Source organism: Emydura macquarii, unplaced genomic scaffold (assembly GCF_026122565.2).
Source record: "Emydura macquarii macquarii isolate MOO-44397 ecotype Brisbane River unplaced genomic scaffold, CSIRO-AGI_Emac_v2 contig_719, whole genome shotgun sequence".
In the NCBI taxonomy this organism is placed as follows: domain Eukaryota; kingdom Metazoa; phylum Chordata; order Testudines; family Chelidae; genus Emydura; species Emydura macquarii.
Window position 1 is genome coordinate 3205268 of NW_027130856.1, and position 72089 is coordinate 3277356.

The 72089-nt window shown below is 43.8% G+C and overlaps 1 protein-coding gene across 1 annotated transcript; it reads left to right on the forward strand.

The window, feature by feature from the left end:
• The first annotated feature begins 27487 nt into the window (after nt 1-27487).
• Nucleotides 27488-57137, forward strand: CCDC7 (coiled-coil domain containing 7). Its single transcript, XM_067542549.1, has 12 exons — nt 27488-27513; nt 28092-28334; nt 28455-28597; nt 29343-29560; nt 30168-30298; nt 37736-37889; nt 38044-38130; nt 41452-41538; nt 51033-51053; nt 51162-51194; nt 51947-52107; nt 56561-57137. The coding sequence occupies exons 1-12, from the start codon at nt 27488-27490 to the stop codon at nt 57135-57137; spliced, it is 1881 nt and encodes a 626-aa protein (XP_067398650.1).
• Nucleotides 57138-72089: the final 14952 nt, after the last annotated feature.

Genomic DNA, 72089 nt, shown 5'->3' on the forward strand with positions numbered 1-72089 from the left:
AAATGGTGAACGCACACAGCTGCAATAGAAGTCAATGGAGCTCTACTCTGATCATATAAAATGCTTGTAGTTGAGTGTCAGTTGTCCCTCCCCCTCAGGGTGAGAGGGAGGCCACAATGCCTCATTATGTCACTGTCTATTGACTGGGGGGCAGAATTAGCCAATCGTGGTTTAGGGGAATTCTGGCAGGACAGAGCAATTGAGCAATCTATAGCCTTGGCCTTCAGGAGGGGCAGGGCAGGTACACAGACTACAATCCCTGGCCCTCAAGCAAGGCAGGACAAGTACAGTCTATAGCACCTTAGAATGTGATCCACAAAACCAGCATGCTAGGTGGGGAGCCATCTAAATTAGCCAATGGGAGAGATGTGTCTCAAGTCTGTTAGGACTAAACTAGCCTAAGCCAACCAAATCAATTTATCAGGTACAGGTCCTCTTACCCCCGTAGCGACGGAGTCCTTTCGGATTGGAAGAATATTCAAATTCAATGTTCTTCGAAAACAACAATCAATTTATTAAGGGATTAAACAGGGTCACAACAGAATAGGGGTAAACCCAAGGTCCCAATAAAATATTCCCGGGCCGAGTGTCTCTGGTGTTTTTAACAATTCTCACAGTCTTTCTTCTCCTCCTGGTGTTGTCGTCTTCCCGTCTGCTTCTCTTCCTCGTATGCGTCTGCTTCTCGTCCTTGTCTGCGATGATCCTACCCTTCCTACAACCAATGCTATACCAACCCGTGCCACACTGCTCTGACCAAACAGTAAGCAGCTGCAGACAAACAGTAAGCAGCAATCAAAACAGTAGCGACCAAACAGTAGCAGCCAACTGTCGCTTGTTCCAACCTTATATAGATTCACAGGAGCCCCTGTGATCCAATCAGGTCGACGGGTTTTCCCGAGTTTAGAGAGACTCTGCACACGGCCCTCTAATTCCTATAGCCATTCTCATTGGCTCCTACCTTATACATATTTAAATCCCTTCCGGGTCTAACTGGCAACTGCCTTGAACGTTTCACCTTACATCAGAAGATCGACAGGTGTCCTTAGGTTCTCTATGGTCTACTATATACAAGGTCACTTAACTATTTACAAGGGGAGAGGGGCAGTATAGGGGGTTAGACCCATAGGTTACAAGTCTTGCCCCTATCCTTAGGAGTTCACCCCCTAAGTTTGCACTGCAGGAAGGTGCCTTTCTGTGCTTGTGATTCAGGAACTGGGGGAAGATAAGTGTCTGAATGTGTAAGTCACATGTGGGCCTTAATCTGATAGGCATGCTTAGATGCTGTATACTAGATCAGGCACCACATTTGAGTTAGGCATCCAAACGCCTATCTTTCCAGGTTTGTGAACCACTCTGTGGTTTAGATGAGAGATAGGCTCCCAGACATCTAGAGTGAGGTAGCAGTGCACAGTTCTAACAGGCAGAAGCATAGGTATCTAGGGAACTTTTACTGCAGAAACTTAGGCCTGGTCTACACTATAAAGGTAGGTCAACATAAGCTGCCTCGTATCGACTTAGTTTGCATGTGCCTATGCTTAAATCGGTCTTACACCGATGTAAGCGCCCCATTACAATGACACAGTAACACGACCTACCCAAGTGGCGTTGAGCCATCATCCACATACTAAGATCGACCCACAGCTTACGTGTAGACACTGTGTTACTTATGCTGACCCTAACAGTCAGGGGTGTGTTCAGGAATTCAAATTTGAATACTTTTGGAGGGCAAATTAAACACACACAAATGAAAGGTTTGCGTGACACCCCCACACCCCAGATTTCTCAGGTTGCCTCTGGTGTGGATGCCTAGCAGCAAGGATGCAGCAGCTCCCCCTGCCAGTGGCACTGTCCATGTTCCTGCAGCCCCTGTTCCTACAGCTGAGGGAGGGAGGAAGTAGCAGGGCAGCTGGCTGTTGGCTGAGCTCCTCCTTCCCCCACTCCTACAGCTGCAGACTGCTGCATCTCCTTGCTGGATGCCTGCTTTGCAGATGACTTGCTGAGGTGTCAGGGAGTGGAGGCAGAGGCAACTTGTGGGACTCTAGCAGCAGGGAAGGAGACGCAGCAAGCTGCCGTTGTAGGGGTGGGGGGAGAAGGAGCTCAGCCAGCCAGCCTGCTGCTTCTTCCCTTTCCAGGCTGCAGGGACACATAGAGATTTCTGCGGGGGGAGGGGAGGAGGAAGGGAGGGTGCTGTGCTCCTGCTTGCCCCCCCTTGTGCAAGCCCCTGCTAACAGTCCTTCAGCAGTGCCTTACATTGACAGCTCTGGTCACAACTGTGAACTCCATTGTGCAGGAATCACAGAGATTGGAAGGCCCTCCTCCCCTTTAAAGCCCTGCAAATGTTTGAAATGCCTTTTCCTGATTGTTCAGCTTGGGGAGCACATCTAGCAGCTCTCCATTACTGTGTACAACTAGCCAGCTGACTATGACAGCTACATGCTCCAGATATGCTCCAGCTTGGAATAGACAGGAGACAATGGATCACCTGGCCTGTGGAGAGAAGAGGCTGTGCAAACACAGCTACAAACCAGCTATAGAAATGTGGACTTCCAAGTCCAAATTGCATAGGGGATGCAGGAGAAGGAGTATGACAGGGGCCAGCAGCAGTGCTACATGAAAGGGAAGGAACTACACGAGGCATACCAGAAGGCCAGGCAGCCAACAGTCAATCTGCTGCTGAGTTGCAGACCTGTCGCTTTTACAAAGAGCTGCATGTCATACTTAGCAGAGACTCTACCACTACCACACACACCATCATGGATACCTCTGAGGAGCCTGAGCCAGCAGCCTGAAGCTTGAACAGTGAGGATGAGGAGTTGAAGGAGGATGGGTGACATGCAATGGGGGCATACAGCTATACTGGGAGTCAGGACCTGTTTGATACTCCATTGCAGTCCAGAGCCCAGGCTCTTGCTTGACTGGAACATCTACACAGCAATTTTATAGCCCCACAGCCTGAGTCCCCTTACGCAGGCCAGGCACGGGTGTTTTATTGCAGTGTAGACATACCTGAGGCTAATAACTGTCATTGATTTTGGGAGTTAGTTGTCAAAATACTTTTGAGGATCTGGGCCTAGGGCCCAAACTCTGCAACATCAGTCCATGTTGAGGGCTCAAAGCAGGATTGGGGTCCAGGGCTTGCAGGGTCTGGGTGAGCTGAGCATTAAATCCCCACAGACTACCCCTTCCCCATAGGATCTGTGTAGTGGTCAGCAAGTGGACCTATCCCCACAGGATCTCTGTCTCTTGCCTGAGGAGGTTCCCCTCCGGCTGGTTGATTTGCCTCCCCCAAAATTATTATTACATTATTATATTTTATTTATTTATTTTTATATTTATATTATATTATATTTATTATATAAACTTATTTTTGGGGATATCTGTATGAAACATTTTCCCTATTTGTTTTACACCATAAACAAATTATAAAGTAAAATAAAACACAAGCAAAGAAACTGAGGCCAGAGGAGCAGCCTGAGCCAATACAAAAGCTCCGATTAAGCCGGGGACAGCGGTACGGGTACCTCAGTTTAACACCCAAAAGAAATTTCCCGCGTGCCCCGTCCTTTTGCTCGCGCTCCCCCTGGAGCGGCTCGCGCGCCTGTTTGAAGTGCTGCGGAAGCGCGCGGAGTGGGGGCGGTTGGTGTGGAGCGTCCGCCCACCCGCCCGCCAGCGCGCGCGCATCATCCCTCTCATTCTCCGGTAGAGCAGAGACCAGCGGGAGCGGGAATGATGCGCCCCGTTAATTGAACACCAAACAACGTCCTCCTGAGAACCACTGGGCGGGGGCAGCCAGTGCTTCACCTACCGGGGCTAGTCACAGAGGTAGGGCTCGTCTGGGGGAGAGAGGGACCCCACAGATCCATATCTATGGTTCCCTGCTCTCGGGGATCTGGGTGAGCTGAGTAGGGATGTCTTAACTCTTCACATAACCCCTCCCCTTCGCAAGGGTCTGGGCGAGCTGAGTGGGGTGCCTTAACCCACAAGCCTCCCCCAAAGGGCCTGGGTGAGCTGAGTGGGGATGCCCTAGCCCCCCCTGCCCGGGTAAGGTCTGAGTGAGCTGAGTGGGGATGTCATAAACCCCTGCTCACCAGTCTCTATAGCAGTGATCCCCAAACTGCGGGGCATGGCCCCTAGGGGGCTGCAAAGGAACATGGTGGCAGAGAGGGAGCACCACCCAGTCCTGCTCTGGGCCCAGCTCTGCTCCTGGCTCCTGACTGTGACTCCACTCTGGGGCCTGGGGGATGGGGCGCAGACACATTCCACTACTGGTGAGGAGAGGAGTGAGAGGAAAAGTTTGGGCACCACCGCGCTACAGTGTCAGGGTAAACTGAGTGGGTATCCCACAGAACCTCTGTAAGATTTTAATTAGCTGAGTTGGGGTACTTTAAGTCTCACTGACTCACCTTTATAGGGTCTCAGCCTTGTGGGAATGCCATAAATCCCACAGATCATATTCTGTAAGGTTTTAATGTACTGATCAAGAACCCTTCATACCTTCAATAGAGTAGTAGTGTGTTGAGTGAGATTCTTATGAATCCTATAGATCCTCTAGAGAAATGCTTTTCAACCTTTTTCATACTGTGATTCCATGTTACAAGAGAATAAACTTTGGGACTATGCATCCTATCTAGCTATAAAGAAAGGGAGAGTAGTCATGGCCCTCTGAAACCTGTTTATAATCCTCCTAAAGGGTCATGATCCCCAGATTCAGAACCTGTATTCTATAAAATTTCAGCATGTTTAATGAAAATGCTACACTGATCCAAATTTTTTTGCATTTCCCTTTCAGTTCTGGATCAAATATAAACTGAGAAGCCACTGAAAAACTTAAGAAACTCTCCTGATGCAGGTACTGCCATGAGGCAGGGCAGGGACAACCTGCCCTTGTCCTGATGTATTCTTTCAGTGTGTACTTCAGATGAATAGAGGGTTGTATAGCTATGTAAACAGCACTTTGAAGTGGTGGATTGGGGTCTGAAGCCTAGGGAGCAGGGTGGGCTATCGACCCAGGGTGGATGGTTTTCTGCCATGGGCTGTGTGTAGACATACCTGAAAAGACCTGAAACCAGGTGGTGTGCAAATGCCTGAAACCATGTAGCCCTCATCTTGTGAAAGTTCAGAAAACCTGTGTTCCCACCCACACCTGAAACATCAAAACAAACCATCTTCCTGACCACTATACCTGAGGTCATACTGCCCACACTGCATGAAAGTATGGAAGACAAGGAAAATGGAAAATCATGAAATTTTCTTTTTGGCTGACTCATTGTCTCTTAGCATATCCCCCTCTATGGTGGTTTGGTTTAAAAATAAAAATGGTTGTTGAATAATTTGAGAAAGAAAAATGTTATATCCCTTACTTAAGAAGATTTAGGATAGTAATGGAAAACTTAAATACTGTCTACTTTGCAGCCTTCTGAATTCTGTGGTACCAATCTTCAGATGTGTCCAGTCTGTGCTCAGTATAAGAACCAAGCAGACAGAGGGCCACAAGGTGGTTTTACGGCACCTGTATAGTTCTGTCAATTTTATGGTCTGCCTGAAATCAGGTTGGCCCCCAACCAATTTAGAGCAGCTTCAGAGCTGTTTTACCTATGACCACTGTACTTTTTTACTTCAGAATAATGTACTTTTTAATTTAGAAAATGTGCTCTTTTATAATATATTATATCTGTTTATTCCAGAACCATATTTTGACTTCTATTTCATGTGATGTGACTATGAAAAAAGATCTGTAAGTATCTTGTAAAGAAAGATATTGAATCCTCCTTACTATTGTCATGCTGAAGATACTTCCCTACCTAGGCCTGCAGTATACATAGATTTTACTTTTTGAAAGTACTGGCTGTTACTTTGGAATTGAGTAAGAGTACATGGTATTCCTGTATTCTGGGATTTGTATATATACACATGACACAATTATTTTCTTTTGAATTATGTTTGACTTTGCTTTGTGTTATTGAAAAATCAATAATCTGTACCTTTAAAGAAAAGAATATTTTTTCACTAACTTGTTTTCTTTACAACTCTTGGTATAAACATAGTACCCTCAAGTCACCTCGCTATTGGTGACTTGATTTTTTTTTTATTCATTGTTATTTATAATTTTGTATTAATTTTTCCAAATACAACATATTTATCAAAATACCAGATTCTCATAATACGCAAAGTAAATAAAGAGGGTTAGGATAAAGGGAGCAGAGGGGAAACAATATATCTATTGTCAGGGTCTGCGTTAATCACAGACCTCAAAAAAGTCAGCCCAGATTGTTTTGAATTTTTCAGGCATTCCCTTTCTGCAGAATGCCATTTGTTCATTAGCTGTGAGGTCGGCTATATGACTGAGTCAGGCAACACTATTTGGTGGGGACTGACTTTTCTATTTTTCCAAGATTAATTGTTTAGTAATCAATGCTAAACATGGCACATTGGAGCCATGCTCTCTTATTACCAGGTAATCTCCAGGTATCAAGAATATATTCAAGAATGAAATTTAAGGGGGATGGTTCTAACCTAGCATCCAATATCAAACTGATCCTTTGACTCACCTCATACAAAAAATTCTTGCTATAGGGGCACACCCAAAACATATGAGCCAATGTAGCACCATGGGAGTTACATTTCCAACAGCAGGCAGCATTTATGAGGTCTATTACCATTAGTTTATATGGAGACCAGTATATTCGAAAAAGTGACTTTTGATGAATAAGCTGCAGTCTCAGGTCTGAAGTTGCTTTTTAAACATTGGATACAATTGTCAGTTCTGTATCTCTGTTCTAAGCAACTCTCAAATTATCAATCTTTGGCAGAGTTTTTGGGCCACAAAATTGTAAAAGGATACCATTGGTCAAGTAAATTCAGGAAGTTTCCTCCAAAATAATAAAAGTTCTTGAGCTCCCAATGCATCCAGTCCAAATACATTCATAAATAAATGTTTTAATTGGAGATATTTCCATGCTGTGGAACAGGGGAAGCCAAATTGTTGCTGAAGATCTACAAATGGTTTACATTTATCCTAGTCAATTAGCTGCGACACAGTCATAATTCCTCGGTCTATCCAACCCTCCACATCAAGATTTTGTCACCATTTTTAAGGATAGGATTGTTCCGTAGGACCCCCTCTACATGGAAGAGTGGATGGAAGCAGAATTTGCTAGCCAAGTTTGACCAAGTTCACCTCTCAGTTGTTGTGGGAGCTCTGGAGCCGTCAAATCAAAATAATTTGATTCTATACTGCCTGAAGGGGGAAATGGTATAATAATTCTCATTCAATCTGAACCCAGGTTGGAGTCTGTGTGGTCATATCGGACAGCAACAAAGATGCCGGGCTTTACAAAAAGGAGTTAAGATAATTTTCTGAGTTGGGAAAATGAAATCCTCCCAGAAATAGGTGGAGCTGTAATTTGTTGAGAGTTAGTCTGTTTCTTACCTGTCCCCAAAGGAACATTCTTAAAATATTATTGAATTTCTTAAAATAACATTGAAGAATAGAAATAAGGAGACCATCCAGTACATACAAAATTATAGGAAGGACCCAGCCCATGCGAGGCTGCATCCCCACTCTGCCTCTTCCCCCGAGGCCCTACCCTTGCTCCGTTGTCCAGCCTGGCCTTATGCTCTGCCTCAGGGCTCCTCAGTGCCTCCCCACACCTCCCAGGATTCCTTAATGTCCCGTCCTACTCTCTCGGACTCCTTCCTGCCGTGAAGCCTCCCTCCCCCAGGCTCCTTCCTGCCCCCCATTTCTAGATAGCTTTTGGTGCTCCTGGACGGTGCAAAGATGGCGGGCCAGTGCACCTCCAAAGGGAGGTGACCCATGCTGCATCCAGCATTTGCCCTCTGCATGTCCAGCCTTTTTTTAATTTTGGGGAGGCTTAGTCTCCCCAAGCCTCTTATATGTGCCGCACCTGGGCAGAAGCATGGTCTACATCCAAGGCCTTAATTTCCTTCACAAGGGTATCAATTCTATGTTCTCTCCATTTCTTTCTAAAGGTGGCACAAAAGATGATCTGGCCTCTGATAGAGAGCTTTAAAGGTTTCCTAAAGTGTGGCACCTAATGAAGTGGTGGGGGCATTTGTTTTTTTTTAAAGTTCTAACTCCTGCTGAATAGAGTTAAATGATGTAACAAACATCAGAGAGGTATTTAATCTCCACATTTTAGTTTGGGTTGCATACCCTGAAGGTTTAAAAACATATGTATAGGAGCATGGTCAGATATAAAAATAATATCAATGCCACAATCAGTGACAGAATTGATCAAGTCTTGTGACACTAAGAAAAAGTCCAATCATGAATATGTTGAATGAGCTGCAGAAAAAAACAACTGTAGTCTCTGACTCTTGGATTACCTAATCTCCAAACATCCTGTGAAATTAAATCAGACATGCACATTTGAAGCATCCCATGAGTTTTAGTAGTTTTACATAGAAATGGGTAAGATTTATCAAGAACTTGCCCTAGAGTTTCATTGAAGTCTCCAACTATAATAATCAGATGGTGGTCCATGTCATTATACTTATAAAGCAATTATGAAAAATGTTGGGATCATCCTGGTTTGGCCTATAAATGCTTATAAAATTGCCAATTTCAACCTTGAGGAGAGTAAATCTGCCCTCACTGTCTGACCTGGTGCTCAGAATAGTAACATTTAAGTTTTTATGTATTAGTATAGCTACATCCCTCTCTTTAGAATTAAAGCAAGTAGAAATTGAGCGCCTACCCAATCTCTGTTGGGTTTACACGTGTTTAATTCTATCAGATGTCTCTCCTGGACCATGGTAATGTCAACAGTCTCTTTTTAAATATTGAGTATATATTTTTTCTTTTAATAGGGTTATTAAAACCCTTTATATTCCAGGAGACACATTTAATGATCAGAGCCATCATTGTTAAAATATACTAGATAAAATATAAAGTAACTTTTTGAATAAATGATAAATTACAAATTTTCCTCGGCAGCATATAGTTTTTGCATATTTAAGCAGCGAAAGTTATATAATCCAGGAGTTAGGGTGTCACTTTCCAATACATATTCTACAGGAGAAGGAGATTCTCAGCAGAGTACGCTAACAAGAGACGGGCAAAAAGAGGAAATAAATAAGTGAAAAAAAAAATGGAAAAGTTAGTGGTGAGAGAAATACACATTAGTACCATACAATCAAAAAGAAGAATCTGTTTAAACAGTCCAAAAATACACACTTGACACCAAGAAGTGGGGGCTGGATCAGGTGAAACTCAGAGGTCCTCACAGCCTCTGGGACCCAAGACATTACAACTATAGTAATCACCTGTTACCAATCAAACCTTGCTATATACATAAACACACACTGATGGATTATACATTGATGCGCCTTTAATTGATAACCCTTTAATCCTCAACCCCAAAGAGAGAGGAAAAAAAGAAAAGGAACTAGTCAATATTCACTAATGCTATAAACTTGTTTAGAGCAGCCATATTAGATTTGAGAGAGCAATACACGAATTCCATACAGTAAGATGTTTCCATAGATGTCTCCTCTTTTGAGAGAGTATTTTGCAGATTTTTGAGGTATTTTTCTACCTACTGTGAGGAGCTGAATGATACTGTCTTCTTGCCATTTTTAATATGGAGCATTGCCAGATATTTAATAAAATACTTTAAATCCATCTTCCTGGCCAATTGTTTTGCTTGGCTAAAAGCTCCCCTCATTGCAAGGACATCTTGGGCATAATCTTGAAAGAGGAGTATTTTAATTGCTGGTTTTCCCCATAACAGCCTCTTTTTTTCCTCTGAATTTCTGCAATATAAGCTCCTTAGTGATAAGCTTCAGGAGCTTCAAAATCAGTGCTCTAGGCCAACCTCCTGGACCTGGCTTGGGGATAAGGGCCTGGTGTGCCTATTTTACATCAAAACAAAAATCTAGTGGCAAATCTAACAACTTTGTTAGCTGTTTAGGAGCAAATTCAGAGGGGTTTACCTTTCTCTGTTCCCTGAGGGAGCTCCACAATCCCGATATTACATCATCGTGAGCAGCTTTCTAGATAATTAGCTTGGGCTTAATAATCTTGATACCATTACAGCTCTTCATAACTTTGTAATTTGTTCTTTTTGAAATCATCTTCCACTTAAGAAATTCTGTTTTCTGCTTTATCCCTCCGTCTGGATAGAGCTTGCTTGTAGTGCTCTCTGAATTTCAGCCCTGGTGGTCTGTAGTTGCAAACTGTAGATTTAATTTCAAGAGTATCTGTGTCCACCTGTTGTAGTATAACCATCAGCTGCATTCCATCAGGTTCACACACCATTTTGTTTGTAGAGAAAGGGGAGGCAGAGCTCCTCTGTTTTTTTGGTGGTTTTGGATTCAGAAAGGAAGATGCGGTGCTAGAGGGCATCTTGGGGTTTCAGAAGTCAGGCACAATATTTCTTGAGGTTGGATGGCAGAGTTTAAGGGACAAGGTTTGGGGATTACCGTTGGGCCATTTCAGAGCTCAAGCAACCTGCATCCACCCGGTGTCCTGGTGACTTGATTCTGTAGTGTGTTAGTTCTTGGATGTGTCAAACAGCTGGATCATATTTTTTGCATCATAACCAGATGCTATGTGACAAGCTTGTGATGATAAAGATCCAACATTTGTGACACCCTTTCCAACCCATGTACCTAAATTAGCACCTCTTCATCCTTTTTTTCCCCCCGCATAACTCCTTCATTCTAGGGTTCTCTAGAATATTCAGAGGGAAGGTCATGGTTGGCAAAGTGCTTGTCTAGGATCAGGAAGGTCTGCAGGAGAGGGAGGAGGAACACCACAAGAGGAGAGGGGTTCTAGAATGTAAGATGGAAGTAGGTGAAAGTTAGAGGAACAGTGGGGAGGGGAAGCAAGATCAGCAGTGGGTGGGTTGTGGGGTGAAGAAATCTCTTTCCTTCCCTTGTTTTAGGAAGAAGGTATTTTGACAGCTCTCACATTACCAGTTCTGTTTGATTACTGCACTTTGCTCTGTCTGAGGGCTTGTCTACACAACCACTTAGTTCATGGCAAGCCAGGATATGTATGTACAATGCACTAGACTGCCATGCACTGTCACTACTAGGACCCTGGCGCCATGCCTTAGAAGTTCTGTAGTGCACTTTGATGTAGTTCTGTTGGAAACCGCACTATGTCAAAGTGCATTACAGAGCTTTTAGTGAGTGGTGGTAGTGTTCACACGGCCAGTTAGTGTGTGTGTGTGGCAAGATTGTAGACTCAGACCCTGGCTTGCGATACGCTGTTTCATTGTAGACAAGCCCTTTGTGAGCATGGCGTGCTCCTGGGATTGCTGCTCTGTTTGCTCTGCGTGTGCTTCTTTGTGGTCTGTCGTGTATTGAAAGAGGATCTTACTCTCAACATAATGAACAAAGAAATATATGAAAAGTTGTCCATTTCTTGTGATGTGGGGGCATCTGAAGAAATCTGTAACTTTGATATTTCTCTTTCCTTTCAGCTAAATATTTCTGCGGATTTTCATGCTTCAGAATCACTCTGCCATGTCCTGCTCTTTCTGTGCTGCTCTCTTTCTCTCAAAAACCTCTTTAATTGGCTGTATGTCATCATACCAGAAACAAGGCACCCAAGAAAGGGTTAGCTCACACAACATTCACTCTTGTGTTCTGCAGGATTTTTATTTAAAAATGTTATTTTTTGCAGTGGTAGTCATATTTCAGCAGAGCCAGAACAAAAGATTGATAATAAGTTTGTTTACCTAGTGGAAGGACAGCTTTCTCATGTTCTGCTGGTAGAGGATGGGTCAAAACCATGTTTGTTGGACAAGGTGGTTGTTCAAGGGCTTGACAAATGGAAGATGTGTAAATGTTACCAGCGACTGAGGAGTGCTAAATTTCTTCAACTAGCAATGTGTATACCAGAGGTCAGATTCTCGGCCAACATAATCGAACAGAAGTCAGTGGAATTATGCCATCAAAGAAATTTGCCCCAAATTTCCTGTACAATATTTTAAGGGTATTTGGAACCCACATATTTATGTTTCAGAAAAGGGTCATAATGATCCTCCTGCTCATTTTTAAACATTTATATTAATTCCAGATACTTTGGTGCTTCTGAGAACAAAGCCAAGCCAAATGGGATGTCGAATTCATGTTGCTTTTAGGGAGAAAGAGGGGAACTGTACATGCAGCAATATTTGCTGCTTTATGGCAATGAAAACCCTCCAGACTTCCCCTCGCTGTGCTGCTAACTTTCCATTTATGTGGGGTTGGGAGAGCACCTCTTCAGATTCCCAGCTTTTTAGATCACTTTATGGTGTGTAAGTGTATTCTTCCCCCTCCATCTACCTTCCTGTCTTTTTCTCTTTCTGTTCTTTTCTGGCAACCAGATTCATTAGGAATGCACAGCTGCTGCCCACAGTTTCCCTGAAGTTGTTGCTGTGTGAAACAACAGCAGCTTACTGTTTATTTTAACTCATATTCTAGTCTACCTGATGTTGTTGCTGTTACAACCTAGCCTAGTACCACTCTGTGTGGTCACCAACCAGTTGCAAAAAGACCCAATTCACTGTGTTCCACGTGCTTCTAAGCGAACTGGATCTGGGTAGAATCTAGTTACTATTTTCTGGCACAGACCACAGTCTCAGACACCTTGTCTGAGCTCTTACTTGGGAAGTGGGACTCTGCAGTCCAGCCACTCTAGGCTTTGAAAACCGGTGCCTCAGACGTCCTGAGCCACACCAGTTGTTTACAAATACTCCCCCAGAATTCCACCTACCTATGGTCAATCTGGCTTCTAGTTTATCCTTTCACGGACAACATGAAAGCAAGGAACACAGGCTTAGCAAAGGAATTTCTTAATCACAGTCACTTTACTTTTAAGAAAATGCTACAGAATTACAGATCTTTGCAAAATAACAAAAGACATGACACACCCCACCCACATGCTAGTTTTATCTCACCCCTTTTGTGTGTCTGAAGTCTGGTAGTATTAAGGCTGGGCATCATCTTTCCTGCACACCTTGATTACATGTGGAAATGGTTTGCCCCATCTCTGCTCCAAGAAGTCCTCTTAAATAGAGTCTCTCGCCTTTTGCTGTGTGCTTGGCTTGAAAGCTTGTCTCTTCCTGACTGCAGGCCCTGGTGTAGACAGTCCATTGTTTGGGGGTTATTTTAAACTCAGTTTTTTAAATTTTAAAAATATTTTATTTGATATTTTTAAAATTTTTGTTTGGTTTGAATGCAAATTAGAATGTTATTTATATAAGAAATTACATTTTGTTAGGCATTTTATTTTACATTTTGATCATATGGGCATGACAAATAATAGGGGCATTATTTTAGCCCACAAGGACTTCGGCAAAATACAACTGCTTTTCTTGAAAGGTAAAAGCAAATTTGTAATAGCTGTTTCTATGTAAAGGGAAAGCAAAAAAATCATTCGCCAAATTTAAAACTGAAAACCACTGGGCTTTTTTTATAATGGAGACCATTACTTTCTGACACTTAGCCATTATGGGGGCTATTGGTGGTGTTAACTAATTAAGGGGGTGAAAATTAACTACCAGCCTTTAAGTTTTGCCATTACTTTTAAGGATTGGCCAGAGGACAGCATTATTGGGGCTTGATTGTTTTACTAAAACTTTTTGGCTTAAAAGCCCATTAATTTTTTGCAGGGCTGGCTTTTGCTTTTTTTGGATACCTGTATTGATTTTGGAGTATGGGATTTGACCCTGTAACTAGGATATTTGCCTGAATTTCACTACATTTTATTATATTTTGGCTTGTATTTTTTGTGCTTTTTTGCAATTGCTAGAATTTTTGGAGTTTATGTGGGCCACTTTAGCTTTTTAGATGCTTTAAGGGCTGTTATTTGGTAGCTTGCTGAAATTTTTACTGGTTTTTCAGGATGTGCTAGGAGATATTTTTTATAGAATTTTGTTAGCAAAATTAACTAACTTTTAAGATTTTTAAGTTATTAATTTTTAGGATTTTTAATTTTACATTTGAATTTTTGTGCCTTTTTACATTTTTGTAAGGTTTTAATTTTAGCCAGAGGGCTAAACAGTTTTTTATTTTGGGTACTAATTAGGGAATAAATGGCACTTGTATTTAACAACAAATTTTCTATCTTCGAGTGATTGCTCATATGCATTCCAATGTAGGTGTGTGCGCGCCCCGTGCACAGATTCCCGGAACTTTTTCCCTAGCAAGCCCCGCATGGCCAACTCAGGCGCCCCCTGGAGTGCCGCGCTCATATCGCGGTATAAAGGGCACTGCTGGCACCGCGGGTCCCCAGTTCCTTCTTTCCGCCTGTGACGGTTGCTGGAACTATCGCCTCTTGCTGCGTGCAAGTAGCTCATTCCCTAGTTGTTTGACTGTTTTTCAAAGTTGTTGTTTATAGTGTTTATAGAGTTAGTTAGTTTAGTGTTAAGTCTGAACCCCGGACGGGGTTCCTCCTTCTGGAGTCATGCCGGGCTCCACTGGCTTTAAGAACTGTGTCTTGTGCACCAAAGCCTTTCCGATCAGTGACCCGCATGACCGTTGTCTCCGGTGCCTTGGGGAAGAACACCGTCGAGACAAGTGCAGAATCTGCAAGTCCTTTAAGCCTCGCACCCAAAAGGAGAGGGACGCGAGGCTAAAGGCAATACTTATGGAGTCGGCTCTCCGTCCAGCCTCTGAACCGTCCCGGTCTCCGTCGGCACCGAGTGTGTCGTCGGTGCGGAGCGCCCCCCACCGGCACCGCTTTCGGCACCGCAGAAGGCCTCCAAGGGTCCCAAGAAGTCGGCACGGCCCTCGGCCGCACCGGAGATCTCCCCCCGGCCCTCGCAGGGCGGCGGGAGCACGGAGACGCCCCAGTCACGGGCCGTAGAGGTTACTCCGGCACCGGGGTCTCCGCGCGGGTTGCCTCCCCCGACTCCTGGGGGTGGGGGAGTGCACCCGCAAGGGCCGTCGACGCCGGAGGCATTTACCGCGGCACGGGCCCTTATGGCCATGCCTATGCCTCCGTCCCCCCCTCGGCCGAGGGACAAGGGACCTGCGTCTCGAGGCAAACCCGCGCTGGGTGGTCTCGGTGGTTGGAGACGTTCCCAATCCAAGTCTCCTTCCAGACGGTCACGGAGGGTGGAGAGCGTCGGCTCCCCTCCGAGCTCCGACTCTAGGTCGTCGAGCGACTCGGCACCGCGGCACCGTGGGCGGTCCCGAGTCCGTCGCCGGAGCCGTGTGTCCAGCTCCAATGCCAGCAGGGACCGAGACTCGGGCTCGCACTCTTCGGCACGGAGCCCGTCTCGGCACCGCTCCCGGTCACCGTCGGTCTCAAAAGGCCCAGAGGCACCGATGGCTCCGGCACCGATGGCTCCGGCACCGATGGTCCAGGCACCGTTAGGCCCGGCACCGATGGGGGCCGCACCGATGGGGGCCGCACCGATGATGGGCCCGGCACCGGTTGGCCCGACGCCGACATCGGGGCGACGGGACTCTCCTCTACGTCGCCGTCATCGGTACCGCTCTCGGTCCCGGGGAGGGAAGCGGTACCGCAAGTCCTCTCACCGCAGAGGCCGGTCGGCTACGTCGTCGTCATCATCCTCGACTTCCTCGTATCGCCGGCACCGCCGACGTCGGCACCGGTCCGCGTCGTCCTCGCCCGACCGCTCCACGCGTCGGCGACATAGACGACGCACGGCGGGCTCGAGGGACAGGAAGGCTGTGCAGCTGCAGCAGCCTTCCCTGCAGGCCCCAGGATGGACCCAAGGGCCTTGGCAGTGGCCGTACTGGGGGCCTTGGAATGCCACTATGCCCCAGGGCTCAGTGTCGCTGCAGTCGGCGGTGGCTCCCCCGTACCTCCCGCACCTAAGGTTCAGGAGCAAGGGTCGGAGGATTCGGACCCAGGGGAGGGACCCTCCACTGCGCCCCTACCCTTCTCTTCCTCCTCATCGCCTGATGAGGCAGCAGCCAGGGATCATAAGGGGCCCCTGTTTGACTTTAGGGCTCATCAAGACCTCCTAAAGAGAGCGGCTGAAAACTTAGGCATGGAGTTTAAGCTCATGTCCGAGGAGGAGGACCCCCTTTTGGGCCCTCGAGCTCTCTGGGACCCTCACGGGCCACCTTGCCAGTACATGACAATGTCATGAAGATAGCCAGGAAACTCTGGCAGACCCCGTCCTCTCTGCCCTCTACGTCCAAGGGGGTGGAACGCAAGTATTATGTCCCCAAGGAACCATTTGAGTTCCTCTACAACCACCCGGCACCTTGCTCCCTGGTGGTCGATGCGGCCAACCAGAGGGACCGCCAGGGGAACCAGGGTAACACGCCCAAGGACAAGGAGGGTCGCAAGATGGACTTATTTGGGAGGAAGGTTTACTCTACTGCGGCGCTGCAGTTTAGAGTAGCGAACCATCAGGCCCTGTTTGGGAAATATAATAAAAACTTGTGGGCCTCTATGCAGAGGTTTGCCTCCCAGCTGCCCCCGGACCAGGAGGCAGACTTTTCCACTATCCTCCAGGAAGGGGCTGCTGTGGCCACCGCTGCGCTGCAGTCGGCTAGTGACGCGGCGGACACAGCCAGCAGGGCTATGGCCTCGGCGATAGTGATGCGCCGCTGTTCATGGCTTCAGGCTTCTGGCCTCACCCAGGAGGTACAGCAGGCCATTCAGGACTTACCGTTTGATGGCCTGGGTCTGTTCTCGGAGAAGACAGACGACAAACTCCACGCACTCAAGGACTCTCGGGCCACCCTGAAGTCACTTGGGTTGTATACCCCTCAGGCCTCCAAACAGCAGTCCAGACCTCAAGCCCAGAGGCAACCACCACCCCCGCCCAGGCCGGCTCCTCGCCCCGCCCAGCAGAGGAGGGGTCGTGAGCGCTACCGCGGTCCCAGCAGAGGAGGCCACCAAGGGTCCTCTGCAGGGGGCCAGCAGGGGCCTTCGAAAGGGGGTAATCCGAATAAACGTTTTTGACCCAGAACCGGAGGGTGGTACTCTTCCTTCTCTCTGGGATCTTGGCCGGCCGTTCGCAGATAGGCTTCGCCCTTTCCTTGCGGATTGGGAAGCCATCACTACGGACCGGTGGGTCCTGGAGGTGATTGCTAAGGGGTACTCCCTCCAGCTCACAGCTTTTCCCCCCAACAACCCTCTGCGGCTGTCCCCCATTGGGGATCCGGCCTCGGTTCAACTCCTTGTGCGGGAGATTGGGTCGCTCCTCACGTTGGGGCCAGTGGAGGAAGTCCCACTGGCCGAAGAGGGCAGGGGCTTTTACTCTAAATATTTCTTAATCCCCAAGGCGAAGGGAGGCCTTAGGCCCATTCTGGACCTCCGTGGCCTAAATAGGTATATTAGGCGGGTTAAGTTTCGTATGGTCTCCCTCGCCACAATCATTCCGGTCCTTGACCCAGGGGATTGGTATGCCGCCCTTGACCTAAAGGATGCATACTTTCACATCTCAATATTACCGGCCCATAGGCGGTTCTTGAGGTTTGTGGTAGCGGGACGCCATTATCAGTTTCGGTCCCTACCCTTTGGGCTCTCCTCAGCACCTAGGGTCTTTACTAAGTGTATGGCTGTGGTGGTAGCCCACCTGCGCCGTAAAGGTGTTCAAATCTTCCCCTACCTGGATGACTGGTTAATCAGGGGGAGGTCGAGTTCCCATGTGAGACATAGTCTGTTCCTCACACGCGAATTGTGCGCTAGACTGGGGCTGCTTATCAATGAGCAAAAGTCCACACTCACTCCGGTACAATGTATTGAGTTTATTGGAGCCAGGCTAGATGCGGTACAAGCCAGGGCCTTCCTCCCTCAAGCAAGATTTGAGGCGATGGCAGCCATCATATCTGATCTCCACTTGTCCCCCATGACGACAGCCAGGCACTGCCTGCAGCTGTTGGGACATATGGCGGCTTCTACATATGTGGTGAGACTGGCACGATTGAGGCTTAGACCTCTCCAGGCGTGGCTGGCTTCGGTGTATGTACCACACCGGCATTCTCTAACTAGAATGGTCCTGGTTCCCCCACAGGTGCTGTCATCCCTCGATTGGTGGAGGGACCCGAGGGAAGTGATGATGGGCGTCCCCTTCAGAGAGTTCATCCCATCTGTGACGCTCATCACAGACGCATCCGATCGGGGATGGGGAGCCCACATTTCTCACGATCAGGGCACCCAAGGGCTTTGGTCACTGGAGGAGAGAGCTCTGCACATCAACGTGCGCGAGCTCAGAGCGGTCCGATTGGCCTGCAAGGCCTTCCTCCACTTCCTCAGGGGCAGAGTGGTCCGAGTCCTTACGGACAATACGGCAGCCATGTTCTACATGAACAGGCAAGGGGGGGCACGTTCCTCGGCACTCTGCCAGGAAGCCATTCACCTCTGGGACTTCGCGGTGAGGCACGGGTTTCATTTATCTGCCTCTCACCTCCCGGGGGTACGGAACAGCGAGGCAGACCGCCTCAGCAGATTTTTTTCTCCCCGCCACGAATGGTCCTTACACCAGGACATAGTGGCTTGCCTCTTCCAACGGTGGGGTACTCCCCGTCTGGACCTGTTCGCTACAGCGGAGAACAGGAAATGCCCGAGGTTTTGCTCGCTCAGGGGTCGCGAGCCGGGCTCTCTGTCCGATGCCTTTTTGATTCCCTGGACAGGGGATTTAATGTATGCTTTTCCCCCTGTCCCGCTCCTGCCCCAAGTCCTCCTCAAAATCAAGAGGGACAGGGCGGACATTATCCTGATTGCCCCAGCGTGGCCGAGGCAGCATTGGTACAGCATGCTGCTCGACCTCTCCATCACCGAACCGATTCCGCTACCCAGATGGTGCGACCTGATCTCCCAGGTCCATGGGAGATTGTTGCACCCCGACCTGGACTCCCTCCACCTCACCGCCTGGAGACTTTGTGGCTGACGGAGGGAGAGAGAGCCTGTTCCATGCAGGTTCAACAGGTCCTCCTGGGCAGCAGGAAGCCGTCCACGCAAGTAACATATAAAGCTAAGTGGCGGAGGTTTTCGGGGTGGGCAGAAGCGAGAGGGTTACACCCTAGCGTCTCACCTATACAGGCCATCTTGGAGTACTTACTGCAGCTTAAACTGCAGGGCCTGGCTTTGGCCTCCCTCAAGGTCCACCTAGCAGCCATCTCGGCCTTCCACCAACCCATGGAGGGCCGCTCCCTGTTTTCTCACCCTATGTCGGTGAGGTTCCTTAAGGGGGTGGAGAGGACTTTCCCTCAGGTGCGGGACCCGGTGCCACCCTGGGACCTCAACTTGGTCCTTAACGGGCTGATGGGTCATCCATTCGAGCCCTTGGCTACATGCTCCCTTCTACTTTTGTCATGGAAGGTGGCCTTCCTAGTGGCTATCACCTCGGCCAGAAGGGTCTCCGAACTGAGGGCGTTAACCTCGGAGCCCCCTACACGGTTTTTTATAAGGATAAGGTCCGGCTGAGGCCTCACCCGGCTTTTATGCCTAAGGTGGTGTCTCAGTTCCACTGTAACCAGGACATTTTCCTTCCTGTGTTCTTTCCAAAACCCCACGGGTCGGAGGAGGAAAGGAGGGGGCATTCGCTGGATGTCAGGCGAGCCTTGGCCTTCTATCTCGAGAGGACCAAGCCTTTCCGGAAGTCGACACAGCTCTTCGTAGCTGTGGCGGATAGGATGAAGGGCTTGCCTGTCTCCACCCAGCGCATCTCCAAGTGGATTACTGCCTGCATTAAAGCATGCTATGAGCAGGCAGGAGTACCCCTCCCAGGGCCGGTGAGAGCACACTCCACTAGGGCTCAGGCCTCTTCCGCAGCCTTTCTAGAAAGGGTTCCCCTGCAGGACATCTGCAGGGCAGCGACCTGGTCGTCAGTCCATACGTTCACGTCGCATTACGCCATCGTGGAACAAGCAACGGAAGACGCAGGGTTCGGCAGGGCCGTGCTGTCTAGAGCAGGTCACCGATAACTCCTACCCTCCTCCAAGGTATGGCTACTCAATCACCTACATTGGAATGCATATGAGCAATCACTCGAAGATAGAAAACAAGGTTACTTACCAGTAACTGTTGTTCTTCGAGATGTGTTGCTCATATCCATTCCAAACCCACCCCCGTCCCCACTGTCGGAGTTGGCAGAAAGAAGGGACTGGGGACCCGCGGTGCCAGCAGTGCCCTTTATACCGCGATATGAGCGCGGCACTCCAGGGGGCGCCTGAGCTGGCCATGCGGGGCTTGCTAGGGAAAAAGTTCCGGGAATCTGTGCACGGGGCGCGCACACACCTACATTGGAATGGATATGAGCAACACATCTCGAAGAACAACAGTTACTGGTAAGTAACCTTGTTTTTTGAACACTTTTAAAAAAAACTTTATATAAATTGTGAACTTCTCCCACCTATTGGTGTATAAATGTGTCATTATTTGGGGAGATGGGGGTGTCTAACCTCCCTACAGGGAGACAGCTGGTTGCAGCAGTAGTGGTGGTGCACTTGGGTTTTTTGTGTGCTTAGCCAGCTTTAACAAAATTACTAGGGTGGACAAGCCTCAGGAGTTGTTTTTAAATTTTTACCCACCAGGGTTTAGGGTTTAGTTAAAAAAAAATTATTTGAGGAGGCTATTGATTTAAGCAAGATTGTTTTATGCAGATACATTTTTAAATTTTTGGGCCCAATTTTTTGTTGTTAATTTACTGCATTTTTTAAACTTTTTTAGGCAGCAAATAGTAGCAACATTTTTTTTATTGCCTGGCAATCATATTTTTAAAGACAATAAAAGCTTTTAGTTAAGTAAAGCCAACTGTGGCTTTAACCCTTAACCTTTAAAACAAAAAGCACACACAAAAAAGAAAAAAAGTGGCAGGGGAAAGAGGGAATAAGCGAAAGGGGGAAGAAAAGAAGTGGAAAGGGGAGGAGTGAGAGGGGGGTGAGAGAAGAAGCAGAGAGAAGAAACAGAAAGCGGGAGGGAGGAATGAGAAAAGATGCGGCAAGAAGGAGGGAGTAAAAGAAGAAATGTAAAGGGAAAGATAAGAAGCAGAGAGAAGGAAAGGGAAAGAGAAGAAGTGAAAATTGACTTAGGAAGAAAGGAAAATCTAAGCCAAGAAAAGTGCAGACAGCAACAATCTAGAAGTGGGGCTCTGTGGGCCAATGCAACTGGGAACCCAGACCCTTAGCCCCTATCCTGGCTCTGAGAGAAGAGAGGGAATTTGTTGTCACATCCACAGGAGTGAGACCGGGGGTTCCAGCTATCCTTGCCAGCCATCCCAAGGCTGTGCTCTCGGTTAATGAGCCAATCAATTTCAGTGCAGCTCTAGCCTAGTCATGGGTGAAGAGCCTGACCTCTATCACAGAATCATAGAAGATTAGAGTTGGAAGGGACCTCAGAAGGTCCCTTCCAAGTTCCCTGCTCAGAAGGTCATCTAATCCAACCCCCTGCTCAAAGCAGGACCTTCTTTGGCAACAAGGGCACACTGTTGACTCATATCCAGCTTCTTGTGCACTGTAACCTCCAGGTCCTGTTCTGCAGAACTGCTGCTTAGCCTGTCAGTCCCCAGTCTGTAGCAGTGCATGGGATTTTTCCGTCTTAAGTGCACGACTCTGCATTTGTTCTTGTTGAACCTCATCAGATTTCTTTTGGCCCAATCCTCCAATTTGTTTAGGACACTCTGTATCTTATCTCTATCCTCTATTGTATCTACCACTCCCCCCAGCTTTGTGTTATCCGCGAACTTGCTAAGGGTGCAATCCACCCCATCATCCAGAGCATTAGTGAATACGTTGAACAAAACTCTCCATGATGGTGAGGTGTTAAGCATCTTTCCTGAGCAGATAAATATCTGGAATGTAGGTCAATAAAATCTAGGACAAATATCATGACTGGGATATTGGTGTAGAGGGGGATAGCTTGTTCACAAGAGGATCTGTGGTCCCAACTCTAGTCCCCTTGTTGGGGGAAAACTACAGTTAAATCTATTAGATGTGATTATGAGTCTAATTATGACTCTAAAAGTGCTCAGCAACACTTACTGGACACACTTGCCAGCTGGAGTTTACCTGTTGTAAGTCTAAATCTTAACTGACAATATACAAAGGACCTTTTAACCCTCAGGTCCATTTCCCCACCTGCATCTATCATAAGGTGCAAATTCCTCTCAGTACCCAATTACACAGTTAAATGTAAAACAAGTAACATTGATTAGGGAGGACAAACAAAAGTATAAGCTTGGTGGTTTACAAACGAAGACTTAAAGCCTAGGCCCACTGACGAAGTGGGTTGCAGCCCACGAATGCTTATGCCCGCAGAAATTTGTTAGTCTTTAAGGTGCTACAGGAGTCTCGTTGTTTTTGCTGTATACAGACTAACACGGCTACCCCTCTGGAACTTTTCATCCTGAGTGAAGTAGCTATACCGAACTAAACCACCAGCCTAGATGCAGCTAGGTTGATGGAAAAATATTTCTTGACCTAGCTACTGTCACTCAAGGGGGTGCTGTTCCTACACCGACAGATAAACCCTTTTGTCAGTGTAGAATGTGTCTACACTATGGGGTTATGCTGGCATAGATACAGTATCATAGCTATGCTGGTACAGTTCTGTTAGTGTAGACATAGTCTCCTGTGCTTCTGTAGTTATTTTGACCGGTGAAATGGAAGGAGAATTGGAGCTAACCTAACATCAGAAGCATTGCAGCTCTCACAGCTAGCTCCTTGCATGTGTGCAGTTTACTGTGGGGATTACAGTAAGGGTGAATAGAATAACCTTTTTTTGTTCATTGGTAGACCTTTCCACTGGCGCTAAAGCAAGCTGAATAGCATTTTAAACTCAATTTTGTTTAATTTTGTATCTCATTTATTTGACATTGGCTCCTCTGTTACTCTCACTTGTCTACACTAAGGTTTTTTGTTAAAAAAATCCCATTGAGTGGTGAAGCTGCACCTATGATAACTAGTGTAGACTGCTGACTCCGGTACTGACCCCAGTACCAATATGCAGGATGTGGCTCCCTGGACGTTATTGAGGCTGAGGAAGAGGAAGAAGCTCCCTCTGAAGTACAAGTCTCTTCTTCCTCCTCATCAGATGAGGCCGTCTTGGGACTGAGTAGCTCACCTCCCCAGGGTGACTTCAGGGCCCATCAGGAGCTTCTGAAGCAGATAACAGCTGACCTGGGGCTAGAGACTGAGGAGCTCAAGGAGTCATCCTCAGCCTTATTGACATTCTGGCTGCAGCAGCTCCTTCTAAGGTGACTCTACCCATTAATGAGCCAGTAAAGGGTAAGGTCCAGGTCCTGTGCAAACCCCTTCTTCTCTGCCTCCCACCTTTAAGAGGGTGGAAAAGAAATACTATATGCAGGCCAGTAGGTACAAGTATCATACCGTCCTTCCCCCAGTCCTTCATTGTATAGGGGCCAGCAAGAGAGCCAGACAGGTGCTACATTCAAACACAAGGATGCAAAGAAACTTGACCTGTTTGGAAGGAAAGTTTATTTGTTAGGTGGTCTACAGCTGCATATGTAAAACCAGCAAGTTCTATTGGTGAGATGGGACTACAATCTGTGGGTTTTGTTGTCAGTAGTAAAGACCTTGATAGCTTTCATCAGCATGTGTGATGTTCCCCTCCGCAATCAGGACTGGTATATTGCTGTCACCCCAATCCCCCCCTTCCTTGGGCTGTCTTGCACTTGCTGCACTATGATATCCCCCCACTCCTGGGTCAATCCACGCTCAGCCACCTGCAAGCAAGGGATACCTGACCTAGTGAATGAGTGCTTCTGGCCAGTCACACATTGGATTGTGAGTGGTGTGACCCCCAGCCAATATCCCCAGTCCCTGATGCAACCCTAGGAACTAACATTTTACAGAGTTCAGTGCTGCCCACTGGACTTTGCAAGCTCATGGGTTAGTCAATTTATCAAAGAAATTGATATACACCAGCTCTGTCACTCTAAATGAAGTCTCTACACATACCCAAACCATATGCACTGCTTTAGATAAAACAAACAATTAAGCTTATTAAGTACAGAAAGATTTTAAGTGATTATAAGTCAGAAAAATGTCAGGTTTGATTAGGAAGAAATAAAAAGATAAATTGCATTCTAAACTTAGCACTTATAGCCTTGTAGTCTTCAATGTTTTTTTTCCACAAGCTGGTTGATCGGCCTCCAACCAGGTTACCCGCCCCCCCCAGCAGCCCCCCCATGGGCAGTCTTTCAGTTGCATGATGTTGCTTTGTAAATGGATTACAAGGGAGAGCTCAAAAGACCAAAATATCTCTGCCTTTAACCCCTGTTTCTTTGTCACCCCCTTGGGTCAGGTGATTGGCAATATCCAGCATGATTTCCTCCAATTGAGTCAAATGAACATCACCTTATCAGATGCTCAGGCCAGCTCATTGTTCCTGTATGCATGTCTCAGCGAGACGTGAACTCTCACTCTGTTTTGTATTTGCCTGGATTTATTCAAGCCATGTGAGACACACATTTGGGAATATTACATAGCAGAGCTTCATAACCATGCATGTGACATTGCAAGAAGCCTATTATCACAACAATAATGTTCAGTATATCATGAGCATTCCAAAAACACCTTACATGACATACTTTGCATTAGACAATACAAAGTTACACTATAAGGGTGAACTTGGATGATACACAAATCACACCCTAAGGGTGAACATGGGGTACAGCGTGTCAAACCATGTATTTTTGACAGGTTTCCGTGCCCCATAGGGTTTATATCCTATCCGCCACATCCCGTTTCCGGTCTTGTACATGTTTGGTGCTGTTGGCCATTTTAAAAATTAAAAAATAATTTTTTTGTGTTGGGTCCTATGTAGTATGCTTGTGCTTGGACACGTGAGGCTGTTTGTGTGTGAGAGAGAAAGAAATGAAAGAAAAAATTAAAACCACAATCGGCAATTTTGAATATTTTTTTGGTGCTGGGTCCTTGTGTGTGGGCATGTGAAGCTGAGAGAGAGAAAAAGAAAAATTAAAAAAGAAAAAAATAGGTTAGTTTGAAAGAGAGAAAAAGAAAAGTGGAAAAATTAAAGCAAAAAGGAAAAATAAGGGTTAATGTTGTAATTAAAGATTTCTAGAGCAAGATTTTAAAGCAGAGCATAGACAAAGAAAAGAGGAAAATTGAAAAAATGAAATAAAAAATTAAAGAAAAGAGGAAAAAATAAGGGTTATTTTGAAATAATGTTGTAATTAAAGAAGACTGCTAGGTTGAGAGACAGTTTTTTTCTTTAATTTCTTTTTCTCTTTGCTTTAAAGACTGTCTTAACCTAGCAGTGCCATCTTTAATTACAACATTATTTCAAATTAATCTTTATTTTTCCTCTTTCTTTTCTTTTTCTCTTTTTCAAACTAAGCTATTTTTTTCTTTTTTAATTTTTCTCTCTGTCTCTCAGCCCCACATGCCCAAACGCAAGGACCCAGTGCAAAAAACACCCAACAAAATGGTCAACAGTGACTTTTTTCTTTTCTTTCCCTTTCATTTCTTTCCCTCTCTCTCTCACAGCCTCATGTGTCCAAGCACAAGCATTCCACACATTACCCAATACAAAAAATTTTATAAAATTTTTCAAAATGGTTGATGTTGCCAAACATGTACAAGACTGGAAATGGGATGTGGAGGGCAGGATACAAGGTGCTATGGGGCATGGAAACCTGTAAAAAAATACATGGTGATCTTCTTCTTCGTATGGCATTGGTTTGATTTGCAATGATCAGTTTATAGGTCAATGTCCAGGTTTGAAATACAGTTCACTGCATTAGGGGTAAGTCTGTGAATGTCAGTGAGGCTATCCTTAAACAAATGCTTCGGGCAGGAGGTGTATATGTGTTCCAGGGTTTTTGGCACTGGTCCACAAATACAGTTTGGGCTGCTTCTCATTTTCCATTGGAAGAGTTTCTGGGCACATCTTCCATGCAATGTTCTTATGCAGGTAAGTATGGACCATTCTTTCCACTGCAGGTCAAAGCCTGGCAGTTCTTCAATAGGGTCCCTAATAAGGTGCTTATTTAGGACTGATGAGATATCCCAGGTTGCACGCCACTGATTATCACCATTGAAATCCATCAAAGTACCACTGCAAGTCAAAAGGGCGTTCCTATATTTCAATCTTGTTCTAGGAGGATTCTTCAGGTCATCGTGCAGGGGAATTCTGGTATTTTAGTTTATGTTGGAGAGGAAATTGGAGGTTTGGGAGTCCCTCCATATTTCTGGAGGGTGAATATGGGACAGAACAGGTTGCTAGTCTGTTGGAGCTGACATTAATGTTACTGAGATTATCCTTATTCCCCATTTAGTTGTGGATCCAGGACCTTTAGTGTGAGAATGCTGGGCTCTGGTGCACAGTATTCTGCTGCAGAGTAGACTAAGGCTAATGCCGCTATGCGCAGTGTCCTGGGACCAGAAACTCAGGATGTTCCCGCCAGCCATCTTATGAGGCTCACTCTAGTTTTAATCTTGTCTTGGGTGTTCTCGAGGTGTCGTCGGAAGGTCAGGGTGCAATCTAAAGTCACTCCTAGATATCTTGGGGTGGCTTCATGTTTAACTAGCTCACTGCAGAATGTCACTTTGAGCTCAGTTTTGGTGGCCTTGTTGTTTAAGTGGAAGGCAGAGACCATTATTTTTTTTGGATTTGGCTGAAGGTTCCACTCTTTGGAAGTAGTCTGCTATTATGAGAGGTCATTGGTGAGAATCTGGCTGATGGTCTGAAGATTTGTGTGTTGTACTGCCAGAGCAATGTCGTCTGCATATATAAATTTCCTAGATGTTGTGTTTGGCATGTCTCCTGTATAGATGTTATAGAGTGTAGGGGCCAGGACAGAGACCTTTGGGAAGCTGGAGTTCAGTGTTCTAGGCCTGCTGACTTGACCATTGAGGTAGACCCGGAAACAGCAATCGCCTGTCATTGCAGCCAGTAGGCAAATAGTTCGTTGGCATGGGATTACCTGATAGAGCTTTAGTAGGAGGCTCTTCCTCTAAATCGTGTCATACGCGGAAGAGAGGTCAAGAAATGCAGCTCCTGTCTTTAGCCGCTGCTGAAAACCCGCCTCGATGTATCCACACAAGGCAGTTATCTAGTCACAGCAGCTCCTGTTTGGATGAAACCCTGCCTGCTCTTTAGGTAGAGCTTGCTCAATAGTACTAGCCATTCTGGAAAGCAGTATTCTTTCCATCAGTTTGAATGAGGTGGAGAGTAAGGAGATCGGTTGATAATTGGCGGGGTCTTCAGAAAGTTTACTGGGCTTGAGAAGCGCTATCACCATGATTTTGTGCCATTCTTTTGGCACTTCCTCAGTATTTGTGATGGCTCTTGTAGTCACCTATGTACAATACGGGATGAGAAAATGATGATAGTGGGGAGTCTAGCCACATGGTGTTGGTGGTTTATATGCGTTCACCAAAGTTATGTTCCCCATTCTGATTATTACCAGCTCTCTTCCGTTTACAGAAGACTTGTCAATTACTTTGATGTTTTTCAGTCCGTTCTATATGTATATGGCTACTCCATGTTTTGGATGGTGATGAATGCTATCAAGGTCTTTACTACTCTTATCCAAGTTTAAAGATGTTATGCCTCAAGATGCAAGGCAGCAATTCTAAAGAAGGGTAAGAATGTTGCCCGGGCCTCAACCTAGGTGGCACTAGACATAGCCAATGCAGCGGCCAGGCTGATGGCCTGGGCAGTGACCATGAGCGATGTTCTTGGCTTCAGTCCTCAGGGCTAAGTCATGAGGTCCAACAGTGGATCCAGTACCTTCCTTTTGAAAGTTCCTCGTTGTTCTCGGAACAGATGGACATGAAACTGCACAGCCTGAAGGACTCAAGGGCCACCGTCAGGTCCCTGGACCTCTATGTTCCATCAACTTTGAGGAAGCATTTCAGGCCTCAGCAAAGTGTTCCGCTTCTTGGCTCCACCTCTGAGACAGTATCCTATAAGAAAAAGGGCAAAGGTTACAAACGCCATCAGCCATTGTCATCCGCCTCACCCTCACTGTCAGGTTCTCATAGATACTTAATTGGGTCCATGCAGGCCTTTTGAAGGCCAGTTTGGATACTACCTCCCCTTCAGCCTGGTGTCGTCCCGCATCACTTCGGATTGCTGGGTGCTATATACAGTGGTGGACAGTTACATTCTTCAGTTTTCGTCCACCCTTCCACCCTCCCCCTTCCCTGTCCCTCTTCAGGGACCCTTCTCACGAGGAACTTCTATCCCAAGAGATGCAGTCCCTCCTACAGATGGGGACTGTGCAGGAAATACATCAACTTGAGAGGGAAGGAGTTTTACTCTTGATATTTCCTAATCCCAGGGCCAAAAGGGGCCTTTGCCCCATCCTGGACCTGTGTCACCTGAACAAGTATCTCAAGAAGCTGAGGTTCCACATGGTCTCCCTGGCCTCCATCATTCCCTCCCTGGATCTAGGAGACTGGTACGTCACCTTCGATTTGAGGGACTCTTACTTTCACATTTCCATCTTCCATGACCACAGAAGATTCCTCAGATTTATTGTAAATCAAACTCATTACCAATTCACTGCTCTTCCATTCAGCCTGTCAGCAGTCCCCTGGGTCTTCACGAAGTACATGGCAATGGTAGCTGCCTTCCTCAGACGGCAAGGCATTCAAGTCTACCTGTACCTCAACGGCTGGCTAATCAAGGGTCGTTCAGAGGCTCAAGTGAAGATCAGCATCAGTATGGTCCAAGGCACCTTCCAAGATCTGCAAATTCATTGGGGGTAATGCTTGACTTGACCCAAGCCAGAGCCTTCCTTCCAGAGATCCGATTCTAGACTGTTGGACCTGATATCCAGAGTCATGAAACACCAATTGCAATAGTCTCAAGCTCCTGCGTCACATGGCCACATGCACTTTCGTGATCCGGCATACAAAGCTGAGATTCAGAAACCTGCAGATGTAGTTAGCTTCAGTATGCGCCCTGAACAGACACAGTTTGGACTTGGTACCTACTGTTCCAGCTCCTGTCCTTGCTTCCCTACTCTGGAAGTAACCCCAATTTGTGATGGTGGGTATCCCTTTTGTTACCCCCTCAACGACTGGTGTCTTTAGTCTCTGGTGCTTCGGACCTATGTTGCAGAGCTCACCTCTGTTCCTTCAGGACTAAGGACCTTTAGACCCAGAAAGAGCTAACCCTGCATATAAACGTCAGAGAGCTCAGGATGGTCCACTTAGCTTCCCAAGTATTCTTCCCACAGATCTCAGTGCAGATACTGATGAACAACACTGTGGCCATGTTTTACATCAACAAGTAGGAGGAGCCTGATGCTCTGCCCTGTTGCAGGAAGTCATCTGTCTATGGGACTGCTATGTGAAACTCTCCATATAGGTCAAGGCTTCACAATTTCCAGGAGCCTGGAATGCCCTGGCAGATCACATCAGCAGATTCTTCTCCTTTCACCATGAGTGGTCCCTTTACCCAGAGTTCACCAGGTTCATCTTCGAAAAGTGGGGATCTCCCCAGATAGACCTGTTTGCGATTAAGCAGAACAGAAAAAGCCACCAGTTTTGCTCATTTTATGGGCGCTCACTGGGCTCCCTTTCTGACACTTTCCTGCTTCCATGGACAAAGCTCCTATTCTACATGTTCCCTCCAGTTCTTCTGGTTCACAAGGTCCTCCTGAAGAACAAGTGGAACAAGGTGAGTTATTCTTGTAGTTCCATGTGACACACCAGCACTGGTTTGGCATGCTGCTAGAACTGTCAGTAGCATTCCCGCTCCTTCTGGACCTGATCTCACAAGACCACAGTCAGTTAGTTACTCCACCCAAGCCTTGGCTCCCTTCACCTAGGTGAATGGAAGTTGCATGGCTAAAGCCGGAGGAGCAGGCTTGTTTGGAACAAGTTCAAGATGTCTTCTTAAGCAGTAGGAAGCCGTCTGGTAGGGCTACCTTCCTCACCAAATGGAAGTGGTTCATGATAAGCAGTCCTCTCAATGAGATGTCTTTCCAATTCGGTCTTCCCTTCAGTCGATCCTGGACTACTTGCTCCATCTAAAGCAACAAGGTCTGGCTCTCATTTCCATCAAGTTGAATCTAGCAGCAATTTCAGCATTCCACCTGCCAGTAGGCGGTAGATCAGTGTTCTCTCATGAGATGACAATGCACTTTCTTAAGGGATTGGAGAGACTTTACGCTCAGGTTTGTGAGCTTATCCCTCCGTGGGACTTAAATCTGGCCCTTTTGAGACTCATGGGCCCTCCCTTTGAGCCACTAGCAACACTGCTTCTGCTGCTTCTCTCCTGGAAGGTTGCCTTCCTGGTAGCGATCACCTCAGCCAGAAGGGTCTCTGAAATCAAGGCCCTTATGTTAGAGCCTCTATACATGGTGTTCTTCAAGGACCAAGTCCAAATGTGCCCCCACCTGGCCTTCCTGCTAAAGTTGGTTTTGCAGTTCCATAGCAACTAGACTATTTTCCTGCCAGTCTTCTTCCTGAAGCCTCACAGGAATTTGGAAGAGTGGTGGTTTCACTCATTGGATGTTAGGCGTGCCCTCGCCTTCTACATTGAGCTGACTAAACCCTTTAGTAGATCCATGCAACTTTTTTATGGCAGTAGCAGAAAAAATGAAAGGCCTTCCGGTTTCAGCCCAGAGAATCTCATCCTGGATCATATCCTGTATTCGAGCATGCTGTGAGCAGGTGAATGTCCCTCCGCTGGCCATCCTGACCGTTCACTCTACAAGAGCTCAGGCTTCTTCAGTAGCGTTTCTTGTGCAGGTTTCAATCCAAGAGATCTGCAGGGCCACAACTTGGTCACCAATGTATACCATCTCTTCCTCCTATGCCATCACCCAACAGGCTTGTGATGATGTCAGGTTCGGGAGAGCAGTGCTGTAGTCCACTTGTCAATGAACTCCAAACCCACCTCCTGAGGTACTGCTTGTGAGTCACCTAACATGGAATAGACATGAGCAAGCACTCGAAGAAGAAAAGAGGTTATTAATCTTTCCGTAACTGTTGTTCTTCTAGATGTGTTGCTCATGTCTCTTCCGTGACCCACCCTCCTACCTCTCTGTTGGAATTGGCTGGCAAGAAGGAACTGAGTATGTGGGGCCAGCAGCGCCCCGTATACTGGCACATAACCATGCAACTGCAGAGGGTGCTAGAGCCATGCTGGTGGATATCACTGAGAGAAAAACCTCTGGCAACGGTGCATGCAGCACGAACGCACCTACTGGAACAGACCAGAGCAATACATTTTGAAGAACAACAGTTAGGGAAAGATAAATAACCATTTTTTCTCCATGGTTAGTAATACAATCTTAAAAAGAAGACAGTTAAATTTCTTTCCTTACTATTTTTCTCTTCTCCTTTTGGCAAATTTTTATCTTGTTTTTCTACCGCAAAATCAACAGAAATGGCTTCCTTTTGTTTCATTTTTTGATTGAGCTTCACAGGTAACTTTCATGGTGCTTGTGAAGATGTTTGTAGGTTAACAGTAATAGAATACCAGTGAAAGATCACACTGAAATAAGACAAATTAAAGAAAAAAAATCTTTTTTTTTTTTTTTGGATATATGCAAAAGTAAAAGACTAAGTGGCTTGTATTAAAAAACAAACAGAAAAAAATCATTGGGTTGGTGGACATCATTGGGACTCAGCACAGGTGCAGGGTTCCACTTGTGAAAATAATTGCAGGATCAAGATCCAGGCCACACAGGCTTTTGCTTAAAAATTAGCTGTGATGGGTGTTTTGTCTGAGTTTTTATCCTATACACCTCTCAAAGCAATTCTTCTTTGATGAGTGTCCCTGTTGGTGCTTCACTTTAGGTGAATCTGCATCCGTGCATCTGCAGTTGGAGAATTTCAGTAGCAGTACCTGGTTGTGTTGCACATGCACTGTCTGTCTCACGCCGCCTCTGGCGGTTACATAGCACTGTGCGACCAAACCCTCCTCAATTCCTTCTCTACTGCCCTTGGTTTGAAATGGAGCAATTGGCAGTTCCTCTGAGTTTGCCTTTATCCTAAGAATTAGATTAGATTTAGTAGTTTAGAATCCAGTTAGTTAGTTACTAGTTTAGCCACCTTTTATCTTCCCGTTTATTTTTTCTTAAAAAAATTATTTTTCTTAGTAGATTAAGAATAATTTCTTATTATACCCTTTAGCAGAGTGTAGATACCCTCCTTCATGGAAGAAACTCTATTCTAAGGGGTATGCCTGGATCCCCAGATTTTAAATGCTGCCTCAATTGCCGGGAGACAGTCCTGGTCTCTGATGGACACTTGCATTGTGTTTGCTGTCTCGGCGAGACAACATCCCGCAAAAGTGCTCCCATTGCCATAATCTTAAAACCTGTGCCAGGATTGAAGTGAGGGATTTTCAGTTAAAACTTCTCTTGATGGAGAAGTATTTGCACCCAGCATCCGGTCCGGGATCACGGACCCCTCCTATGCATCAGTCTTCAGGAATGGTGCCTGACAGACATTTCCCACCACCCTCTCAAACAAAAAAGCACTCCTCCAAAAAAGAGGTGAAAAAATGGGCTATGACCTCTCCTTCCCAGGAATCAGCTAAAAAGAGATGAACCCCGACCCGTCAAATGCTATCGGTACCGATTGCATCGAGTCCGACTACCTCTGAGGTGGAGGGGCCCTCCAGTACTGTGGGTACCATGTCAGTCAAAGAGCCTAAGCAGGCAGGCTCGGAGAGGAGTAGCAAAGGGAAACTTACCATCTCTTCCTTAGCATCTCTGGAGCCACTCAAAACATGTGGCACCAAGCAGCTCAGCAGTGTTGCGATCTGTGGCATCCCACCTTCTGCCTGTATCGAGTATAGCCCACAATCCTCAATACTGACAACTGCGGTAATTTCATCGCCTTCCTTGGTACTGATACTCTTGGTAACATAACAATTTCTCCAGCACAAAGACCTCCTAGTCTCTTCAGTACCGGAATCTCCCCTCCTTGGTACCAATGTTTCTCCAGCATGCTCTGTACCATACCAACTTATACCACTTTCCAGGTCAACTCCTTTCTCCTGCGATGAGGATGATGATGAGGAAGGGGAGATCTACTCTTTACATCACTCCTTGCCCATCCAGATAGCCACCAGACTGGGTCCCCCAGAACCTGGATACTACCCCAGGCCCGAAACCCATTGATAGTATAGACATCCTTGGATAGCACCAGCAATGCCATTCCTGCCATAGTGGCCCTACTGGGATCCATGCCCCCCAGTACCCACAGGGAGAGGTCAAGACATTTCCCATTGCCCTCAGTACCTTGACCCTCTGAGCCCCCCAGAAGGACTGGAAGAGACTTCTGATCAGAAGGTCACCCCAGCGACCAATTTTTCCTCCTCCTCTCCGGACAAAGCTGTCATGCCCCCACCACCCATGATGTGTGATGATTTTAAAGAGTTCCAAGAGCTGTTTAAGGGGATTTTGGACTCACTAGAAATACCAATGGAAGAAGTTGCAGAGTCTCAACACAAGTTGTTGGACATTCTACAAACGTCAACTTCATTCAAGATTGCTTTCCCTATAAATGAGGCACTCATGGACCTGGCCAAGACCATCTGACAGACCCCAACAACTATTTTGCCCACTTGTAAAAGAGTGGACAAAAAATACTACGTTCCCTCAAAGGGAATAGAATTTTTGTTTTCATACCCCACACCAAACTCTGTGGTGGTAGAGGTTGTGAATGAACGGAGCAGATGACATCACTCCAGATCCACTCCATTTGATAGGGACTGGAAACAATTAGACCTCTTTGGGTGTAAGGCCCACTCAACAGCAATCCTACAATTCAGGATTGCCAATTATGAGGCACTGATGGCTAAATATAACCACTTCAGTTATTCGAAGATGTCTGAATTTATTGATTATCTCCCAGAGGACAAAAAAAGAGCAATTTAAAGCATTCATCTCGGAGGGCCTTCTACCTTGAACAGCCTTACAGGCTTCACTGGATTCGGCAGACGCGGTGGCCTGATCCATCGCCAAGGCCATAGTCATGCAGCAAGTTTCCTTGCTCCACCTCTCCAGGCTCCCTAAAGAGATACAATCCACCATAAAGGATCTCCCATTCGAGGGACCGAAGCTGTTCGCAGCTAAGATAGATGAGTTGCTCCAACTCTTCTGTCCTTAGGCAACTATATGCCTACCTAAAGAAAGAAGCAAGGGAAATACTACTCAGCGAAAAAAACAAGATCTGCACCATATGCACAACCACAGAGGCAACATAACCCATGAAAACATAGACAGAGGCTCACAAGATGGAGACCACTATCATCTCAGCCATCGACATCACAGCAACCCCCTTCTAAACAGCAGTTTTGAGGGATTGGTTGAGGATCTGAGATACTGCCCCCATTTTCAGGTGCTGGAACCATCTACAACTATCCAACCTTTTGGAGACCATCTGACCCCATTCCACCAAGCATGGCAGACCACTGCGTCAGACAAATGGGTATTAGAAATCATCAAGACTGGCTATTCAATCCAATTTACCTCCATCCCCTGCACCCCTCTTCTTCCCTGTCTCTCTTCAGGGACTCTTCTCATCAGCACTACTATGACAGGAAGCAAATCATCTCCTGCACGTGGGTGCCATAGAGCCAGTACCAACACAACACAGAAGGAAGGGCTTCTATTCCCATTATTTCTTAATTAATTATTAATTATTTCCAGAAAAAAACAGGAGGATGGAGGCCCATTATCAATCTAAGGAAACTCAACTAATTCGTGAAGACCCAACGGTTCAGGATGGTCATGCTTGCAATGCACTAGAACAAGGTGACTGGTTCTCGGACCTCAACCTCCAGCATGCATATTTTCACATTATGATACACCTTTTACACAGGAGGTTTCTCAGATTTGTTATGGGAGAAAATCATTACCAATACAAAATACTCAGCCTGTCTACAGCTCCCTGGATATTCACCAAAGTTCTTGTGGTGGTTGTGGCTCATTTCTGCAAACTAAGGGTCATAATATTCCCCTATCTGGACGACTGCTTTCTCAAAGCCTCCACCTGAAAAGAGATCTTAGAAGCTACCCAAAAGACAATAGTTTTCTTTACACAACTAGATCTACAAATAAACAAGCAAAAATCAATGCTCACACCTGAACAGACTAGAATTCGTCAGAGCTTACCTCGATTCACTGGAGACCACAGCCTATCACACAGATTTGTCACTATAGTCAATCTGATCACTACAACACAAACCAACCCACAGGCATTGTCCAGGACCTGCCTCCAACTATTAGGCCATATGTCAGCAACGACATTTGTTGTGAAGCATGATAGGCTACATATGTGCTGCCTTCAAGGCTGGCTCAGGACCATATATATTCCACATAGACGCAGTATAAACAAGTGCCTTATGATGCCAGCCAAAGTAAAATACTCTCTACACTGGTGGACTCGACCACATATTTGTGCAAGAGTTCCCTTCTTGCAGACCCCTCCCCAGTGATACTACGGACGCGTCTCTGCTAGGTTTGGATGGCACACTTGCACAACCACACACTCCAGGGCAGGCAGCCCCTCTTGGAATCAAAACTGCACATAAACCTACTGGAAATACGAGCAGTCTGCAATGCATGTCACACTTTCTGCCCATTATCAGGAACAAGACCATAATAGTGTTGATGGACAATATTGCTTGTATGTTTTATAAAAACTGAGAAGGGGGTGGGGTCACTCCAGAAGGACCAACAAATCCAAAGTCATCTTGATAGCTCCCACGTGGTCCAGACAAACATGATTCCTTTATCTGCTGAAGATGGCGGTATGCCCACCACACATTCTTCCTCTTCTTCCACATCTGTCTCAGGGTGCAGGCCAGGTACACCACCTGAACCTGGAAATACTCCACCTGAAGGCATGGTTATTCCATTGTTCCAAGGCAAAGAAATGACCTTTTGGAAGGAGGTAAGGACCATACTATTAAACAGCAGAAGGTCTACAACATAATATACTTACTTGCACAAATGGAAGAGATTCCACATACGGTGCCAGAATAGACAAACAGTGGTGACTACCTCTCCTTCACTAATTATATTAGATTATATACTAGAACTTAAGAAATCAGGTCTATCAATGAGCTCTATCAGAGTGCATCTCGGAGGAATCACGGCTTTCCATCACAAAGTTGACAAGTTCTTAGTCATCACCCACCCTACCACTAAATGATTTCTCAAAGGTATTTGTAATCTTTACCCCAAGATATGAGTCCCTACTCTGCTATGGGACCTTAATCTAGTGCTGTGATGCCTTACTGGGCCCGTTTGAAACCTTGGTGACATGTTCACTTCTCCACCTCTCAATAAAGCTGGCCTTTCTTGTTGCTATCACATCCTCATGACACGTAGAACTTGAGGCACATCCCCCATGCACAGTATTTTTCAAAAACCAAGGTTACTCTAAACCCATATCCAAAATTTTTACCTAAAATATCTTCCTCATTCCACTTGAACCAGCCCATCCATCTCCCGTTGTTCTTCCCAAAATCTCATGGGAACAAACAATAAGTGATGTTTCACATTGTGGACATCAGAAGGGCACTGGCAGTTTACACTGACAGGACTAAACCCTTTAGAAAGTCTCCAAAGTTATTTCTTTTTATCACAGAAAAATCTAAAAGAGCTGACATATCCAAGCAAAGGCTCTCGAAATGGATCTCTGGGTGCATTGAGTTTTACAACCAACAAGAACTACAGCCCCAACTGGGGATCCACACACAGTCCACCAGATCGCTTTCTATGTCAATAGCCTTCCTCAACAATGTACTCATTGTGGACATCCGCAAAACAGCAACCTGGGCATCTGCCCACATGTTCACAGAGCACTATGTAGTCGAGAGGACTCAACATCAGATGCTCTGCTTGGACTTACTGTCTTATCATTGGTCACAAACACATCTTCAAAGCCCCTTCCTTCCAATGAGGGATGTTGTTCTACAGTCAACTAAAGTGACGCATCCACAGGGACATTCCTTGAAGAAGAAAGGAAGGTTACTCACACTGTGCAGTAACTGAGGTTCTTTGAGACCATCTTTGCTCCACTACCCACCCTCCTCCTTTCTTCTGTGGAATTTCCTGCTAGGGACTCTATGGGAGAGAAGGAACTGAGGAGGTTTGGTCACACAGTGCTATATAAATGCCAGAAGTGACGCAGAACAGGGAACAGCGTATGTGCAACCCAACCAGGCACTGCTACTGAAATTCTCCGATTGCAGGTGCAGGTACCCAGATTCACCTACAGTGAAGCACCTGCAGGGACAACCATCTCAAAGAATCTCAGTTACTGCAGGAAGAGGAAGAGGAACGCTCAATTGTATGTGTGATAATAGTACCACATTAAAGGGTGAGTAATCTTCTCTTTAATAGCTTCACTGTAAAGTGTTTAGAATTGTTCAGGTAATAGGTTGGAGATCTTATCCTGGTGTGTTTTTATTATGATGAGTGTTACTGCACAATGTAGTTGTAAACATGGGTAATTTTGTTATAGACACTAGTCTGCTGCCCAATAATTAATTTTGTTTAATTGTGTTTTAATATAAATTTCCTCAGATGCCTAGGTAATACACTTATGTTTTTATAAATAAATATAAACAAGTTACATTTTAATCAGCAATTATATACATTTCCCTCCCTAATTATCATATTCTTTGGCTCATAGGATGACATAATAAATCTTTTGTTATCTATGCTTGGAAAGATAATGCAAACACCAATATGAAAGCCACAAAGCAGATGAAGCCCAGCACTAGCAGAGAAACAAATGCAGGAACATCTATTTTTAAAAAGAATTCATCTGTGTTACAAGGCTCATCTCCTAGTAATTCAAAGATAAAACGTAAAATAAGGTTCTTGGCAAATGAAAGTGAGCCACTGGTCTTAGTACCTCCATCTCCAGGAGAATCTATGGTGAAGTATTCCATACGAATTCCATCTGAAAATAAACGTGATGTGATAGATGAACTGCAGATGCTAAAGGATATCACTGATCATCTAAATGAGGTAGAAATTTGTCTTCATTTAATTGTGACTTTTTAGTGTAAATTAAAATATTTGCATTTTTTATTAGAATCTCTTTTTACTTTGAGATATTCAGAGAAGCAAAGAAAATATGCTTATTAATTAACATAAAATTATATGAAAACATTTTTTGCAGCTTGTGCACACAATGGAATATGTGTATGCTAAAAAAGTGGAAGAGGAGGAGGAAGAGGAGGAGGAAGAGGAAAAGGAAAGCTCAATTGTATGTTCAATAATAGTTTCATATAAGAGATTTTAAAAATGGGTTTTCTTCTAGCTTTAGTAGTTTCACTTAAAATGTTAGTACCAACACTAACTTCAACTCACAAAATTGTCATATTCTTATCAATAAAAATAATTTAGTACTGTTAATTTGCAAACATAAATAGGCACTTGATGATAGGCATGTAAATACCAAGAAGTTAGAACAATAAGTTCCATGTCTCAGAGGTTTCAGTATCAGTATTTAAGGGCTCAGGGCCCAATCCTGAGAAGTGCTGAGCATCCTCAACTCCCATTAAAACCAGTATTTTGCAAGATTGGTCCCTTCTCAGAATGAGATTAGGAAAAAATACACTGTTTCAGGACTAACATTTTGGAAACTTTTTCTTTAAGAAGCTCTAGTGCTTCTTTGAAACAGGGATTTGAAATTTGGCAGGGGGTAACTTTTGTATCATGGATGTACCTTTTGCTGTTCCTGTAAAAATCTGCCCAAATTTGACTGTGAATCTCAGTTCACAGATGCACATTAGACTTAGAGTTTAGCAGCCAAAGTATCTAAAGATTCTGTTCTCATTGTGTGCTGCAGCCATCCTCAGCTCCTAGTGCAGAATGGACAGTGCACACACTATTCCCATAAAGCAGCTAAGCATCCATCATATACTCGCAGCTGCTACATGTGACCAGGCTGTACATGTATGTCACGGGGTAAACACTCCCCGTCACCCCTGGTGGGGAAGTTCAAGGGAATAATGGGGGGAATGGGGCACCCACCGTGAGTGCAGTTGACAAAACTGTGTCTCCTCGGCCCTGCGTCCTGCAGATCCAAGGTCTGTCGGCTGGCTCCTGCACCGAGTAACACGGCCTAGTGGTCAGAGCTAATAACTGCCCTCAGATCAGGGTCGTATGGTCTAGCGGCCAGAGTCAATAGTCACTCTCGGGTCAGGACGGTATGGGCTAGTGGCCCAAGTCAATAGTCGCCCTTGGGTCAGGGTGATACAGCCTAGCGGCTAGAGTCAATAGTTGCTCTCAGGTCAGGGCAGTGTGCTCTGGCAGTCCGTTGGGGTAGTGGTGCACCCCCTTTGGGGGAGTGGTGCCTGCTGTATGGGGGCTCAGGCCCTCCCTGCTCCTCTGAGCCCCAGCCCGGGGCCCTATTGGTGTCGGGGTAGCCTGACACCAGGTCAGCGGGGATCCTCCTGAAACACGTTGACTGGTGTCTTTCTCCACCCTCGGTTACACCATGCCAGCTTCCTGGGCTACTTCCTACCCGGTCGTCCATGGAGTCGTCCCTCGGGCCTCTGGGTTCCCTTTCCTGCTCAGCTACCACCCCTGACTTCCCTGGGTCGTGGAGCACCCTGGCGAAGGTGTCTTCTTGGGTATCTGGCTCCGGGCAGCCAACAAAGGGTGGATGGTCTCCGGCGAGGACTCCTGGGTTCTTGGCTCCCACTGTCAGGGGCTGAAGCGGCTCCTAGCTTGGAGCTTCCTTCACGCCTCCTCCCTCCTCGGTGGTCAGCCTAGAATGAGCTGGGATGCTTCTTTTTATGCTAGGGCAGCAGTTGGAGCATGCCCAGCAGGGTCTGGGGGGCAGGACTTCTGCTGCCAATAGTGTCAGCTTAACTCCTTCAGTGCGGGATAAGTCCACCCTGTCAAAATGTGCCATTCCCATAGACCTATTGAGCATTCTCTAACCCAAGGATACAGGGGCAAAGCAGAACTTTCCCTGTAATTGCTTCTTTGGGCTGGGGTGAGGATGTTTGTGACCAGTATAGCACATTGCCCTACAGAATCTGCACCGTTAAGGTGCATTTGGCAGCTGTAATGGCCTTCCATCATGTGGTAGTGGTTTTTCCCGTTTTCGCTCATCCTACAACAAAGGATTTCTCAAGGACTGGACAACATCTATCCACAAATCAGATGCTCTTCATTGGCTTGGGATCTCAACTTGGTACTCAGTTGTTTTATGAGGCCTCCCTTTGAACCTCTGGCCACCTGCTTTCTTCTACACCTGTCTATCAAAACTGTATTTCTAGTAGCCATTACTTCAGCTCGAAAAGTGGGTGAGATAGGGGCTCTGATGGCATACCGTACCCTTCACAGTCTTCTTTAAGAATGACGTCATGCTGCAAATGCATCTCAAATTCCTGCCAAAGGTATCTTTGGACTTCCACATAAATCAATGTATCCACCTTCCAGTTTTCTTCCCTCAACCACACTGGGATAAAGGAGATGCAACATTACTTGCACTCGAACTCCTTTTCTCTACTATCCTGGCTTGGTGTTGGCTGCAGGTATAACATTGTGCGGATAGCTGGGCCCAAAGGCTCTCTTTAAACCCTTCTGTGCTGGTGGGCAGTTTCTCTGCATCATCAAAAGCTTATTTCCCCTTCCCATATAGAATAACTATATCACTATAAGCCCATTTATACTGATATAACTGTGTCCACATTATCAGGGTGATATTGCTTTAACTATATCAGTATAGTTAAAATAGTACAACTTTTATGTGTAGACAAGGCTTTAACTATGCAATGGCTAAGGTAAACCTCTTGTATTGCTTTAGAGATTATAGCTGAAGCAAATGTTTTCCTTATGTTTCAGTCTTAAAAAATTAGGACACTATTTTTGCAATTTTCTTTCTTTTTGAATAAATTGCACTGCACAGGTATTTGAATGTCCAGAATCCCTTTCTTAAACCACTACTATTCTGGCTGATCTATTGTCATGCAAAAGATTATACAGTTCTTTGAATCGGTTGCAATATATAGGTGTAATAGTAGAGGAATATCTGCTTAAATCTGAATTTTTTTAATCTTAAATGGATATTACTATCAAACAGGTTATAACCCAAAAAACAATTTTGCTTAAAAAATAAAACCATAATCAGATTCTACCTTTTCTAATTTTTTTTTTAAATTCCAATTTGAACAGTGTTTTTTAATTTAAAGTGTTTCCAACAGTTTTGAAAATTCAAACGCAACATTATGGGAGTACATGAGAATCAGGAAGTGAAACTGTCAGTAAGCAGAATGTGAAATTGACTACTCTGTTTACTTTTATTCAACTAGTGCAGTGAAATGAAATACTGTAATGGAGAAAAATAAATGAGAGTTAAAATATTTCCATTTTAATAATCTAATTGCAACGTAAAATGAAAATTAAATGACTTTACAAACACCTCCATGATTAAACTAGAATTTAATTGGTTCATGTAATCTCAATATTTTCTCATACTTTAAGGGTTTCTTAAAACAAAATATCAGTTTATACAGTGTTTCAGCAGAATATTGATGGATTGTATCAAATTTTTTTATTTTCTCTTTAAAAGGAAAGTCTTGAGGATATGACTACATTCCTGTTATGTTTTTCATCAGTTACAACACAGCTAGAAACAGCATTTGAGGAAGAAAAACAAGTATGTAATGTTAAGCTTAGAAAAGAAAGTGAATGGATTTATTTTTTAAACCTTTAAAATTAATTTTTTGTTGGATTTCCTTTTGAGAATTGTCTCTCTAGGTGAGCATTCGGGAGGTCTGCACAATTCTCAATCTGCAATCTTGGAACTATCTAGAAAGGAGTTATTACTGTGCTCACCCTCACAAGGACTATTGATATAAGAATATATAAGAACCTGTGGCTCCGTTCTTTTTTTACTGCTATAGGCTTTAGGCTCAGAAGCCATCTTTTTTTACATAGTGTTCATTTTAATTAATCAAATGTTTAAAATCTTATTGCTGATAGTTAGGGATTGATTGTTTGACTATATCTGGTCTGTGCCATTGCATAATCCATATTTGGATGTTCTCTCCTCCCTCTTTTCTCAGCCTGCCTTGAATCTCACACGGAGTCTGTGAGGATATGTCTACACTTAAAACTCTACAGTGGCTCCAGCTGCACCGCTGTAGCACATCATTGTAGACACTACCTACATTGATGGGAGTTCTCCCATTGGCATAGGTAATCCATCTCCTTCAGAGGCAGTAGCTAGGTTGACGGAAGAATTTTTCCATCAGTGTAGCTCTGTCTACACCCAAGGTTGGGTCAGCTTAACTATGTTGCTCAGGGGTGTGGATTTTTCACCAGGCCTGATGCCATCAAACAGTCTAAAATTGGTGCTGGTTTTGTTTCTCTTAATTCCTTCAATTGATTCTATGAATCACAGGTAATACCTTTTCAACTTTTGATCACTGGGTCCCTGGGGCTTGGTTGCTTGTCTGAGAGAACAGTCGGATATTAAAAGTAATCTGATTTCCAGTGGTGTGTCAGATGACGATAAATGTGTGCTACAGATCTGCACACCAAATAGCCATGCTGCTGTGATAGGACATACTCTGTATGTGAATCAGGGAGTGGCAGTTAATATTTTCCTCCAGTTGGGGACAATCTCTTTACCACTCACCTAAAAAAGAAGCCTCTGGTTTTTTGCCCACAGCGCTTGGAAAAGATCACATTAGCACCTTCTTCAGCCACTGAGGAGGGAGTCTCCAATATGCTTTTCCATACATCACTTGGATTGCAAAGGTGATCTTAATAGCCTCGTACTGGCCCAGAACAGGTAAGATTCTCAACTCCATTGTAGGTGACACAAGCTGATCTTCTCAGACTGAGAATCTGACCTCTGATCATCATTCAGAATCAGGGCATCACATTGCATTCCATCAGAAGGCAGGGCCCATTCTGTGCTTCCTGTCAGAGAGCAGAGATCCATAGGCATAATGTCTCCAAGCAGGTAACTTTTGTCTTCATGGCATTCTGAAGCCATCTACCAGAAGGATATATAATTCCAAGTTTAAAACGTTTGTGGTATGGTTCCAACAAGCCTGGGAGGACCACTTTCCTTTTCCTGCACAGATGCTGCTTTAAGGCTTTCTTCATCTGTGTTAAAGACATACTTACCCCAGATATTTTGGGCTATCAAACTAGTCAAAAGTATATTAGTGTCTCCATAGCTCTTTGTCATTGGGCTCAGATGAGGCTTCACACTTTTGAAATCTCTGTTTAAAAGATCTATGTTCTAGAATAGTAAGATGATCCTGACAACTTGGATTGAACCACTCAGTCCCTGTGAACTTGTTTCTTACATGGAAGGTCATTTCCTTTGTGGCAGTGAATGAAACGTAGAATGAGTGAACTTGGACTCTACCCACTGGCCCATCCTTTACCAGATACTACAATGATAAGGGGCGTTATTTGAGATTCCTCTCCAAAGTGATGCCAGAGTTCCATGTTAATGAACCTATATCCTGCCAACATACTTTTCATACTTGCTTGCCCATCTCACTGAGGCCCTTTTCCATATGCTCAAAGTAAAAGGGCCCTTAAGGTTCTCCTTGGAGTGGACCAAAACTGTTAGAAAAATCTACCAACATTTTCTTTCTTTTGATGCTAAATCACAGAGCAATGGTGTTACCAAGAGGACCATGTCTAAATGGATGTCTGATTGCATTTTACCATGGTATGAGTTGGCCAAAGATGAAGTCCATGTCGAGGCTTGCTTACTCAGTGGCTAGGCTGCCACCACTGCCTGTTTCAGAAATGTCTCCATTGCAGACATTTGTAAAGCAGCGATATGGTCCTTACTCCGCATGTTTACAAAGCAATATTGATGGGATTTGGCTTCCAGAAGGAAGTCCTGTTTCAGCCTTTTTGTGCACCATAAAAGGGAAGGGGAAGCCAAACTTTCCCTCTCCCAAAGAGAATCTTGTTTCTTTTAAGATATCTGTTACTTGAAGTTGACCAATTTTTACATGATGATTTTTGATACGCTCACCTCTTGCAGACTTAAGCAGCTGGTTGGCTACTATTGTTTCCTGTTTTCCTACTCATATTTAAAAAATAATGATTTTTGTTGTGTTGGCTTTGGCCTTGATACTGATACTTTGTGTCACTTTTTCTATTTATGCTTTTGGGACATCCCTCAAGTGTTTTGCTCTCCAGAAATGAATATGTTAGCAGAAATTATCTTAAAAGAAGAGAAAATTGCTTACCTGTATTTTGCTTTCCAACAGTATTCTCCCTCACCCATCCACCTCTTCACATAGTTTAAGGATTATCTTCTTTTAAGGTTTCTTAATGTTTACACTTTCTTTCTGTTTTTCTATTGGCATATTTTTCATAGTTCTATAGATATTTTTTAAGGCCAGAAGTGACCATTAGATCATCTAATCTGACTTCCTGTATAACACAAACCAAAGAATTTCACCCAGTTACCCCTGTACTGAGACCAATAGCCTATTACTCAGATGCCAACATTAGTATGTAAGGAATTCATTTTTTCTTTGTGAAACCTTACTATGGGTTTAGTTAAAACCTCATTGAGATTGATAGGTGTGACCGCACCTTTCAAATAAGATGACTATAAGGATAAGCTTCCACCTAAAACAAAAGGAGTATGTGAACCAATACAGAAGCTTTTGCTGAGGCCTGGTCTATACTACAGTGTTAGGTTGACATAAGGACCCCCACACTGCCCTTCTTAAGCCAAAGGAAGCTCCTCTTGTGAGGACACACACCACCCACAGAAGGGCAGTGCGGACATGAACCACTGCAGTAATTACCCTAATAATTACATTATTATACTAGCTGGAGGACTAGATGGTTAGAGTTCAATCAATTCAAAGGGGTCATAGATCTTTTCAGTTTATCTGTACCCTCTTTTGAACCATGGGGTTGTTGCTAAATTAGGAAAGGCCACTCTAATTCCAGGTCAGAATTTGACACATATTGAAGAAAATCTTAGAATTCTGGAATCAAGATATTTTTCTATACTTTTCATCTGCTGTCTCTTCTTCCTCATGTAATCAGGAACATATAATGATCAGGTATCTGGCCTCTGGATTCATTAGTGTTGGTACTCTCTTGCCAGTAGTTCCTGGTCTTCTATCTCAGGAGTGGAGTCATTATCCATTCAGACCTGGAATCTGTTCACCTAGCAATATGGATTGTAGAACCTTACTACATTTGGATACTAAACACTGAAGTACAGAAAGTGTTGTTCTTCAATTCTTGAAACTCTTCAATTAAAAAGAATATCTGCAAATGGAAAAGGTTCTTGGCTTTTGAGAAATTAAATGCCCCTCTCTATTAACCCTTCCTTATCACTTCCTTTTAATCTAGGCTATCCTCTTTATTGAAGAATTTGAGATTAGCTCTTGCCAACTTTCAGGGTACACTTGATAGCTGTCTCAGTATTTCATCCACCTGTCCAGCTCTCAGTCTTCACTGACTTTAGAGTGTAGCGCTTTCTGCAGGGGCTGTTAATGTTTACTTATACCATCATAAAACAAGAAATAGATGTTAAAAAGATTGAAGGAGGCATCCTTTAATTATCGTCATTTGTTCCTTGTAGCAAGGCACTGTGGCCTTCCTCAAAGCCTGGGCCTGAGGAAGGGCCGCGACATCCCTCCTGGGTGGATCAGGGAACTGCAAGCCTCAGACCCGGGGAGCAGATGGGCGGGGCCAAGACAGGAAGGGGAAGTACAAAAGCCAGGTCTAGCAGCTCAGTCAGGGGGAAGCTGCTGCCAGAGAAGGATGCACCTTCCCCTGGGCTGCAGCCTGAGCCCAACCCAGGCCCCACGGCAGGGCAGCATGAGCCCTCCTCTAGCTGGAGTCTCAAGGGCCTGCCAGGGCTGCCGAGCCCTAGCAATTGGGAAGGGCTACTGGGCCTTAGCGATTGGGAAGGGCTACCGGGCCCTAGCGATTGGGAAGAGCTACTGGAGGCTGTTGACTGGGAAGGACCCCCTGAGATCAGCCACGACCTAGAGAGCTGCCTGTCGGCTGGGATCCGCCGGAGCTGCCTGAGCTCTGTGGGCTGGAGGAGCTGGCAACCGCTGATGATCCCGAGCGTTCCCAGACCTGCCACTGACCGATGGTGAGGGACTGGTGGGACTCCCGCTAGTCACCTATCCTGGGGAAACTGAGGACGATCCTTGGCTCCAAGTACCCGGATTCAGGGTGGGAGGAAGTAGACTAGGGGCAGCTGACTATAGTCTGGCTGAGTGTACACTAGAACCAGTGTTGGCGTGGTGTGGTTGGAGCCCCGCTGACCCAGTGGCAGAACCCTTTGCTACGGTAGGGCCCTGGGCTGAGACGCATTCAATGAGGTCACAGTTGGCCTTCGGGACTTTTCTGGCACATGTTCCAATTTCAGATTTGTAGAGCAGCAACCTGGTCTTCGGTCCACACATTTGCCTCCCATTATGCTGTTGTTGAAGACTCCAGAGATAATGCTAGAGTTGAACTAGTTCTTCTCCCATTGTTATTTAAAGTAGACCCCGATCCCACCTCTTGCTGTCATGGCATATGAATCACCAAAAGTGGAATGCACATGTACAATCACTCAAAAAAGTAAAAAGGATTACTAATCTGTTCAGTAACTGTTGCTCTTCGAGATGTGTTGCGCATGTCCATTCCACGACCTGCCCTCCTGCCATTATACATCAGAGTTCTCGCAAGAAGAAACTGTGGGCTATGGATGACTCTGACCTTTATACCTGCACACAGGAGAGTCAGTGAATTTCAGGTTTATTTGGCTGATCTTGGATTTACTGTATTCCTCTGGCACAGTCATCCTAAATTACTACCTAAGATAGTTACTCTTCATAAATTATACATTAAGAGGCCCTTGACTTATTTTTTTAGATGGAATGAAATCCTTTCAAAAAGTCCCTGTTGGTTCAAGTCTAAATGGAATCTTGTTGAAAGCTGTGACTGTGTAGCATCTTTCCTTCAATTTCCCATTGAACTTGTCTTTACTAGAAAATTCAGTTGTATTTAGAATGAGATCTTGAGGAGTTTGTAGGCCTAATTATTACAACACCACCTGTACTGTGAAAGAGAGTGCATATAACCTCTTAGGTCCCTTTTTTCTAGATAATTTCAAACTTACTACATTGAGATGTATGTGCGCTTAAGTGTGATTTTGCAGAGACACTATACAGTACTGCAAATAATCTCATTTTAATTGAGAAGCAAAAAAGTAATCATGGTAGATCCATACAGGGTGGCTTGCAAAATTATAGGATTGTTTTAATTTATAAAAATGTTCTAATGCAATTTGACATGAATGCACAAGTGTGTTCAGGGTCTGATCCTGCATTCCCTGACTCTCATGAGCATCCCTTTTGAAGTCAATCAGACTTCTTGTGTGAATGTGGACTACTCAGCATGAGTAAAGTTTTAAGCATTCAAATTCTCAGTAATTAGAATATAGGGTAATAATAAATTGGCTTGTTCAGCTATGTAGTATTCATATTACACACATTTTACCACCTTCACAAAATTTACAGAAGTACATGATAAAAGTAAGCTGAATTATTGGTGAATATATTTCCTAAAGATTTTTAAATGTACTTTGCAACATTCCATAATTTAAAAATATAATTATTTCCTTCTGAATACTTAAAATAGTTCAAAAGTATCTAAACTCCCAACATCTCTCAAGAATATTTGAGAAAATGTTACTTTATATCTAAAGTGCAATGTGACACTCCAACTTCCCAGGGGCTGAAGAGTGTGAGAGTTAAATTATGGTATAAGTTTTGTATAGAATCCTAGAATCCTAGAATATTAGAGTTGGAAGGGACCTCAGGAGGTCATCTAGTCCAACTCCCTGCTCCAAGCTAAATCATACCAGCCAGGGCTTTGTCAAGCCCTAAAGATGGAGATTCCACCACCTCCCTAGATAACCCATTCCAGTGCTTCACCACCTTCCTAGTGAAAAACTTTTTCCTAATATCCAAACTAGACCTCCTCCACTGCAACTTGAGACCATTGCTCGTTGTTCTGTCATCTACTACCATTGAGAACAGCCTAACTCCATCCTCCCTGGAACCCCCTTTCAGGCAGTTAAAGGTTGCGGTCAAATCCCCCCTCATTCTTCTCTTTTGCATACTAAACAAGCCCAGTTCCCTCAGCCTCTCCTCATGTCTTGTACTCCAGCCCCCTAATCATTTTTGTTGCCCTCCACTGGACACTCTTCAACTTGTCCACATCCTTTTTGTAGTGGGGGGCCCAAAACTGGACACAATACTCCAAATGTGGCCTCACCAGTGCCGAATAGAGGGGAATAATCACTTCCCTTGATCTGCTGGCAATGCTCCTACTAATGCAGCCCAATATGCTATTAGCCTTCTTGGCAACCAGGGTACACTGCTGACTCATATCCAGCTTCTTATCCATTGTAACCCAAGGTCCGTTTCTGCAGAACTGCTGCCTAGCTCATCGGTCCCCAGTCTATAGCTGTGCATGGGATTCTTCCATCCTATGTGGAGGACTCTGCACTTGTCCTTGTTGAACCTCATCAGATTTCTTTTGGCCCAATCCTCCTATTTGTCTAGGGCCCTCTGTATCCTATCCCTACCTTCCAGGGTATCTACCACTCCCCCTAGCATAGTGTCGTCTGCAAACTTGCTGCGGGTGCAATCTACCCCATCCTCCAGATCATTAATGAAGATATTGAACAAAACTGGCCCCAGCATCAACCCCTGGGGCACTCCGCTTGTGACTGGCTGCCAGGTAGACATGGAGCCATTGATTGCTACCCGTTGAGCCCAATGATCTAGCCAGTTCTCTATCCATTTTATAGTCCATTCATCCAACTCATACTTCTTTAACTTGCTGATAAGAATACTGTGGGAGACTGTATCAAAAGCTTTGCTAAAGTCAAGGTATATCTCATCCACCGCTTTCCCCACATCCACAGAACCAATCACCTCTTTATACAAGGCAATCAGGTTGGTCAGGCATGACTTGCCCTTGGTGAATCCATGTTGACTGTTCCTGATCACCTTCCTCTCTTCCAAGTGCCTTAAAATGGATTCCTTGAGGACCTGCTCCATATTTTTCTAGGGATTGAAGTGAGGCTGACCAGTCTGTAGTTCCCTGGATCATCTTTCTTCCCTTTCTTGAAGATGGGCACTATATTTACCTTTTTCCAATCATCAGGGACCTCCCACAATTGCTATGAGCTTTCAAAGATAATAGCCAATGGCTCTGAAATCACATCAGCCAACTCCCTCAGTACCCTCGGTTTCATTGCATCTGGTTCCATGGACTTTATGTCCAATCTTTCTAAATAGTCCTGGACCTGTTCCTTTAGCACTGAGGGATGTTCACTTCCTTCCCATTCGGTGTTGCCCAGTGCAGTAGTCTGGGAGCTGACCTTGTCTGTGAAGACAGAGGCAAAAAAGGCATTGAGTACCTCAGCTTTTTCCATATCCTCTGTCACTAGGTTGCCTACCCCATTCTGTAAGGGCCCCACATTTTTTCTAATCTTCCTCTTGTTGGTAACATACCTGTAGAAGCCCTTCTTGTTCCCTTTCTCATCCCTTGCTAGCTGCAACTCCAATTGCTCTTTGGCCTTTCTGATTTCATTCCTGCATGTTTGAGCAGTATTTGTATAATCCTCCCTGGTCATCTGACCAAGCTTCCACTTCTTGTAAGCTTCTTTTTTGTGTTTAAGATCACCAGAGACTTAGTTAAGCCCAGCTGGGCGCCTACCCTATTTGCTATTCTTTCTGCACATCGGGATGGTTTGTTCCTGTGCCCTCAATAAGGTTTCTTTAAAATACAGCCAGCTCTCTTGGATTCCTTTCCCCCTCATATTAACCTCCCAGGGGATCCTACCCATCAGTTGCCTGAGGGAATCAAAGTCTGCTTTCTGAAGTCCAAGGTCTATATTCTGCCACTCTCCTTACTTCCTTTTGTCAGGATCCTGAACTCGACCATCTCATGGTCACTGCTGCCTACGTGGCCACCCACTTCTACTTCCCCTACCAAATTTTCCCTGTTTGTGAGCAGCAGGTCAAGAGGAGCACAGCTGCTAGTTGGTTGCTCCAGCACTTGCACCAGGAAGTTGTCTGCAACACTGTCCAAAAACTTTCTGGATTGTCTATGCTCTGCTGTATTGCTCTTCCAGCAGATGTCAGGGTGATTGAAGTCCCCCATGAGAACCAGGTCCTTTGAACTGGAAACTTTCCCTAGTTGACTGAAGAAAACCTCAATTTACCTCATCCTCCTGGTCTGGTGGTCTGTAACAGACACCCACCATGACATCACCCTTATTGTTCTTGCTTCTAAGCTTAACCCAGAGACTCTCAACTGGCTTATCTCCAGTTTCACACTGGAGCTCAGAGCAATCATAGTGCTCTCTTACATACAGTGCAACTCCTCCACTCTTTCGCCCCTGCCTGTCCTTCCTGAACAGTTTGTACCCATCCATGACAGTGCTCCAGTCATGTGAGTTACTCCACCAACTCTCGGTTATTCCAATCATATCATAGTTTCTTGACTGTGCCAGGACTTCCAATTCCTCCTGCTTGTTTCCCAGGCTTCTTGCATTTGTGTATAGGCACTTGAGATAACTGGCCGATTGCCCTAGTTTCTCAGTGCAATTCCGGAGGCCTCCCCTGTTGCACCCTCCTTCTTCTGCTTCCTCGTGGTGTCCCACTTCCCCACTTACCTTTGGGCTTAGATCCCTGTCCCCCTAGTTTAAAGCCCTCCTTTTTAAAAAATGGGATTCCAGGGCTGTACTTAGCCTTTATCTTTACTTTCCTCTAAAAAGGAAGTACAGAACACTGGGTGTCAAAAGCTTGGGTATTAGAATGTGTATTAAATATGTTGGTTAAATAAAAGTATTGTTTACCATGTGCACTTGAATCTGTCAGAATAAAGCAATACCTTTTTAAATAAAACTCTTGCTTTTCTTTTATAATAACCTGACATATTGTCATCTTGTCATGGTAGAAATTATGATGATGACTGATACTGTCTCAAAACGTTGGTTGTACTCAAATAGGTAAACTTGTCTAATGATGAATTACCATGTATTTGGCATACTTTTAATACTTTAATTCTAATTATACTGTGTTTATTTAAAATCCTTAGTGATCTTAATTTTTGTCTTTCTAGATATTAGAATCTTTGCTTAAGGTAAGAATTTTGTTTTGACATACAATATTTTGTTGTTTTCATGCTTTTATTTTGAATTAGAATTTTGATTGCTAGTGGTTGATAATCTTTATATTTTTCTCTTTAAAGTGGTTTGGAAAGGCAGTCCAGCAGATGGAAGAGGTAAATCTAACACCTAAAATTGTTGGGTTTTATGGCTTAATTTTGATAAGGAAGACCTGGGATATATTGAGAATCTTAATCAAACACCTCCTTAACTCTCATAGATAAATACATTATAGTTAAGACTTTGACTCTTCTGGTAGGTCAGAAATTGTGACTTTCCTCTTAAAAAAACAACCCGCCAAATAAACAAAAAAATCATATCACCAAAAATCAACAAACAAAAAAAATGCTTAAGGTTATACTTGATAATGTAGTTTGTTAGAGAAAGTGCTTTATTGCATTTTGAATAACTTTCCATGAAAACATTTTAGAACCCTTTTCACAAGACACCTTTTTGAAAATTTCTAGAATACATTAGCATTTCAAACTCCTTATAGTTCTTGCTGCCCTTGTATTGGATGATCAATAATATACAGGAAGATGTGCAATGATATTGAAAATATTCAGCTGACATGGATAGTTAATTTTTGTTGTTGAAAACAATCAGAATACAGAGACAACCATTCATTTTGAGAATTTGTGGTGTGTGAACAGACCACTGACCATTAGCTGCAAAAAGCAAACAAACCACAACCACTGTCTCTGACTGTGTAAATTCTATAAACAAAGATGTGTAAAATGCTAGCAGTCTAAAGATTTATGCTTGTTTATGGCTATGGAGAAAAACATTTTATAGCAGATGCTCTTTTCTCACCATATTGTAAATAGGTCTTAAGAGTTGAATATTTCAGTGTCTAATTATATTTCAGCTAGGAGAAGATGAACTTGTTCCAGATTGGCAGCTTCCTTTGGCTGATAAAGACATAACAAATAACATTGCTAAACTAGTGCAACGCTTCCAAAAGCTTGAAGAACTGAAAGGCCGTGTTCAAGATCTGCCAAAGTCCATCCAGATTCCTACAGCCAAGCAGTAAGAGAACTATAACATATCATTATGATTACTAAGTATAGAGGAAGAATGAAATATAGAAAAATATTGAGTATTTGAAAATGTTCTTTTGAGCTATATGACCATTTATTTACGTAACAATTACAAAGTAACACTTTAATGGATTTTAGATATAATCTTTCTGGACAATGTACAAATAAATATAGGGGGAAATTAACTATTTAAATGTGCTTTTGGAATACGTTTCTGACATTATGTTCCAAAGCAGAAACTGAACCATAGTTTGAAGATTTAAGCGTAACAGAGTTTAAATTAGGTTATATAAAAATAGGATAATTTTAAGGGGCCTTTGCAAACACCCTCAGCAATATGCTTACTTATGAAAAGGAGAAGTTAAGATATTATTCCTGGTCTGAGGCTGGGAGATATGTGAAATCAAACTGCTTCTTCACAAGGGATGTGAAATGTTTTCAATTGCTTTACACTGACTCTTCCAGCTGAGGAGTGACACTGAATACCTCCAAAGAGGAATCTAATTCTGAACAGAATGTAAACCTTTGAAGGTGGGGTAAGGATGGAAAATGGGGAGTCACTGTCAAGGATGCAAAAAAATTGTTTCAAGTACATTTTTTTATTTTACTGTTCTGTAAATATTTTTTAAAGTAATGGGTTATCAATGACTATTTGTAATTAAAAAGTGCATCTGAGATGGCTAGTAATGTGCTATGGTACAGCACTTCAGAGGTGAAGTCTTCCGGGTGAAAACATAGTACATAGAGTCCTGACCATTTGTGTCAGTTAAAAATACAGAAATGGGGTATACTATTCAGAAGAGGCAGGAGCGTTACTGGGTTTGAAAGGCATGGACATCAGGTTTGGATTCTGTATGGGGAGGCAAGGGTTAACCACAAAACAGTTGAAGCCTGTTAGCCTCACAGGAAGCCAGCCTGAAGCATATGAGCAAGTGCCGGCTAACAATTAGGGGATGGGAATAAATAAATAGGTCAGTGACTGGGTGGGCTGGAGAAGGTCTGATCCTCACAACTGTAAGACTACTCACTTCAACATAAGTTTGAAAGGCTTTTCCTCCTCTCTGAATAGGAAGAGGCAATAACTCTGTAAGGGTAACCTACTGATATATGTATGTATGTGTGTGTGTCTGTCTTTCCGTCTGTCTTACAGGTTCCCCTCCATGTTGATCCACAGAGGATCTGAGTTGTTATAGCCCCCAGCTATGGAGTGTTGTCTGCTTAGTTCAAGCTGTGGCAGCTCATGCATTTAACTCTGGATGTCCCTGGTTTAGACCCTGGTGTGTTGGCCAAGATGGTGGCCATCGCAGCAGTAGCATTCTCATAAAAAGATTTACTTTATCCTTTTTCTGAAGAGGAAAAGGATTGGCCATTTCTGTTTAGCTCTCCTTCTGTGAATGAGTGAGAGAGTGTGTGTGTGTGCATGTGTATATATAGAGAGAGACTGCTTCACCATGAAGGAGAAAATAGCTTCAGGAAAGTATAGTTTAGGTAGCAAACTCAGGTTGCTGCCTCAAATTCAGGGCCCAAGACGGGAAGACTGCAGGGGGCACTCGAGTTCCCTTCTCTGTTCAGTACTGAAAGACTGGTGGGAATCTACCCCATGATTAATCCCATGACGTTTTTAGTAGAATAAGACATTAACTCCAGAGTCCTGGATAAAATACAGTTTGGGAGTACTGGTACAATGAACAGATTGTAATTACCCCTTGCATCTTCAGTTATATATAGTGTTCTTCATTTCCTTGAACTAATGCTGTTGCTTGTGTATACTGTTGTGTATACTGCATTTCAGTATTGGGTGAAATGTTCTGTTTATATAGTCTGAACATATAGGTTTGTAAAGTGCTTTGGGGTCTTCATAAAAGGTACAATAAATTGTGTTTATAGTTACTTAATTATTAAGACATAGAGATTAAGATTTAGGATGCAAACCTTATTTATATTGTTTCTTAAGAAGATATGTAATGTACAATAATGCTTATAGGCAGGTAAAGAATACAGTTTTATGTATCAATTACTTTGTTTTCCTGTTTTTGAAAATATTTTAATGCAAATAACTGATTGCAAGAATATGACTGAAATTTGGAATATCACAAAAAGATTAAGAACTTTAACCGCTGCTGTCTTGTGTATGTGCATTTTGATGGTTTTTTTAACTTTTAAGATAGCACAAAACATATGGAATAAAACAAAGTTACATATGTGCATTTCTTGGCAATATAAATAGATTAAAATGATTTGGGGCTATATTCTATTCTTGTAAGACTCCCAGTGGTCTCATTGGGAATTCCACCACTGAAACAAGTGTAGAATATAGTCCTTAGAGTCTGAAGGACTCTCCTCATCAGATTTAAACAATTTTGAGGGAGGTACAATTTTTAGATCTTTACTACTTGATGTTATCTCTTTAAAACTAGGTTTAGTCTTTGAAATACTGTAAATTTTGACAGGGAAAAGAAAAAACGAGCAAGCCCCGTAGCATCAAGTCATAGAGATCCAAAGGCTATTTTAGAAGGTGAGAATGATATTGATTTATTTCCATATTTGGGAATGCAGAAAATTTTAAGTCAGCACTTCTAGTCATGTAAGGTATTAAAGAGCCAGGTTGCCAATGACATAGGACTGAATATTGTTCATCTAGGGCAATGTGATTTTTGTGGAAAGAAAGAATATACATAGTTAGTGTATAGTTCAAGCTTACCCTGTCCTGAGGTTTGGCTTAATTGGTACTTGAAACAGCAATAACAAAACATGAATCTTAACTTAAATTTCTACCCAAAATTAGTTATTGCATGCAGAGACCTCTAAAAAGAGACTTCTTTGCCTGAAACTTTAATTCCTTCTGATAAGAAGGTAACTCTCACCTCACTTAGGCCTTGTCCACACTACACAATTTTGTCAGCAAAACTCAGCTTTTGTCAATAAAACAGTGGAGTTGTACACACTGAAATGCTCCTCCTGCCGATATAACTCTTCTGTTATGCCAACAAAATAAAACCATTTGGATGAGTGGCATAGAGCTTGTGACATAGCTAGAGTAATACACCATCAATGTAGAAACCATGCTTGGTTATGTCACTCTACCTGGCCTCCAGGAAGTGTCCGACAGTGCCCATTACAACCACTGTGCTCAGCAGTTTGAACTCTGCTGCCCTAAAGGTACACAGCTATGCACCCTACTCCATTTAAAGGCCAGGAATTTTTGAAATTCTTCTTCCTGTTTGCTCAGCGTGCATCTTCACATAGCATCTTCCCAGCTGACCATGCTGGAGCACACAGGAGCTGTTGGATCTGCTGAGTAGATGGGGGGGGGAAGGCAGCTGTGCAGTCACAGCTTCACACCAGCTGTAGGAATTTTGATATATACAGGCTGATTGCAAGTGGCATGCATGAGAAGGGGCATGAAAGGGACACTCAGCAATGTCATGCTAAAATCAAGTTGCTGAGGCAGTCGTACCAGAAGGCAAGAGAGGCCAACCGTCGCTCGCACGTGGTGCTGAAAACATGCCACTTCTATAAGGAGCTATATGCCATCCTCGGCAGCGACCCCACCTCCAACGTCAAGAGCCCCATTGATACATCAGGGGACGGGAGGCAGCGGCCAGTGGACTCAACCCAGACAAGGAAGTCCACTTCCTTGGACTTCTGGAGCTGGAGGACAATGTGGAGCACACAGCAGGGTCGTTCAGTGGTGTGGTGAATCAGGACCTCTTTTCCACTCCAGAGAGGTCTAGCCGGTCGCAGCGCTCTGGTGCACTGGATGCAGAAGAGGGGAACTCCAGTATGTGCTCATTTTGTTTTGATACTGCACAGAGAGAGGAAATTGAGCTCTCATGTATATTGTTGTATAGTACAGGAGAAATAAGGGACAGAAATTAAGAACAGAGAACTATCTATCCATCTATGCAGTGGGGCCACAGTGGAAAAGTGTATGCAGGGATGTCCTGGGATTCCTCCATAGAGATCTCTAGGAAACTTTCCTGTATGTATTCTGCAATCCTGAGGCAAAGGTTGTCTTGTTTCTCCCCTTCCTGTAGAAAACTTTACCCTGCCCTGGTAATTATTTCTGCAGGGACCAGAGTGGCATACAAGCAAGCAGCATATGGAGCTGGTCTGAAGCCACACGCATGCAGGAGATGCACCCTTGCATCTTGGGTTACCCATAAGAGATATTGCCCTAGCCTGTAGAAACGGGTACCAATATTCAAAATGGGCTCCCTAGCCACTTATAGTAACCCCCTTTGAAAACCACACTTTATCCCTTGTTTCCCATCCCCCCTTGCTTATTCCTTTTCCCCACAAACTCACCATATTTGGGACTCACACTGACCTGTGTGCTGGCCAAGGGACAGTGAGAAATAGATGTGTGTAAATTTTATGATTCACGGCTGTGAGCACACTCACAATACTGTCTCTTCATTATTTTACTTTGTCTTCTGCAGATGTGCCCTGAGGACCCACTGCTCCACACCAGCGGAGTGCCTCCGTCAGATGCGGTGCAGACCCAGGAGGAATAAGGAGGATATGTTTTGTGAAGTGCTGCAGTCAACAGATGTAGCACATAGCGAAACAAGAGCGTGGAGGAAGACAATCAATGAGAGACTCAGACTGGATAGCCAGGAAAGGACACACAGGCAGGAGCAAATGATAAAGCTCCTGGAAGGCCAGACAGAGATGTTGAAGTCCCTCTTTAACCTTTATTCTGAGCACATCCATTTCAGACCATCCCTCGAGCCACTACAAAACTCTGGTCCATGCTCTCCCCAAACTCCCCACTGCATTCTTCATAGGTTCCCGGTCCCTCACAGTACCCCGTGCACTACATGCCTATGGAGTGTTTTCCCAATGAAAGCTGGAGCTACATCCAGCTGTGAGTGTCCTAACCACAAGACTATTCTTCGTCATGTCCCGTTTGACCAAAAGTTTGTGTTTGATCCTGTTATTAAACTTGAGTCTTTGAAATTAAATGAGTCTTTATTTGTGAAATACATACATACATACATACATCGCCTGTGCTAACACTGAAACCCAGTGGCTATAGGTAGGAATATTTGCTCCCTGCAATTAGTGCTTGGGAAGCAAGCACTACAGGAGTAATTCAAGGTGGCAAGTAAACATTGCCTGACCCAGTGCATCACATAAAGACACATTACTGGGAATCCTTGTCAAAATGCTCCTCCAAAGCCTCCCTGATTCGAATAGGCTTCTGCTGTGCCCCTGTAATTGCCCTTGTATCTGGCTGCTCAAATCAGTCACCAGCTCATCAACCTCAGCGGTCCACTCCTGGGAAAATTTTTCCCCCTTTGATTCACAAAAATGGAGAGTGCAGCAGGCCGCAATGACTATGGGAATATTTTCCTCATTGAGGTCTGTCTGGCCAAAAATACAGTGCCAGCGCCCTTTTAATTGGCCAAAGGCACATTCAAAAGTCATTAAGCACCTGCTAAGTCTGTTGTTGAAGCACTCGTTGCTGATGTCCAGGTTCCCGGCATGAGCCACAAGAGCAAAGAGTAGGTGGGATCTCCCAGGATCACTATGGGCATTTCCACATCCCCCAATGGAATTTTCTGATCTGGAAAGAAAGTCCCAGTGTGCAGCTTTCTATCCAGTGTTCTGAAAGATGTGTGCATCATGCACCTTCACTGACACCCTGCACTGATGTCAATGAAATGGCCCTAGTGATCCAGCAGTGCCTCAAGACCATGGAGAAGTAGCCCTTTTGGTTGCTGTACTCCATTGTAAGATGGTTTAAGGCCAAAATTGAAATATGCTTTCCATCTATCTCCCTGATACAGTTAGGGAATCCCATTGCTTCAAAGCCATCAATTATTTCCTGCACGTTACTATGAGTCATAGTCCTTCATAGCAGAAGGTGATTAGTGGCCCTGCACACTGGCATGATGGCAACCCCAATGGTGGATTTTCAACTCCAAATTGATTCACGATTGACTGGTAGCAGTGCTGGAGTTGCCAGCTTCCACACAGTGATCACCACTTGCTTTTCCACAATGAGGGCAGCTCTCATTCTGGTGTCCTTGTACTGTAGTGCTGGGGCGAGCTTCACACACAGTTCCAGGAAGGTGGATTTGCGCATCCTTAAGTTCTACAGTCACTGCTCATCATCGCATACATGCATCATGATGCAATCCCACGATTCAGTGCTTGTTTCCTGAATCCAGTACCGACGGTCCGCTGTGGCAAGCTGTTTTGTGAATGCCAGCAACTCTCTTGAATTTTTTGTCTCCATGGCAGACAGCAGGGCAGGCATCACCGATTCACTCTCTGCCTCACAGCTCCTGAAATACTGCAGGACCAGCCGCATTATGTTCATAACGCTTATCACCACAATGGTCAGCGGCTCAGGGTCCGTGCTGTCAGGCAGAGATGGCAAGTGCACAGTTTACAGGGGCTGTTGAAAAATGGAGTGAAATGAAGTCGGACACTCATGGAATGATGGGATGGAAAGAGCTGCATTATGGGATGGCGAGCATGTTTCCAAGATGAACCACGGTCCATTCCCATAGCTCCCAGTGGCAGAGGGTGACAGAGGGTGGTGAATTGCACACTGTGGTAGCTACCCATGATGCAACACTCTCTCTGTTGGTGCAAGAGCAACAACTGTGGATGCACTTAGCCGACAAAACGAGAGGTGTGTGGCTGAGCCCAACCAGTGTAATTGAAGCAGCTTATGATCATCGACATAACTTAAGTTGATTTAACTCAATAGTTTAGACATGGCCTTTTATTTTGATGGAGTTAATGAGTTGCTCTTGCCACGATGAGTAAAAGCAGAATTTACTCAGCAGATTGGTGCAGGATTCTAACTCCTGCAAACAAGGTGGGTCAATAGAAGAACCCTGGCACCCTATTACAAATAATATTACTACATCTTTTTGCTTTCACTTGTGAATTAGTGATATAAATTGGATACCTTCTCTTCTTAGAAATATTTTTAAATAATCTAAGTGTTAATATTACATAAAAAGTTTTTTTTGCTAACCAGCAGTACAATATTGTAAAAACTGCTTTATTCTGTTCCAGATCTTGTAATGAAACATGGGACTGAGGATGTAGTCAGCATGACACATGCTTTTGAAGATGATCTCACGCCCCGTAAGTTGCTAAGACTGCTAAAGGTTTGCTAAAATATAAAATATCAATCAAAATATATTAGATTTTTTTACCCTGTCATGGGTTGTACAACCCTGCTGAGACCCAGGGGGACCATGCAGTGTCAAAGGATCAAATCTTTGGGATTTTTATCTGAGAAAGAAAGGATTGGCTGAATCTGGTTAGTCTGATGTAGCTTACTTGAGGCGATGTAGATCCGCTGGTAGGCTGTTTGGAATATGGAGGCAGTCTTGTGTGCCTGGACTATAGGAAGGCTTGTTATACCCCTGCCAACAAACCATCTAAAGACATTTATTTTTGTTTTCGGGGGGGAGGAGGGGAAGGGGCGGCGGCTCTTTGTTTGCTGTTCCAATCTTAAGCAGGTTTAAAGACACACTTGAGGGAAAAAGGATTGGATGTCTTTCTTGTCAGCCTGCTAAAAGGAATACATTTCACTTTTTTAGATGAAAGATTTGTAGAGACTGTGGCTTGGTCTCTGCCCTACTTGATCTGTCAACCACCCTTTAAATGATGATGAAGTCATAGGTTTTAGGAGAGGAAAGGTGGACTTGAAAGGCAGAAGAGGGTTTTGTTGTCACACTCTGACTGCTGTCTTCATTCAGACCCAAGACAGAAGCTCCTAGGTTGAGTAATGTAGCAACTCTCCTTTCCCCTTGACCACCAGGAGGCATCTCTTTGACATATCCACACTTATCTACACTAGCCCCTTTGAAATGAAATCTGATTTTCATACCAAAGTTCTTTTTCTCTGTCAGATACAAACTTTTATTAATGTAGGGCAATGATTTTTATTCTTTTAAAGGAAAGGTAATAGACATAGCAAATAAATGTAAGGAATAAAAATGAAGCCAAATTTACTTCAATGTTGACTGCTTCCTTTTAAAAGCTCTTGTATAGCAAATAAATGTTTTACAAGTTTATTTTTTTCTGCAGAAACAATTGAAACAATGAGCACTCGCATACTAGACATAATGAAAGTATTTGAAAGACAAACAAATAAATTACAAAGGTAAGAACTTTTTCTAATAGATAAATATATTTATGTACATGGCATCTGTGTATAGAAATAGAAGACATTGCATTGTCTCATAAAATGATAATCTGAGGCCAAGAAATAAAGCATATTTAAATTGAAAGCCCTACAGTATTCATAAGCAATTACTTTCTGCAATTATGTTGAGTAGTATCCATAGCTGATAAAGTCTGAAATTTTTCACATTGCTCCTGATCTCATTGCCTAGTCTGTCAAAAGTTGCTTTTGCTTTTAGGAACTACAGAAATTTCATCTTTCAAACTAAAATATGCACATCTTGCACTTTTTTCAGATATAGGATGAGGAATTGGATCAGGGCTTACCTAGAGCTTACCATATATAGGACTATTTTATGTATGGTAGTAATCTTCAGCAGTTCCAAAAAGAATGGACTGGATCCATCGTGTTTTCCCTAGTTCGTACTAAGAATGAATTAGAGCTGGCTGAAATAAGGAATTCTTCTTTGGGTGATTTCAAATGTCCTTTCCATTGTAGGTATGTGCATGCCTAGTGCACAGTTGTCAGAGATTTTTCCCTGAGCAGTACCCATCAGGGAGGCATGAGTGCTGTCTACTGCCTCATGCCCCTGCATGCAGTAAAGAGGGAGCTGCCTCCAACTCCCTTCAGTTCCTTCCTACCACCAGTAATGGTTGTTGGAGCTGCTATCCTTGCATTTGCAATTCCTAACCTCTTTAGTGTAAATAGTACCTGTTGTGTTAGTTTTAGGGTAATTTAAAGTTTTTGTGCATATGTTAGATATAAAAGTAAGTATTTACTAGCATGAATTCACTGGTTCCTGTTTGGTACTTCATGCATCATTCTCTGGGCTTCAAGTCCTATAACTCATGCTAGCTGTCTTAAGTGTCTAGGGGAGGTGCATGTGAGTGACAAATGTCACATTTGTAGGGGATTCAAACCCTGGTCAAAGAAAGACAGGGCATCCAGACTCAAGTATCTGCGCAGGTATCATGCACTTCGTCCACCATCGCAGCCTTTCCTACTCAGAGTGAATATTGAGCACATGCACATCTGTTAGGAGTGCTCCCCCTGAGTTGAGAGGCAGATCTTTGTCCTTGTACTGAATAAGAGACTACATAAGTCCTCTAAAGACTTGATACTAGGGTCTTCATAATTTTCAGTGAAAGCACTGAACGGAGGCAAGGACATAGAAGAGCGTTCAAAGAAAAGGCACTTCCAGGCACAGTCCTTAATCCAAGAGAGGTTGCTGACTCCAGTATTGAAATGGATCCCTGAAGTACCAACACAGAAATTTGGTACTGCAGAACTAGGAGCCTTCTCTGATGCTGTCTATGCCTGAGGCTTATGAGGCAGCTTGGGAATTGTTGAACCTGTTGGTACCAGTTTCCCCAGCTATTCAGGACTCCTGTCTGGTTACCGGGGTCTGGTATACACGACTCAGTGGTTCCGGTTCCAGATCTGACACAGTTTGGTGCTTGCGGCTGCTACAGTTAGCACACCTCTCAAGAAGATTCCATGTAGAGGGAAGCCAGCAATGATTTCGCTGGAACCTCCATCTCCAGGCTGAGAACCTATCCCCTGGTACCAATAGATCTGCTCCCCCTTGGTCTGAGAAGGTGGACTCTTCATCATATTCTGAGGCCATCTCTTACGTGTCTCAGCTCAGATATGATAATCAGCTCCAACGGGGTGCCTGCCCACAAGGTACAGGCCACAGCTTCAACATTCCAAGGACCAATGGCCTGACATAACTGGGACCCACCTCCATATCAATGACCTTTTTGGAACCCTGGGGGCTTCCCTCCACAGTGTAGAGCATCTCCACTCTCTTCCCACTCTACTATGTCAGCTAGGCATTGGGTGCATCTATAATAGGGTGAACATTTGCCTACCCTGGGACTGGTACCATGCATGGGGAACTTGGTGCTCTGGATTTGCTTGTGGAAGAGTTGGAGGAGATTCCACCTTAAAAACCTTTATACTCTTCTTCATCACCTGGTGAGGCAATGATAAGAGTCTGCTTCTCCTGCTGATGATTCTAAAGTTCAGGACTTACTGAGGAGGGTCGCTGCAGCTCTGGATATCCAATCAGAAGAGGTATAGGAAAAGTCACACAGTCTGGTGGACATTTTAGCCATGGTGAGACTCAAGGGTAGCTCTCCCTATTAATGAGGCTATCCTGGAGCCTGATGCCATCTTCCCTGCCTCCCTCTGCCATCACTATGTGGCATTCCTCTTGGCTGCAGTTGTCAGGTCTTCCCCCAAAGGTGCAACAAACTATTCAAGACCTCCCATTTGAAAGCTCCTCACTCTTTTCTGAAAAGACTGACGAGAGTCTACATAGTCTTAAGGATTCAAGGGCGACACTTTAGTCTCTGGGGATAGCAGTACAAAAAACCCCCCCACTGTTCCACCTGCAGCAATCCCAGCAGATTCTTCCTTTTGTGTCTCATACCCAGGACCTGTCCAGAAAGAGGGGCAAAGAGGCATCCTCCTCCTCCATCCTCTTTTTGCAGCTACCAGATCATCTAAGCAAACTGGGTCCTTTAAACAAACATTTTGACCCATTGGTAGAGAACAGTCTACAACTCCCCAGAGTACCATCTTTCTGCACCCTAATATTTGCCAACTACCTGTCTCACTTCCTAAGTTCTTGGTTCTGCATCACTGTGGATCAGTGGGTCCTATACCTGGTAGAATGGGGATACACTCTTCAATTTGTTTCTTGGGGGCCCTAGAGGAAGTTCCCATGTTGCTCAGAGGGAAGGCATTTTATTCCTGATATTCCTAATCCCAAAAGCAAAGGGGATCTCAGGCTCATTTTTGATCTAAGACAGTTAAGCAAATTCCTAAAAAAAATAAAATTCTGGATGGTCATTCTAGCTTCTATTATCCTTTCCCTAGATCCCAGGAACTGGTATGCTGCTCTTGACTTAGATTTCTATTTTCATGTGGCAATTCTCCAGAGCCACCAAAAATTCTTCAGGTTCATGGTCAACAGATCACAGTACCAATTCACAATGTTGTCCTTTGGCTTGTCAGCAGCTCTTTGCATGTTCATGAAGTACATGGCTGTGGTAGTGGCACTCCTGTGAACATCAGGAGTCCACGTATTACCTTACCTAAATAACTGTCTAGTAAGAGGCCAGTCCAGATCTGAAATATTGTCCAGTGTGGTCACGATACAGTCCACCTTCGATGCACTGGAGGCTCCTAATCAATAAGAAGAAATGTACCCTGACTCCTGTACAGATAATAGAATTTATTGGGTGGTCCTGGACTCTATGAAGGTCTACACTTTCCTGCTTGGGCTGAGATTCCAAACACTGTGGGTCAGTACTCTAGATCTAAATGTGCATCCTGTCACTACAGTATGAAACTGCCTCAAGCTTTTAGTGCACTTAGCAGCATGCACTTGTGGGGCAGCATGTCAGACTATGCTTCTGGGAGGTACAAGGATGTCTAGCTTCAGTGTATTCACTGGTCTGTCATCATATGAACATGGTGGTTCTAATACCTACTCAAGTCTTGTTCCCCTGGACTGGTGGATGAACCATTGAATGTTTGCATTGGAGTTCCCTTTGCTCCTCCACAACACTCATCGTAGTCACAGCTGCATCAGATTGAAATTGGGGAGCTCACTTAAGTCCATTCCAGATACAAGGTCTTCAGTCTGTGCAAGAGACTGTGCAAGAGCTAAAACTTCATATAAATATCAGGGAGGTTTGGCCCATCCATTTAGCTTGCTTGGCTTTCCTTCTATATATCAAAAAGCAGAATTTGTTGGTACTCGGAGATAACCCAGCAGCCACGTTCTATGTAAAGATGCCAGGGGGGCCTGGCTGATGAAGTTATGCCAAGAGGTTATTCTGCTTTGGAATTTCTGCATTGCTAGTTCCATTAGTCTGAAAGTTGCTAACCTTCCAGGAGTTTAGAATACTCTGGTAGATTACCTAATCAGGTCATTCACAAGTCACCATGAGTGGTCTTGTCATCCAGATGTCTAGGTGAATTTTCCAGCTGTGGGGGACTCACCAAGTGGACATATTTACAATAAGAACAAACAAAAATGTCTTTTTGTTCCCGAGTGGGCCACAGCCTAAATTCATTGACAGATGACTTCTTCTTAACTTGGTCGAAGGGCCTGCTGTATACCTTCCCTTCAGTTATGCTTCTGCCCAAATCTTGTCCAGTATCAAACAAGATTGTGCTCACTTTATACTTTTAGCCCCAGCATGGACCTGTCAACATTGGTTCTCGACTCTACCAACCCTATTAGTCAGGTCTCCAGTGTTATCCCCACAAGACACAGATGTGATCTCCCAGGACCACGGTTGCCTTCTTTATTCCAACCTGCAGGCCCTCCACTTGAAAGCATGTTTACTTCATGGATGACACTGTTGAAAGGAGGTTGTTCTAAGGGAGTTCAGGAAGTTTTTCTAAATAATAGAAAGCCTTGAACTAGGACTATTTACCTTGCTTAATTGAAAAGTTTCTCTATTTGGCCCACACAGAAAGGAGTTTCCCCAGCTTGAGCTCTTATTCACCGTATATTGGACTATCTCTTGTTTCTGAAACAACAAGGGTTAGCTGTTAGTTCCATCAGAGTCCATTTGGCTATCTCAGCTTTCCACCCACCTGTGGATAACCACTTGCTTTTTTTCAAACCCTAGGTCCATCAGGTTTCTGAAGGGTTTGGACAGATTATATCCACAGGTAATCAACCTGATCCTCCCCTGGAAATTAAATTTAGTCCTAGCAACATTGATGGGTCCCCCTCTTTGATCCAGTGGTGAGCTGTTCTCTGACACCTTTCTATGAAGGTGGCTTTTTCTGCTTGCTAATACCTCAGCTTGGAGAGTAGGGGAATTGCAAGCCCTAGTTATCAGAAACTCCTTATAGGATCTTCTTTAGAGACAAGATTTACCTTTGACTACACCCAAAGTTCCTGACTAAGGTGGTTTCCAGTGTTCACATTAATTAAGCAAATTATTTACTAATCTTCTTTCCAAAGCCTCATTTGAGTAAAAGTGAAGAAAAGCTTCATGCTTTAAATGTTAGAAAGATTTAGCTTTTTACCTGGATCGGACTAGGTCATTTAGGTCTTCATCATAACTATTTATTGGGGTTTTGGACAGAATAAAGGGCACCCAAAGGAACTCATCTTTGGTTTCCAGCTGTATTTGTTTGAGCTATTGATTGGCTGGAATCGTATCCTCAAGTGTAAGCATGTTGATTCATTTGACCAAATTGCATGCAACTTCTGCAGCTTTTCTGGCTTGGGTGCCCATCCTGGACATTTGTAAGAGAGTAACCTAGTCACTGTTTGATATGTTTTCCTTTCACTATGCCATCTCTCATCACTCTAGAGACAATGTCAAATTTGGACAGGTGGTCTCAGATTCCCTGTTCAAGTAGACTATGTCCATGTCCCGTTCAAACTGCTTGTCACTCACCTATAGTGGAATGGACGTATACAATCACTTGAAGAAGAAGAAACGGTTACTAATCTTTTTCTGTAACTGTTGTTCTTCAAGATGTATTGCACATATCCATTCCACGACCATCCCTCTCTACCTTTGTAATAAGAAGGAACTGAGGAGAGTTGGGGATGGCTGTGCCCTTTATACCTGCATGCAGTGGCGTGAGGCAGCAGAGGATGCACATGATGCCATGAAAGGTATTGCTGAAGGAAAAATCTCCAACAATTGTGTACAAGTGTGCACACACCTACAGTGGAATGGACATATGCCATACATCCCAAAAAATAAGTTACAGAAAAAGGTTAGTAACTATTTTTTTCTGTCCTATGGGAAATTTTAGGATTTCAAGCTTTTATTTCATCCTGAATTGTGACAAGTCAAAATACCAAAATTGTTCACAAAATGAAGTATATTGAAATCTCATTTTGACCTCATCAAAATGTTTTAGTTCAGTAAGGCTAAAAGTTTTCATTTCAGTTATTATTTTGACTCTTATGTTAAAAATTTATAATAATGATTTGATTATTTCTCATCAAATATTGACAAAATTGATGTTCCTGCAAAACGTTTATTTTGGTGAATCATCATTTTCTAATGGAAAGTTGTTCCATTGGAAAATTTTAAAGCAGCTGTAGAATTAATGTCATACAAATCATTCTCAATTTACTGTGTCTTTATTATTTGTATAGCGCCAACAGTTTGGTAGAAGCTTTTCAGTATAGGAACACCATCTTAATAATTGGCTGTTGTAAACAGATAATTTAAACCAATGGAAAAATGAATGGGCAGCCACAACAAGTGGATGAATACTGTTGTTTTATTTCTACGATTTTTATTTTACACATTTTTCAATCTATTGAGTTCAATTTTAAGGTTTTAAGGTTTGGCAATTTTTAAGGTATTCATTAGAAATCCTGTGCAGGATGTGGAGAGTAGCCTTGTAAATAATGAAATTGTAAATTCATCACAGTTTATAATGTTTATTGATTATCACAGTTTCTTCACAGGCTGGCTATACAGAAATTTTTCTCTGTTAGGGAATTGAAGTGATTTGCAATAGAGCTGTATACCCTTGTTGGGGACTTTATATAAAAACTAAATTAATATACTTGTTATAACTAAACAGAAGAACGCAATAAACAAAGTAATTGCTTTGAAGAGCATTAGCATAATATACCCACATCTTAAAACTAGAAAACAGAGATAGAAGTAACAGTCAGTGGAGCACCTTAGAAGCCATGGATCAACTGATGCTATTTCAGGAGTCTGGTACACCCAAAATTTAGGGAAATAAATCAGATTTTATACCCCTCCTTTATGTAACTATGTGGATACATAACCATATTTGTCCATTATCTGTGACCATAATAAGATTTGTACCTGCCCATTATCCGTATGTGGCATTCTGGTGTCCATAACTTTGTTTCTGATCACAACCAAAGCAATTTGTGTCAATCGATTTCTTAATAAATTTTATAGGTCAGTGCAGTTTAACTGTCTAATTACAATATTGCTGAAGCCCTCCAAAACTCCCTTATTTCCTTATTACTTCTGCAATTATGCGTGTACCTGTTCTTCTGCAGTCACTTGTCTGACTCTCAACTTGACAGTTCAGGGTTAAGCCTTTGGGTCTTGTTTGGTGCATTTTAAAATCAAGCCTTAGCATAAGCCATTCACACTAGTCCTCACACTTATAAAACAGCCTTTTCCCTATAGCAACACCTAATAACTCCGTTATTTGTGTTGTCCTAATTGCCCAAACGTGTTTCAATCTAATAAGCATTACAACCCTGTCGGTATTATAGCAAATAATATTACATAATATTACTAATATCTTGATAAGCAAAAAGGGTGAAATATCATATTTTATAAATAAGACAGGGTTGTAGATCAACAGGAGGTTAGAGTTATAAGTCAGTTAGAAAAACTATATTGAAAAGAAGTTGGTGGTGAATTTATGAACCCTGTTTCCTCTTTAAGGGGAGAAGGAGATTATGAATAGAATTGGTTAGAAAAAGGGACACTGAAATTTTTTTAAAAAAAAGTGTTCCTTTTTGGCTGAAAAATGTATATTTTTTTTGTACGAGCTTTAATTCAAATTCCCCTCTAATCATATCTGAAAAGGAATGTAACAAGCTGTTACTCCTAGAGTGAGTAATTAACAGCTGGGCCTGATTAGGAAAGCAGGCTTTTTATATAGGCAGTGTTGCAGCTTTGGGAAGGGCCCTTGGCTCCGGCGAGAAATGTATTTGGCCTGCACTCCAAGCTAAGAGGATCTTGGTCTAAAGGGCCTGAGGTAGAACTGTATGTAGGGGTAGAGACTGTATTCAGAGTATCTTAGACTTTCAAGCCTATTGTATTATTCCATGGAAGTTCACTCCTCCAGCGCTTCTGGGAGTATTTGGTTCTGTTCTTATAAAACCAGGTTGTTGTCTCAAAAATATGGAATGTGTTCTGAGGTGTGAATTCCTAGAGTACAGAAATGTGAATTAATAATAAACATCTGCTCTAACTATCCCATTAATTTTAGAAATACTATAGGTAGAGGTGAGTTGGAGTGGAATAAGGGGTTGTAAAGTTGTGGGCAATACAGATAAAGATGCAGCAAGTAGACAAAACATTGCTTCTATTTGACCTATTTTTAAAAATACATATATACTGAACTGTATCTGCACACTCAGCACATCAGTCTGGAAAGATAATATTTTCAGAAAATTCAAGTATAGGAAATTAGTTTAAATTACCTTAACTATAGTGTTTGCTATTTGCAAACATTATTGTATCTTTCACTTTGTTCTTTGCTGTTGAATATGGTATTCAATTAATGTCACCCTGAGACAAAGTGGGGTTTTTTCCTCTAATGTTTCGCATGAATATCATGTGTGCCTCAGTTTCCCCTGTGTATTGCACAAGTATCTAAGTGGTGGGACAAGGGTGTGTGATCTTTGAGAGGGTGGGAAGATGTGAGTGCTTGTAGCTTCTTTGCTCAGTCAGTGGCCGGATGGACATTCTGTATCCTGGTGTCTGATGGCGGGGGTGCCCCCTCTGCAAGAGCCAGCTGGCTGCAATGAGTTGGAGAGAGAGAATGAAAGATTTTGAGGCCAGGTGAGTTGTTTATCCAGGAAAGAGACAAAGGACAGAGGAGGGGCAATTGGGCGTGACTGAGGGTGGGTTGCTGGAGGCAAGCCAGTCTCTTGATTTGGGACATGGGGGGAGAGCCTGGAGGGGTCTGGATCCCCCCAAGATGGACTTTGCTGAATCTTCCTGCTTTCTGTGCTAACAAGAACTGTTCTACACTGTGTTCCAGATGACTGATAAACCCTTCTGTTTTACAATGCTGGCTGAGAGTCACTGCTGACTGCAAAGTCGGGGGTGCATGTAAGGCTTCCTCAGTTGCCTCAGTCAAGTGGATTCCCTGTGGGGAGCTCACAGCGTGAACAGGGTGCTGAATCCTCTGAGGTCAGGCCCAAAAAGTGCTGACGCCAAGGAGGCTTTCCCAAAAGAGAGTGTGCCTTGAGTGGTAGTCACAATACAAGAGGGTCCTATCTGAACTTCATTGAGAGTGGTTCTAGAGCAGGGTGGCCAACCAGTCAGAGACGAAGAGTCAAAAAAAAGATGTAGATATCGCAAAGAGCCACATGTCTCTGGTCAATTTCATTCTCTTACCCTCTGCCGAAAATTCAAGCTGCTGCCTCTATTTCTGGGGTAGCTGGTCAATTTCACTGACAGTCTTAAAGAGCCCAAAGACCAAAGAGCCGCATGCAAAGAGCCGCATTTGTATAAGCAAAGAGCCACATGCGGCTCGCGAGCCGCAGGTTGGCCACCCCTGTTCTAGAATACCAAGTTTGTGCACCTGTGACACATTCAAGTTCACTTGTTCAAACTTTTAAGTTTAAAGGAGCTGCATTCTCAATTTTTAAAATCTAGTTTTACAAAAAGGTGAGTGGAAAGAATGAGTCAATTCTAGTGACTAAAAGAAAAATTATTCTGATAGTATTTTCTGGTTTGAATCAAATTCAATGTAAAAATTACAATATAATTTTCTATATACTAACAACATCACAGAAGGTACTACTATGATTTTATTCTAAAGTAGTGGGATAGAAAAATGTCTATCATTTACAATGAAAACTCAAAGAAATACAGAAACTTTTTATGTACAGAAGAAATGGGGATATAGTGATACTGTTTGAAATCTTTATTCACTCTGGGTTTAAAAGCACAAAACAATCTCTAACCACAAATACTACACTACATTTTGTTCATTTAAACCAAAGGTGACTAAGTATTTCATGGGATACAATTTTATAATGGTTTGGATTCAATGCAGCTTGGCTTCAAATGAGAATTACTGATGGGAAATAGAAATCAGAAGTATGTTGTGCTTTATTTTTCAGAATTTCAAATGAACAAGATGTCCTAGAGAGTGTAAGTATGCTGTATTTTAAAGATAAAGTTGTGACTTTCCCAGAGCATACTTTGATGGAAAATCCGTTGTTTTTATGGAAGACAGTGATTGAATTATTACTGTTTATATTCATTGCTTCAGCAAAGGGAAAAGGCTTTTAAAGAGTCAAAATAAAGTCCAGAGAAGTCACATCAACCAGTTAACTGATTTAGTCTGCGTCCATTTCTCTTCCAGTTATAACATTTACACTTTCAGGAACGTACTATAAAAGGACTAATTTAATTCAGAACTATTTTGCTTCCACTGTAAGAGGAAAAAAACCCTAGCTTTAAACCTCAACAATAAATTCACAAGTCCAAGAAATAGAAGACTTCAAATAAATAAAGTCTAGAGAAAAGTAAGGGCTTGAATTTGCACAATGCTGAACAACTCCCTTAGCAGTGCAGAGTAGAGCTGGTCAGAACTTTTTCCAGCAAAATGTAGTTTTATTGGAAAACATCAATTCCTTGTAGTGAAATGTTTCATCATTACTATTACAGAGTCAATGAAAATTTCACTGAAACAAGGGCAGCTTTTCATTTGAAACCTGCATTGTGGCAGGGTGCCTGTCCCCCTAGACACCAAGCTGGAGCCAGAGATGTGGGGGCAAGCAAGATCTGCAGGGGCAGACAGGTTCCCCAATCTTTGGCAGCATCCCTGGCCAGGACTTTTGGGGTTGCTAGGCTCCATATTAGGGAGTCAGCCAGAGTACATGCTGGAGCCAGGACTCTGGGGGCTGACAACTACCTGCACCATGGCAGTAGCCTTGGGACACCTGCCTGGAGCTGGGATTCTCATGGTTGATAGACTCATTGCTCTGCAGCAGGGAACCTGCCAGCACCACACCACACCACACACTGCCTCCCCCCATAACCTCTAGTAGCCACAAGAACCCAAGCTCCAGCATTGGTGGAGTCTCCCTTCTGGAGCAACTAAGTGATTTAGGCATTCATGGGAGATGTGAAACTGACAAGAATGTCAGTTTCATATTTAGTCTCAGGAACACCATATTTTCCTGTTTCTGAATTAAAATATTCAGGGATTTCCAGTTTGCCAAGGAATTTTGGCAAATTGGCTTTGGTTCCAAATTGGGAAAAGCAGATTTGAAAATATTGCAACTTTTGATGAACCAAAATCTAAGAGTTTTAGCCAGCTAAAAGTGTGGAGTACCTTCCACTAATTTTAAAGAGCTTCCAGTGCCTTCCAGGATTGAGCCCTGGAATATTTCTTCCTCTCCATTTAGACATTTCAATTCTTTGTTATGTAACAGGAATAACTATAAGGGGTAAATTGAAATCAGAATATCTTGTTCTTGCAATGAACTAACCTTATATATCTATGCTTAGAAATACCAGAAGATTCAAAATGAATATGAGGTACTAGCAGAAGAAAAACAGATAATGGAGATTGAACTTCAAAAGATGAGGGAGGCAGAAAAGCTAGGTGTTAGTATAACTTAAACTGTTTTAAACATATAAGGTGGAAAAATAGATCTGTTCTTCAAAATAGCAATTCTTGTTTGATACCAGAAAAATGCCTTCAGAATGTCTTTTGTTTATCCAGTGTAAGTAAATACAAGAAAATATAGCATCTTTCCTCCTGTATTTTTAAACACTTCCTTTTAAAGGGACTAATAAATAGTCCCATTTGTGGGATGCACCCCCACCCCAGTGATGTTGAACTTTAGGACCCTTCTGGAAAGCCCTCTTACCTCATTGAAAATTTGGAGCCAAGATTGTTAAAAAAGAGGCTGCGTGGACAGCAACTATACAGCAACACAGTTCAGTCTTTGTAAAACAGAGTATTCTTTAATGGTCAACAGAAACGCAGTAATCAGAGATATGGGTTAAAACAACAAAGAAAGCTATCCACTGAATCTTACTTCAACTTTTAGCTTC

Excerpts from the sequence above, each read along its gene's own strand:
- CCDC7 (XM_067542549.1), top strand. The coding sequence starts at position 27,488 with ATGCAAGGCAGCAATTCTAAAGAAGG. Across the intron at positions 27,514-28,091 it reads GGCAGCAATTCTAAAGAAGG|GGACCCTTCTCACGAGGAAC; the intron begins GTAAGAATGTTG and ends GTCCCTCTTCAG. Across the intron at positions 30,299-37,735 it reads CACCTGGCCTTCCTGCTAAA|GTTCTTGGCAAATGAAAGTG; the intron begins GTTGGTTTTGCA and ends ACGTAAAATAAG.